At 42.0% G+C, this 72,089-nt stretch overlaps 1 protein-coding gene across 1 annotated transcript; it reads left to right on the top strand.

Annotated features, from left to right (window-relative positions):
- The first annotated feature begins 37,803 nt into the window (after positions 1-37,803).
- On the top strand, positions 37,804-56,084 carry LOC144824592 (gamma-crystallin-1-like). The gene is made up of 3 exons (XM_078683645.1): positions 37,804-37,816; positions 46,544-46,786; positions 55,748-56,084. The coding sequence occupies exons 1-3, from the start codon at positions 37,808-37,810 to the stop codon at positions 56,018-56,020; spliced, it is 525 nt and encodes a 174-aa protein (XP_078539771.1). The 5' UTR covers positions 37,804-37,807; the 3' UTR covers positions 56,021-56,084.
- Positions 56,085-72,089: the final 16,005 nt, after the last annotated feature.

Raw genomic sequence — 72,089 nt, 5'->3', positions numbered from 1 at the left:
TACTCTCTAACACTCAGTCACAGTTCTACAGAGTTCATCAGGAGCCAAAGGGGTTCCATCATTGCTAATTCACACAACACTCAAGGTGTAGAACATGGTCCATTAAAGGGTAAATGCGATAGGTGCACATCAGGTGCATGGGTGGCCATGAGCTCTAGACAAATTATATGGTAATCACAGACACATATTAATAGGGTAGAGATGTCCATGAAATCTCATCATTAAGCCTGTGTATGTGACTGTTCAATCTAAAAACCCACCATTGTTCTTTCATAAATAGGTATTGAATAGACACCAGTTGTGCCAGTTTGTTTAACACTGTCCAGCATAGGCTGTCTGATGTGTGTCCTTGGTTGATAAAGTGGTTGGTCAGTTTTGTGGTTTTTGTATCTTATGGTGCTCCAATACTCAGTGATATGGGTTCATACTTTGTGTGGGGTCATGCCAATGTATTGCAAGCCACAAGGGCAAGTGATGAGGTAGATAAGCTTAATGCTATTGCAGTTAGTGTGCTGTCTCAGTTCCCGGGGCCTGTAGGTTCCAATGTTAATGCAGGTACCTTGTTCAATTAGAGCAAAATCCCCACAGGAGCCACAGGGGAAATGTCCCTGCACCAGTGGTAGACCCCAGAGTGTGTCTTGTTAGATAGTTGTTGGGAAACAGTGTCTGGTATTAACTAGCTTAGCCCTCATGTTTTGACTGCATTTGAATGCAAAAAGGGAGAATGGAATGGTCTGGTTGCCCTTATTCAATATGTGCCAATCGCTGCATACTGATTTTTTGATGGAGTTACGGAGGCTGAAAAAGGTATTTACAAAGACTTGTCTCTCTAAAGGCGGTTTGGGAGGTTTGTTTCCAAAAGGGCATATTAATTACTATTGTTAGCTCTTTTGGCCACTGAATGTACTAGTCATGAAGGGTACTGACTGTCTCGTGATTGAGAAGAGAGAGCTCTGGCATCTACTCACTGTATTTAACCTTTGTTGGTCCATGTTCTACACCATTTCAACTTCTCTGCTAACAAAGGGCCAAATGAACATAGGTTTGGGTTTGCAATTACCGAATAGTGGATTTTGGTGATTCTCTATTTGGGAATCACAAACAGCTATGTACAAATGTGTGTTTCACACATTTTGGGGCTCATTATGATGTCGGGCGGAAAGCCTCCGGCCAACATTCAGAAGCCTTCCTACTGACTCAGTCGGTTACAGCCCGATGGCCCGATTGTGATGTTCGCAGTCGGAGCGTAAACTGTCTGGTCATTCTGACTCAGTTTCAACCGAAGTGCAGAGTATTCCTGTCAGTTGTAACCGCACCGTAACTCCCTACGGACGGTGTTTACGCCGTCAGGATTACAATGTCAGTTTCCAACAGCCTTTCCGCACCAGCCCTTCCAACATGGAAAGGCTGTCAGAAAGTGACTTTGAGGGCCCCTGGCAGGGCCCCCTACCCCGCTGCCTACTGTTGGTGGCCGAGGGGGTACCCATTGAACCCCCCAGTAAAACCTTGCTTTGTGTGGCAGGCACCATACGGTGCCTGCGACAGGGTGCAGGGTTTTACACATACACCCCATTTTCATATAGGAGTCTGTGTTACGGCAGGTTCTTGGGCGTAACACGAGCTCCCATAGGAAACTATGGGAGTCCGACAGAACAGTGTTCGGTCGCATCATAATCTGGCTGTCGGAACCGCCAATCGCAAGTCAGTTGGTTCCAAGTCCGAGACGGTGGTGGTTGGAGGCTTTCCGACTGACATTGTAATGAACCCCTTAGTGATTCCCGGTGGGTCAAAAATAGACTTAACTCATTATTATTCATGAGCTCGGTCTTGGCTTGGTGTCTATTGGAAATTGCAATAATCAAAGTGATGTGGCCTGCTGGGGTCAGCAGACCACCATCTCTGCGATTGCTTTCAAATAAAGCAATTTTTTTTTAATGCAGTCTATTTTCCTTAAAGGAAAACAAGATGCGTTTCAAAATGAAAAATGAAAAGTGGAACCATTGCCTGCTCTTAAGAAATGTTTCACCAACATTCACAATGGGGAAGTGGTCTCTTGGAAACCCCTTCCCATTTGCAAATGGGTTACCACCAACTCGGAGTTGGTTGTAACATGCACATTTTTAACAACCACATTTTGGTCGCGAACCATTCACACATACCACAGTGAGTCGTTATTAGGAAGGGATGCCCTAAACATGGCCATTGCATTGTTCTATCAAGCTCTTTGAACTCATAACCATGCAGTATTTTTTGTTTTGGCCTCACCTCCTGAGCCATCCTTTATCACTGTGGGGCCGATTCACAGAACAAATCTGAGATAAAATCCTAAAATTACCAATTTTGGTATTCACAAAAGGCATTTAGTAGTAGTAAAGTTAGTATTTTGTCTTAAGTTCATATTTTGTCTTAAGTTCGTATTTTGTCTTAAGTTCGTATTTTGTCTTAAAACCAAAACTTAAGACAAAATACTAACTTAAGAAAAAACTTTAACTTAAGACAAAATCCTTACTTAGGACAAAATACTAACTTAAGACAAAATCCTAACTTAAGACAACATCCTAATTTAAGACAAAATCCTAATTTAAGACAAAATACTAACTTAAGACAAAATACTAACTTTACTACTACTAAATGCCTTCTGTGAATACCAAAAGTAGTAAGTTTAGGATTTTGTCTCAGATTAGTTCTGTGAATCGGCCCCAATGTGTGTTTGTGCCCACAAGCGTATACTATTGAATCTGTTACGGGGTAGCCTCTGTGTAAAATCAAGCTCTGCGCAGATTGAAGGTATGAAAGTTAGTTTATTCATATGTAGTAAAGGATCCCATCCACAGGAACACTGTAGATGTGAAGGAGGCTCAGCTTCAACTGACAGCCTCTTACAATTCACATTCCAAAGCTCCTGGCAACTAGAGCAGAGACACAAAATGCCACACATTGTTAGGGTTTGTGCACAGCAAAGAGCATGTCCCCTCTCATTGCACTAGTGGTTTCTGTAATAGCTCTCTTTAAACATACTATTGAAAGCCTTTCTTGTTATCGCAGCCCCTACTTAAGACTTCTGTGTATGTTGCTCAATGTATTCACAAGTTTGGACATTGCTGTCTTGTTTGCACATTGGACCTTGCTTTTACCAAGGCTTATTTAGAGCACTCCTCCCTAGGCCCTGTGTTACTTCAACTCATTAGCATAATAACTGAAGCTCTGCACACCTGCTTGTGAAAACCACACCCATTTCTTCGAACCACACCCAGCTCTTCGAACCACACCCAGCCCTGTCTATAAACGGCAGCCCCTGAGCCTCACCCAGTGCTTGTGCTTGTCTACCTCCCACTTACCTGAGAACAGATCCTTCGGCGCTGGCACTCCTGCTCTCTCCAGACCTTCATTGGCTTCAACGGACGTGGCTGCTGGCTCTTCCTTCTTCCGGTTTCCGGCTCCTTCTTGCCTCAGCCCCTCTTCTGTCCACTGCAATCGACCTGCAAAAGAGAAAGAGGACAAGGTTAGACTGATCAGTATCCCTTTTCAGCAACAAGTAAGTGCAAAACTTTTTATTACCTGTAAGAACTTTGTCGGCAATTTCTGGACTCATGTAAAGACAATTTGGAACAAGATATCTCCCACGAACTTTGTGGTTCAAACCCCTTTGTTACAAGACTACTTTGTGGAACTTTGTGAAATAAACATTGTTTTACATGGAACTTTTTTAAGATTCGAACAGAAGAAACCATTGACAGCAAGGCAAACAGCAAATCAAGGACTTGCACAAATTGCCTACTGTATTTTGATGTAAAAGTACAGTATTTGTTTTATAAGAAGTCTGGAAATGTGTGAAAAGTGAGTTTGCTATTAAGAATCTAGGCTTTAGTTATATTAAGGTGAATGTTAGATGTTGGTAATTCTGATAATGATATTCGTTTGATTTTACAGAAGTTTTACAGTAATAGAAAGCACATCCCAGAACAGTAACACATTCCAAACCTGGAAGCTAAAGACCAGGATCCAAGAGGTACTTTTAGAAGAGAATTTCTAAATAGATTAAGGGTTAGACAGGAACACTTTTAGGGATAGGCTGCACTTATCTGTTCTTTGTTTGTGTTTCATTAGGCACCAGTTTCTACAGAAGTCAGAGAGGGCCGCAGATTTTTTATTACATTTTTATTTTGTATTTTATGGAGAAAAAAAACCCAGAGAAAATAAAACAAGCGACAGTCCCGCAGTGCTTCCCACACAGGGGGCATTGAAGAGGCATAAAGCATAGGCAAGGCGTTATAGAGAGTTACCACAGCACAGTTAGATAGAGCAGTCCCTGAGGGCAGCAAGATGGGTGGTCAAAGTCAATCCCCCTCCAGAATCCCAGAGGAGTAGAAGTTGCTGCGAAGAAGGGGAGTGGAATCAAGGTGAGTGAGTCGGTGCAGAAGATTCCCGAGGCCTCCAAGTGCCCTGTGGGCGTCGCAACAATAACGTAACTTACATTACCCCACCCAACCCCCCTCCCTACCCACCCCCCAGGTTGTGGTGACAACTACATACATTCATTCCTACATTCATATGACCGTGGTTATATCTGAAAAAGGTAGAGCGCGCGTACTGAGGATGGGCATACTGCAGATGGTAAGCCCCGTGAGAGAAAGCGAACCAAGGGACCCCATCTGAACATGAAATTTTTGAAGTTACCTAGAAAGATGTCCGCAACTCGTTCCACGCTCAATAATCTCCACAGTCTCGCGTGCCACAGGGATATTGCCGGGGCGTCCGGCTTCTTCCAGGCTGCTGCCAAGGTAAGTTTGGCCGCTCCAAGACAGAGCCACAAGATCCGTTTGTCAGCTCTGGTTTGATGTTCGAGAGCTGGGTCCCGGAAACCTAGCAGGACTTGGGCCATGGAATCAGTTAACGGGTATCCGAGAATGTCTTTGATATGGGACAGAATCTCTTTCCAGTATGGGCGGATGACCGGGCAATCCCACCAGACGTGGCGAAAGTCTCCTAACAGACCACAGCCCCTCCAACATTGGTCCGACGAGGCCGAGAATATGCGATGTAACTTGAACGGGTACAAGTATGAAATCCATAAGGGTCTTAAGATGGGCCTCCCGCAAATCTACTGAGTGATTGTGCGCCGTAATGTCTCGCCAGAGGCCCAACCACTCTTCATCTGTAATATGTCTCCCGAGAAGTTCCTCCCATTGCCCCATATAACGGGTAGTAGCAGACTATAAAGGAAGGAGATAGCACCTTTCATAGTGTTGGTTCGCAGGATGAAGGCCTCAAATGGGGACGGAGGTCTGGTGGCTGCGTCGCTAACTCCAGATGAGGTAGCCCAGTGAAGGAGCTGGATGTGGTGAAACCGCTCAAAGGCCGGGACCCCATAATCCCTCATGCAGTTGGCAAAAGTGAGCGGCGCGGATCCGTGGAGCAAGTGTGTAAGGGCCCTACAGCCCCCCTCCCTCCACAGTTGAAAGGGGCCTTCCCGCATTGCCGGCGGGAAGGCCGGGTTGAAAGGGCCGCAGATTTTAGCAGCACTTCTACAGTGGAAACGCAAGAACGGTGTTGTCTCTCTTTTTTATTTTATCCACTTCCCCCCTTTCCTTGAGCTTCTGGTTCTTAGTGCACTGTTTAAAACTAGTGTGCTGGAACAAGCAGTTTCAGGGTGGGGTCGGACTGTCTTCAACCTCCATCAGAACTGAACAGAAACGCAGGTGAGCTGGGCTTTGACAGAAGCACAAGCCTTTAAAATATTCAGTTCTGTTCGACGATGAATGCCGGGGAAGAAACAGAGGGCATTGACGCCACGGATATGGTGCAGGCCCTAAACAAGGACTTGGCCCATAATGAATCAGTGTCTGGCATCTTGCAACATATGCAAGAGGAAATAGAGAAATTAAAGTTGGAAAACACCTTTTTAAAACAGGATTTAAGCAGGTATAAACCTAGGGAATCCCAGTGGAACACAGCTTTTACGCCTTTGTTTAAAACCTCCTCAGAGACAGGGGCGCGAGCAAAACATACAACTTTCCCTCCCCCAGTTGAGGTTACTGTTAATGTTCCTAATGCTGTGCCTTTAGCAGCACCTGAACGTTTTCATGGAGAAAGTAACAAATTCCATGTTTTTATCAATCAATGTCAATTACACTTCGTTTGTAAACCACAACAGTTCCCTACTGATGCTACGAAAGTGGCATTCGTCTTGTCTTTTTTGGGCGGTACAGCAGCCAATTGGTCAATTCCTTTCGTGGATAGAGATGATCCCATCCTCCATAGTTGGAATCAATTTAAACGTACTATGACCAGCCTTTTTGCAAAACACACTTTTATGCAGGCAAGTGATAGTGAGCTTTTAAATCTTAAACAAGGTAACAAGGATTTATTGACCTATCTCACTAGTTTTAATCGTTTACTCACCAAGACACGTTGGCCAGAAGAAAAGAGTGTCTCCCTTTTTTATAAAGGTTTGAGAGACGAGTTAAAAGACGCGCTGGCTCATATCGTTGATTTGCCAGAAGACTATTCTGACTTTGTAGATTTAGTCGTGAAATTGGAACACAGGCTAGGAGAAAGCAAGGGAGATAAATCCAAACTGGAATCGCGGTTAACTTTTATTAGACATGAGAAGAAAGACACAGATAACTTGCGGGGAAGCTGCAGGAACGGGACCTCTATCGAGGGTTTCCCTCCCGTCCAGCAGCTGGTGTCTGATTCCTCCAGGCTCCCCGCGGTATGTCAGGATCGAGGGGATGGGCACGCACTTCCCCTGGCGGCACGGAGATCTTGCGAATCTTACGAGGATTATACTTGGTCCGTGCTGTTCTGAGACACTCACGGGAGCTCTACACGCTAGGGGACAGCTCCGCCGGGCAAAAGATTGCTAGCGTCTACATCAGCAGATGCAGACGAAGTGACCTGAAAATAAAGCCACGCATGGACGTCGAAAGGGGTTGAGAATTAGATATTGGCAGCGGCGCTGTTAATAAGTGCTCAACGACGATATTAAACGGCCGAAATCGGAATGACTGAGCACTACCTCTGATGAGCTCAAATTGGCAGCGCCCTGACGAGACGAGGATTATACTGGGTCCGTGCCTGAAGCAGACTAGAGATCGAAAATCGGACTGGGTTCCGTGAGTACCTGCACTCGGGACTGCACTATTGTGTGTTGAGTTGCGGCAGCCACGCCACTAAATGAGCAAGCCTTGCTGCATGAGAAGATTATGTGCCTGTAGCACAACCGTTGGTGCTGTTGCAGCATATATCCGGCAATAGTGAGCGGACGCTTTCCACAAACTATGCTGTAAGCGCGGCAAGACGTACCTCTGACCCTAATGCTTGACAAACCCACATCGCGCTGCCCGTGGCACTAATAAATGGCGGCACGACTTTCCACATAGTGGAGCTTAGTCCTGGAGAATAGCGCACCCGAAACGGCAAACATAAGGTGACGTCTCCATGGAGGAGAGTTTGCTCTGTGCACTGAAGATTGAATATATGCTGTGGATTAGCCGCCTCACGTCTCTTGAGCTGTGTGTACCTCGATTTAGCGCATTACAAACAGACACTCAAGAAGGACTTCAGCAGGAGCAGGACACCGATGATTCCTAGTCTGAGGGTGAATACCGGCGGCCGCTCCTCCAGCGACGCAACCTCCCATGTTTTTGCTTTTACTCTTCTGTGTTTGCTTGTCTCTGACCCCCCTCCCCCCCTAGGGGCACCCGCCTCTGATTGCTGAGGGAGTCTACGGATCACGCCCACACGATCCAACGACTGGCCTGCTGCACCGAAATTGCGTGATGCAACTAGCCTTACAAAATGGTGCCATTCAAATAACAGCGCCTCTTTTCCCTGGAATTTTAAACTGCTCCCTTCCTTAGCCTGGAGCTCCACCTTGTGGCCTGTTTTTAACAATGCTCCCACCTTGAAAATCTGTGCTGTTTGATGACCCGATGTTTTTGATCCTGAACCTAGCGATCCTCTCCTTCTATAGCTTTGCGGGGATTGATTGTTTGCTTTGCTAAGGTTATTTCAACATTGCTTTATTATAACTCCCTCCAAGCGTATCTGTGCTGTAATTGTTTGCTTCGCTGGACTGTGTCAATCACCCCCCCCTTTTCTTTTGCTACTATTGCCTAGTCTCCTTTGCCTTTACTATCCCAACTACCCTGTTTCCTACTAGCTTATATTATTGACCTTGTCCTTTTGTTGTTTACCATCTAGTACCTCTGTTTATTTCACCTTGAGATCCCTGGTCCATGCTTCATATATTGATTTGGAATTTTATTCTCTCTTTTTGCATAGGTCTATGTTTTTTACTTCGTTCACAAGCAATTATGTAAAGCAGTATTGCTGATTGTCTACGGCAGGCCCTACAAAATTGTTTGACAAATCTAACGCACGTCCGATAACTTTTGCCTTCTACCTCCCAACTACTGTCTCTCCCGCTACCTCCTAACTCCACTGACTACCACTTCCTTCATACCTATTTACATGACTCATATTCTCATGTCTCTGGCCTCTTTCTCTCATATCATCGTGTGACCACTTTCCCTCTCTTTTTTCTTCTCCTCTGCCGAATCCTCCCCTTACCCTTTCACAACACCGCGTCCTTCCTTCCTCCCTTTCCACGTCTCTCCCTCCACAGCTTCAACACACTGCCCTCCTTTGACTTCTCACATGACTATCTGATTTACCTCTCTTTCTTTGCCCAATACACCTCCTTTCAATTTCCCTTCCCCAACCCAGGACCTTTCTCTATCTAAACATGGTCCCAACAATACAGCCCCCAGGCAGGAGATACGTGCCTCTGTTCAAACCTTATGCACCTCATGCAACCTTCCCCCTCTCCGCTCCTACTCTTTCCAGCTTCTGTCCTCTGTCCTCAGCCCTGACATGCCCTTGCCCTTTGTTCCCTACCCTGTTTTTCTGTGAACCTTAGACAGACTTCCTTTTGTCTCTATGGTTGTCTCTTCCCTTATCCTCACTCCCTCTCGTTCCCTACCCCCCACTACTTTCTCTCGCCTTTCACTCCTCCCCTAATTGTATTGCTGATTGTTTTATTTAATGTTTACTTGTTGATTTTCTTCTAGTATATTGTTGTACCACATTGTTGCACTTCCTTTCGTCCCTCCTATTGTCTCCTACCGCATCCTCCCTCTATTTATGTCTCTCCCTCCCTCCTCTCTCAATGTTTTGAGACTGAACTATTTTGTCTGATGCCCGATGGAGCTACTTGGTTTAGCTATAGGGGAGATGGGCCTTGGATTCCCTCCTTGGTCATCACCTACCCAGTCGGTCTTTAGGCAGACTTCTTTTCGTCTCTCCTTATTGTCTCTTCCTTAGCTCCTATCCTCTCTCCCCTGAATCTCTCCCCTTGCCTGCTACTCTGCCTACCCCCTGTCCTTTGTGCCCTATGACTAAGCACTCCTTCTCCCCTTGTTGGGGAAAGATCCAATATTTATACTCTGGAGTCTCAGCGAACCCGCTGAGTGAGTCCACTGCGCCAAGGGAGCCACTCACACTTGAGGTATGGTATGGCACCCCTTGCCAAAGCACTCCCTCTCCCCTTTTTGGGGAAGGATCCAGTATGAAGGCCTTGGAGTCTCAGAGACCTCTCTGAGAGAGTCCACTGCGTAAAGGGAGCCTCTCGCAATAGAGATAGGAAAGGGATACCACTTCCCCTGGGATCACAGCTTACTGGACTTTGGACGTTGCCTTGACTCGTCTACCGGTTTGTGTCCCCGTCACCCTTCCCCTCTTCTCCCTATGCTGTGACTCTCAACCTCCCCTCCCCTCCTCTCTCCCACCTTCATTATCTGTCTATTTCCCCTACTCGATCCCCCCTGAATCTCTGACCTTGCCTTCTTTTCCCCTTACGTATTTGTGCTTATTGTTTATCTCGACCTTACAAGTAACTATGTTGCCATGCTCTAAGAACTGTGTAACCTTTGTAACAATGTAACCTGTAACTATGATCTGATGCTCATGTAAAGCGCTCTGATACCTCCGGGTGTAGCCAGCGCTATATAAAACTTTTAAAATAAATAAATAAATAATAAACTCCCTGAACCTGAACCTCTGCATATAGGAACACTCAGAGGTCCACTCACGTCAGAGGAAAAAGAAAGATGGAGAAAACTTCAATTATGTTTATATTGTGGCAAGGCAGGACATTTTGCCAGAGAATGTCCATTAAAACCTAAAACTTCACAAAAGGGTACTGTTTCCTCTATCTCCTCAACTGAGTCGGGAAACGATTAAGCTCAACAATGGGGGAGGTTACTTGTTCGAGAAAACATCCTGATCAAACCTCTAATTCTGCCGCCTTCATGGTACCGCACATACCTAGACATTTCATAATTCAGATCTTTTTAATTGTTACTACCCAAGTTAGACATTCTCTCCCTGTCCTACTGGATTCAGGAGCAACAGGAAATTTTGTGGATAATAAGTTAGCTAACACATTAGGTCTTCCTATTTGCCTAAAGTCTTGTCCAGAAGCAGTATGTGCAGTGGATGGGTCAGAATTGACCTCTGGATTAATCACAAAACAATCAAGTTCCCTTCTCATGGTCTGTCAAAACGGGCACACAGAGATGATTAGCTTTGATCTGATAGATACCCCTAATTTTGGCTTGATTCTCGGGGTACCCTGGTTAACAACTCATAACCCAAAAATTGATTGGGTGAACAGAACAGTTACTTTGGAATCCTCATTCTGTAGAACCAATTGCTATCAAGAAGCAGGTACAGAACAGAGCACAGTAATACACTGTGCTAGTCTTACACAAGACGAAACAAGTCTCCCTCCTGAATATTCTGACTTTAAAGACGTTTTTGATCCAGTGAAGGTTAGTGTGTTGCCCCCACATCGGTCATATGACTGCCGTATAGATCTTATCCCAGGGGCCCCTTTACCTAATAATAGAGTATATGCTTTGACTGACGAAGAGACCAAATATTTAAGAACCTACCTAGACGACCTACTACAGTCTGGGTTCATCCGACATTCCACATCTCCGGTGTCATCTCCACTTTTTTTATCCCGAAGCCGGATAAATCTCTGCGCGCGTGTATCGACTATAGAGGACTAAATAAGGCTACAATAAAAAATAAATATTCTCTTCCTCTAATACCTGTGTTGTTGGATCAATTAAGACATTCTACTGTATACACTAAGCTAGATCTGCGGGGAGCTTACCACCGGGTCCGAATAAAAGAGGGGGATGAGTGGAAGACAGCTTTCAAGACAAAGTTTGGTCTATTTGAGTACACAGTAATGCCCTTTGGGTTGTGCAATGCCCCTGCGGCCTTTCAATTCTTTATAAATGAGGTCCTACACGAATTCCTGGATGTTTGTGTCATAGTATACATAGATGACATCCTCATTTACTCTAAGAACCCGGAAGAACATACCCAAAATGTTTGTGCAGTATTATCAAAGTTAAAAGAAAATCATCTCTTTGCTAAACTAGAAAAATGTACTTTTAATGTCAGCAAAGTGGACTTTTTAGGATACTGCCTGTCACCTCAAGGAATAATTATGGATGAAAAGAAAATTAGTGCTATACTGATCGGCCAGAACCATCATCTGTGAAGGATGTTCAGAAATTTCTGGGTTTCGCCAATTTTTATAGGAGGTTTATTTCTTATTTTGCAGACATTGCAGCCCCAATAACCACCTTGTTGCGGAAAGGGCAAAGTTTTCTTTGGTCTGATGAGGCGGCACACGCCTTTCAACTTCGGAAACAAAAGTTCACTTCAGCCCCAATTCTGCAACATCCTGATCCTGACTTGCCATTTTTTGTTGGAGCAGATGCTTCACAAGTAGCTTTAGGGGGAGTTCTCTCTCAACGAGATGCAGTAGATGGCCAATTACATCCTATAGCCTTCTATTCCAAAAAGTTATTACTAGCTGAACAAAATTACATTGTGGCTGAAAGAGAACTATTAGATATCAAAGTAGCCTTTTCTGAATGGAGGCACCATTTAATGGGAGCCAAGTATCCTGTTACCATCTTTTCTGACCATACAAACCTACAGTTTTTTGGATCACTAAAAGCATTAACTCCACGTCAGATGCGCTGGTTAAATATTTTGAGTACATTTGACTTCGTTATAACCTATAGACCAGGCGCACAACACATTCAATCTGATGTGTTATCTAGATATGGACATACCTCAGACATGAAACAGGACAAAATAGGAGAACCCATCATTCCTCCCAAAAACATTTGGCACCAGTAAAACAGAAGGATTTTATCACAGATCTATATAATGCACACATGCAAATAGCACCTCAAGATTGGTTATAGAATTCCCATAACTCCATACAACGAGGTTTATTGTATCACGACAACATGCTGTTAGTGCCCACCACAGAATTACAAACACAGGTGAAAATTTGGCATCCCGCCTCACCGTTGGCAGGACATCCTGGCTGGGTAAAAACCCTGGAAAATGTGCGAAAACACTTTTGGTGGGATAATATGAGTAAGGACATTAAGCAATTTGTCACTACCTGTCCAGTTTGTGCAAGACATACATCTTCTCATAAGGCCCCTGACGGTCTGTTAATACCAATGCCATCACCCAAACAACCTTGGCACACTGTGAGTGTAGACTTTATTGTAGGTTTACCACCAGTAAAATCCTTCACAACAGTGTTAATGCATTTTTTGTCTAAAATGGCACATTTTGTACCATTACGAAAATTGCCAACTGCGGCAGAATTTGCCAATATTTTCATAAGAGAAATTGTGCGTTTACATGGTTTGCCAAGTAAAGTGGTGTCAGACCGAGGTAGCCAGTTCTAGATTTTGGAAAAAATTATGAAAAAAACTGAAAATAGATGTGGCATTATCTACTGCTTTCCATCCAGAAACAGATGGACAAACTGAACGACTGAACCAAACCTTACTTCAAACGATACGTTGTTTATTGGCTGATTATTCTAGTGAATGGTTGGAAGCTCTCCCTGTAGCGGAGTTTGTTTATAATAATACTGAGCATGCAGCTCTACTTTGCTCACCATTCTATTTCATGCAGGGGTATCATCCCAGAGCTATACCCATTTTATTAGAAGATTCTCTGTTGCCTACAGTAACAGATAGACTAACGAGATTAGGTGACATATAAGACAAGGCCAGGAAACATTTATTAAAGTACAAAGAAAGCATGAAAAGACAGGCAGACAAACACAGATCTGAGGCCCCAATTTATAAAATCGGTGACAGAGTATGGCTCTCCACAAAGAACCTAAACATAGAGGGATCCCGAAAGCTGCAACCACTTTTCATTGGACCCTTTAGTATAACTGCCATAGTAAACCCAGTAACAATAAAATTGGACTTACCAAAAGAATACCCAGTACATGCGACATTCCATGTGTCCTTGCTTAAGCCGTACAACCCAAATACCCGACCCGAACCACCACCTCCACCCATACCAATTAAGGGAAATCTAGAATATGAAGTGAAAAGCATAAAAGACGCAAAAAGAATTCACGGACGTCTGTTTTATTTAGTACAATGGAAAGGATATGACGAAACTGAGAATTCATGGGAACCAGCGTCCTATGTACATGCCCCACGGTTGATTAGACAGTTTTATCTAAAAAATCCAGGGAAACCCCGTCCAGTAGGAGGGCCATTGAGGGGGGCGACTGTTAGGGTTTGTGCACAGCAAAAAGCATGTCCCCTCTCATTGCACTAGTGGTTTCTGTAATAGCTCTCTTTAAACATACTATTGAAAGCCTTTCTTGTTATCACAGCCCCTCCTTAAGCCTTCTGTGTATGTTGCTCAATGTATTCACAAGTTTGGACATTGCTGTCTTGTTTGCACATTGGACCTTGCTTTTACCAAGGCTTATTTAGAGCACTCCTCCCTAGGCCATGTGTTACTTCAACTCATTAGCATAATAACTGAAGCTCTGCACACCTGCTTGTGAGAACCACACCCAGTTCTTCGAACCACACCCAGGTCTTCGAACCACACCCAGCCCTGTCTATAAAAGGCAGCCCCTGAGCCTCACCCAGTGCTTGTGCTCGTCTACCTCCCACTTACCTGAGAACAGATCCTTCGGCGCCAGCACTCCTGCTTTCTCCAGACCTTCATTGGCTTCAATGGGCGTGGCTGCTGGCTCTTCCTTCTTCCGCTTTCCGGCTCCTTCTTGCCTCAGCCCCTCTTCTGTCCACTGCAGTCGACCTGCAAAAGAGAAAGAGGACAAAGTTAGACTGATCAGTATCCCTTTTCAGCAACAAGTAAGTGCAAAACTTTTTATTACCTGAAAGAACTTTGTCAGCGATTTCTGGATTCATGTAAAAACAATTTGGAACAAGATTTCTCCCACGAACTTTGTGGTTCAAACCCCTTTGTTACAAGACTACGTTATGGAACTTTGTGAAATAAACATTGTTTTACATGGAACTTTTTAAAGAATCAAACAGAAGAAACCATTGACAGCAAGGCAAACAGCAAATCAAGGACTTGCACAAATTACCTGCTGTACTTTGATGTAAATGTACAGTATTTGTTTTATAAGAAGTCTGGAAATGTGTGAAAAGTGAGTTTGCTATTAAGAATCTAGGCTTTAGTTATATTAAGGTGAATGTTAGATGTTGGTAATTCTGATAATGATATTCGTTTGATTTTGCAGAAGTTTTACAGTAATAGAAAGCACATCCCAGAACAGTAACACATTCCAAACCTGGAAGCTAAAGACCAGGATCCAAGAGGTACTTTTAGAAGAGAATTTCTAAATAGATTAAGGGTTAGTCAGGAACACTTTTAGGGATAGGTTGCACTTATCTGTTCTTTGTTTGTGTTTCATTAGGCACCAGTTTCTACAGAAGTCAGAGAGGGCCGCAGATTTTAGCAGCACTTCTACAGTGGAAACGCAAGAACGGTGTTGTCTCTCTTTTTTTATTTTATCCACTTCCCCCCTTCCCTTGAGCTTCTGGTTCTTAGTGCACTGTTTAAAACTAGTGTGCTGGAACAAGCAGTTTCAGGGTGGGGTCGGACTGTCTTCAACCTCCATCAGAACTGAACAGAAACTCAGGTGAGCTGGGCTTTGACACACATCTCCCTTCTTTACAATACAGGTTAAAACCATAAACGTTATACAATGAGAAAACAGAACAGAAATGAACATAAGAGAAAATTCACAATAAACAAATGAGAGAAACTTAGAGTACATAGTCCTTTAAGTACATTGGAGTAGAAGATACTCTTGTAGACCGACGCCCAGCACCCGAAGTACTGAGTAATCCCTTTGAACTTCTAGTCAAATTATTCAACCCATAAGAGTCAATAGAGGCTCTTAAACCTGTAGGAGAAACAATTGAACCACTAGAACTTTTCGTGGAGTTAGGATTAACACTTCCATATGTTGGATGTCTAGGTACCAGATCATCTCTAATGACAACCACTCTATTAAGGTTCCAAATGCGGTGGTCAGCAGTCTTGACAGCATTCTTAAAGATCTTGATAACCTTCAACGGCTTCAGAAATGCTGTGGAAGAATTTCTTCTACAAGGATTCTTGATCATGACCCAACCTTCCACTTTCACAACAGTTTCTTTCACACTCTTTCTTTGGTCATAAAGCTCCTTACGGGCTAGAATTTTCCTAGTCTCATCCAGTTTCCAATCACGCTCATCAAGATCACCCCCGAGCATTTTGTAAGTCATTCACCCATGTAGGTGCCACTAAAGTGTTAGGATGTCTGCCCCTGAAGAGTTCAAAGGGAGTTTTCCCAGTAGTGGCATGTGGCAAGCGAAGCCTAATCGCACCGGACCACTCCTAGAGACTGCCTATAGGTCTCTGCCAACTCGCCTTAGGTACTCACTCACTGTCCTGATTCCCTTCATCTGCCCTCTCCATTCCGCCTGACCTTAACAGGGCGGCACAATCCAGGACTGCTTTTTAGATTTCCCTGCCATAGACCTCCATGAGAGCTCCCCAAAGGAGACACAGTCGAGCCACACCGCGCTAGAGACTGCCTCTTACCCCTGCCCTCCCTTCCAGCTGCCTGCTCCTGAATCCGGACCCACTAGCTTTTCTCGCCTCCTCGCCCCGGACTCAACTTGGGCTGCACATCCAACCTTGCACCTCTCTGTACTCCGCCTCCTCCTTAGGGGCACCCGGAAGCCGGCTCAGAAAAATCTGCACCACATCAGAAGCCTCTATTCCCTTTCCCCCCCTGTTTTCCCTCATGACCTCTCCTCATTTACTACTTCTCTTACTTCTGGACAGAGCTCCTGCCCCCTAATTTCTGACCTTTCCCGGGCCTCCGCTAACAGCTCTGCAGCGGATAACCGCATCGCTCCCCTTGTTACAAATTAGCCCTCCTCAATTAGACACTATCCTCACAAATCCCTCACCACTGGCCCAGTAAAGAATGCCTCCCACCTCGTCTCCCCCCTTAAACCCTCTCTCCTCACCCTACATAAAAAAGTACGGCCATAACTTCTTCTCGATCTCCCTCCCGCCCATCCTCTCTCCGAAATGAAAAAAAACCCTTAAACACAAACTAATCTGACAATTCCAATTCCCGGAATCCCTCTTTGCTGACCTATACCACTCCTCCGCCTTAGGCCAATTAAAAATGGACCTCATATTCCACACAACAAGAACCACCTATTAAATATCAGTCCTGAGAGACAGATGCCAAATCACCAAAACGACAAAGATGACCCACAGCTGCAAACTCTCCTTTTACTCCCCCTCCTCCTTGCCACTCTGTGACCATCTACTCTAATGGCACAGACCTGATCCAAGCCAACAATGCCAACCTGGACGCTTTTGACCTCCTCTTCCCCTCTCTACTAACAATCAGCACCTCACTACTCTCTCACCACACTCCGTCTCCTGTTACCCCATCCACCTTAGCGCATCCTCTAACCATCGGAAATCCCCCTCTCTCCAATGTCATGGCCCCCCTGCTTTACCTCTTCCCCCTGAGCAACCACCGGTGCGGAACCCCCAATATCCTGTGCTGGGCATCCACAACCCACTCCGCAAGCCTCCCCCCGTTTTCCTCACCCTAACAAGAAAAATAGCCCATCTCTCCCTGATCCCTCGTATCAGTTGTCACTCTCCATAACCCAATCCACCACATCCACTAACAATATAAGTCATCCAATCTCTGCCAGCGCTCCCCCTCGCCGAAGTGATCACCCCAAATGCAACCCCCCGTCAAGAAGAGACGGATTGCCGCCTCGCCCGTATTGAATAGCTACTCTCCACCTTACTACAGGGCATGAGTCTCATCCTAACCAACATCTCGTCACTCCCCCTCTCCTCCCACCCCCTCTCCCCGCCTTGGCCTCTGAATCCCCTGCCCCCTAAGCAGTCAGTCCACCCTCCCTATTCCCAGTCCCCAAGACCAAGCCATGTCCACGGAGGAAGCGATCGAGCTGGCCGCCTCCTATTCCTCCCCTCCAACCCATGACCTGCACTCCGCAATCCAGGTAAACACCGGGACCAGAACTGAGCTACCTGTCCAGAAACCCCTCAGACCCCCCTCCTCCCTCGTCACCATCCCCACGGAACCTATGAAAGAGACCCAGCGCACTAACTGCATGCTCATAAATTTCAGGTCTGCCACGAAACACGCTACAGAACTAGCCAAATCCATTCTCAGCCATGACATTGACATTGCCTTCATCAACGAGATCTGGCTCAATGACTCCTCCCCTCTGATCCTGGATATGCTCATCCCCCCGGGTTTCTTTATCATCAAGAAAGATAGAATAGACCAAAAAGGCAGAGGCGTGGCAATCATCCACAACAATAACCTATTGGTGTCCGAAACCGATACCATCATATACAACTCATTTGAATGCCTAACCGCCAACATCAAAACCACCAACAATAACCTAGTGCACTGCCACCTCCTATACCATCCCCCAGGCAACTCCGTCACGTTCACAGAACACCTATCAGACCTAATCGCACATTGCTCTCTCTGAGATACCAACAACGTCATTCTAGACGACCTTAACCTCCACTGGAATGATAAAAACAGTGCTCCTGTACAAAGCCTAAATGACCTTCTCCTCTCCAGCAACCTCACCCAGCACTGTTCTCAAGAAACCCACAACAAAGGAGCTATCCTGGATGCAATCATCGCCAACCATGACGCAATCACCATAGATCATATCCTACTGTTCGACTGGTCAGACCATCACCTTATCCTATTCCACCTCCCTCATCAGACCTTGCCTCTGCTTTCCATCTCAATCCCCCCCTCATGGTCGAGAAACTTATCACAGACCAACACAGATGAGTTAGAAGAAAAAATATCCTCCCGCCTGCCAATCTCCCCGGAAGGCCTCTCTACCGAAGAACTCACAAACCACTACAACGTTACCATGTCCTCCATCCTTGATGAACTAGCCCCCCTGAAACTGAAAAAACACAGGAACATTCCCTCAAGATCCTGTTTCAACATGGACATTAATGAGTAAAGAAGGCAACTCAGAAAGGACCCCTCCTCCAGCCATTACAAGGAACTCAGAGCAGCAAGAAGAAAGTACCAACAACATATCAATAACAAAAAATCCAACTTTTTCTGCTCCGCGCTGAACAAGGCCAAAAACAGACCAAGAGAACTCTTTGACATGATTAAAAAACAAACGTCCAAGCCAACAGCATCCCTCGTGCAGCCCTCAAAAACCTTATGCGCCAACTTCGCCAACTTCTTTAACGAAAAAATCAACTTGATCGAACTCTCTCTGGACTTTAACCTCCTTCCCCCTAACAAAGACTGCTCTCCAACAAGCAAAATCACCACGAAAAGGCGACCAGCAACAACCTGGTCTTCATTTGACCCCATTTCAGAAGCAGAGATCCTCAAATGTATCTCCTCCTCCAAGCCATCGTCTCACAACCTCAACCCCATTCCCTCTTAAATGGTCAAAGAGCTGAAACTCACCCTGGCTCCACTTTGGTGCGAAATCATAAACAGCTCTCTAAAAACTGGCAACATTCCTGACTGCCTTAAAGTCGGCCAAGTCACTCCTCTTCTGAAAAAACCAGGCTTAGACGCAACCGACCTGAATAATTTCAGACCTATCTCCAATCTTCCTTTCCTTGCCAAAGTCCTCGAAAAATGTGTCCTACGTCAACTGAACAAACATATTGACAACATAAATCTGCTTGACCACCACCAATCAGGCTTCAGAAAGGGCTACAGCACCGAAACTGCAATCCTCAACATCATTGACGACATCTTCAACTCCCTCGATGCAGGCCACTGCTGTCTCCTCATCCTCCTAGACTTGCAGCTGCTTTTGACACTGTAGACCACAGTCTTCTCATCAAAGCTCTCAAAGAGCAGGCAGGTGCAGACGGAGTGGTCCTCCAGTGTTTCTCCTCTTTCTTCCAAAACCGCTCCCAAAGAGTAAAAATCAAGTCCTTTGCCTCCGAACTCGTCCTCGTAAACAGAGACGTCCCTCAAGGCTCCATTCTCTCCCCTCAACTGTTCAACATATACATGGAACCTCTCACCTCCATTCTTTCATCTGTATGCAGATGATACACAGATCTACTTGGAAACCTCCTCCTTTAACGACATTCAAAGACTTAACAATACCCTGAAAGAAGTCCAAGAATGGCTATCAACGAACCACCTCAAACTCAATCAGGGAAACACAGAGAATCTCCTCATCTCCAATAAGGGAAAAAAAAGCAAATCATTGAATGGTTGAAAGCCATTGATGCCCTCAACGGAAATCTCACCCTGGCATCCTCGGTCAAATCACTGGGAATCACTCTTGACCACAAACAATCCATGTCTAATCACATCAAGAACTCCGCCAAGAGCGCCTTCCTCAATCTGAAGCTCCTCGACAAAATCAAACCCCACATCCCTCCCTCTGACCTCAAGCAAGTCACCCAATCCCTGGTGTTGTCCAGACTGGACTATGGGAACACAGTTCTCTCCGGTACAGCTCGCTCTCACCTAGCCCCGCTCAAAACTACCCTCAATGCTGCAGCCAGAATGGTCACTGAAATCAAGAAATTTGACCACATTTCTCCTGCACTCGGAGATCTAAAATGAATCCCAGTCGAAATGCGGGCCAGTTTCAGAACTGCCTGCCTCACACACAAAGCCCTGCACACGGGAAACCGGAATACTTAGCCTCCAAACTCAAGAAAGCTGGACAAGCAAGAAGCCTCAGGAGTTCCAAATCCCTCCTACTCATTCCCCTAAAAACGCGTAAACAAAAGACTGCTGCCCGCTCTTTTGCAGGAAACGCTCCGAATATCTGGAACCCCATCCCAGTCAACATCAGAACCACCCCCTCCTTTCCAAAATTCAAAAGCCTCCTAAAAACCCTCTACCTCAACCGCGCCTTCCCGAACGCAATTACGTGACGCTCTCACCTCCACCAGGCTGACACCTGTCAGCGCGCCCCCAATGGGCAGCGTTCAGTCATCGCATAACCACTACCTTCCTCCTACCCTCTCTCCGAACTCTCATCCCCTGGGTCGGCACTGTGAAGAGAACATTTCCAGCATTAGTCTTGCCTTTCCCTAGGATTTGAGACAACCTCTTGACCCCTCTTCCTCAACGCCACACCACAACCTCCTCGACCTCTCTACCTCAATGGCACACCTCTGGCACTCAGCGGATCTGTAAAGCTTCTTTTTGAACTTATTCTACCTCAACGACACCCCTCCGACACTCAGCAGAACTGTAAAGCTTCCCTTTGAACTTTTTCTGTATTTTTTCCTACCATGCATTTGTCCTGTATTTTGGCTGCTCTTCATCATGTTGTAAAGCGCTCCGATACCTTTTGGGTCTGGCTAGCGCTAAAGAAGACCTCCAAATAAATAAATAAATAAATAAATAAAATATAAATTTCAACTTTCTTGAATATTTCATTACACCAGTCCATTCCAGTGGATTTAGCCTTCTCAATTGTCTCTTTCAGAACGCGATTGAAGTGTTCCACCATCCGTTAGTTTCAGGATGGTATAAAGCACACTTCTTGTGCTTAATGCCATATTGAGTAAAAAAATGTTCCATTTCCCTTGAAACAAATTGAACACCATTGTCAGTTAAGATGGCATCAGGGATGCCTACCCTGGCTATGAGTTTTTGTAAAAATGTCTTAACATGTTTAGTTTTGATGCCGCGTGTAATAGCTATCTCTGGCCATCTGGAAAACAGGTCAACCAGACCTAGAGTATATCACTCAGAGCCCAAAGAATGAACCGGTCCAACGATATCCATCCTGACTTCTTTCCAAGGACAATCATGTACGACCATCGGTTGGACCTTTGGTTTGGCTAACCTCTCCCTCAAGGCACACTACACACAATCCCTTATCGCACTTCAAACCTGTAAATCCATCCTCGGCCACCAAAAGGACAATCTTAACCTCTCCTTAGTTTTTGACATGCCTTGATGTCCTACATGTGCCAAAGCAACCCGTTTGTCCCTAAGGATGGATGGGAAACTAACCCCACACCCCTAACAAGTAGATGACTGAACTCAGAGAGCTCATCCCTGACATTTTGGGTTTGATCTTCCAACCAGTCTTGGTGCGTTTCAATACTTCAAGCAATACTTTGTCAGAGCTCAAAGGCTCTAACCACCTTTGTTGGGTAATACTGTCCCCCTCAATGCAACAAACCATGTCATCATCCTCTTGTGCACAATCACCTGACAAGGATTGTTCCTCTGAATCTATACACGACAAAGCATCAGCTACTTTGTTGTCCACTCCAGGCAGGTACTTGATATAAAAATCATAATATTGTAGAGAAATAACCCACTTGGTGATCCTACTAGATACTGCATCAATGCCTTTTTTTTTTAAAGATTTCACACAAAGGCTTGTGGTCAGATCTAACTTCAAAAACATTGCTCCACAAAAGGTTTTTGAGTTTCTTTATTGACCACAAAACTGCAAGAGCTTCTCTTTCTATTACAGAATTTCTCAATTCAGCCCCGTAGACTTTGTGATAAAAACAAAAGTATGTCATCCTATCCCTGATTCTTTTGTAGGTGGAACGGCACCAAGACCTTTCATACTGGCATCAGTTATCAAATACGATTTCTTCTTAGGATCGAAACAACTTAATTTGGGAAAAGCGTTTAACCTCTCCTTAAGATTGCAAAACTCATCTTCACATGCTAGGTCTTACACAAATTCACATCATTTACGTAGCAAAGATCGCATCTTGACACACAGAGAGGCAAAACCCTGAACAAACTTACTATAGTACTGCCATCCATAAAAAACTCATCAATTCCTCTTTATTGGTAGGTGAATGTAGTTTGTGAATAGTCTCAACAAGATTAGCCTTGGAAATGACACCTCCTGCAGAAATAGAATGACCCAAGTAGTCAATGGAATCTTTCCTGAATTAGCATTTCTCAATCTTAACAGTCAGATTGTAATCATTGAGTCTACTTAACACTTCAAAAACACATTCATCATGTTCTTTATTGTCACATCCATATATTAATTTATCATCTTGATATACTTTCACACCAGAGAGATTTCTCAACACATTCTCTAACGCTTGCTGAAAAACCGAGGCTACTGTGAACAGACCAAAAGGAAGCATGGCAAAACGAAAGGTTCCAAATGGAGTCACTAAAGCTGTGGGATCCTTTGAATCATCATTCAATTTAATCTGATGGTAAGCAGATTTAAGGTTGATCGTACTAAAAACCTTAGCACCTTGAAGTAAGATCAACATATCAGCGATCTTAGGCAAGGGGTATCGATCTACCACAACATGCGCGTTCAATTCTCTTAAGTCTGTACACCGACTTAAAGAGCCATCTACCTTCTTAGCAGCTACCACTGGGGCAAACCAAGGGGTGGCTTTAACTTCCTCAATTATGTTGTCAGCCTTCAGATGTTCTAATTCACTCAGCATTTGCTCACCCACAGCAACAGGGAGATTGCGCACCTTACTACACACAGGCTTGGCATAGTCAACAAGCTGAATGTGATGCATATAATCTCTCAAGCAGACCAAAGTTTTGCAAAAAATCTTGAGGAAACTTTAGTTCTAGCATTTGCACAAAGTCCTCAGAAGAGTTACTTCCTACAGAAGAGACTACATGCGTGTTGAAGTTCTCTCTTAATCTAATGGGGGTGAATTTGGTTCTAAGATTACATCAAGATCTCTATGGGGTAACCAGCTTAATATGCTCCCCCCTTTTTGAGAAATGTAATCCTTAGCATTTATAATCCTGTTCTTATATTCTACAGGTCCACAAAATACTCTAAAAGTTTGATCGGTTCACCCCCCATAAACATGTGGCGTAATATCAGGAGGAAAGATTTTAATCTTGTGTCTGATCTTCTTAAAATAGAACGCCTTAGAAATTATGGTGATTTTAGCACCAGAGTCAAACAAAAGAGAAGTACTTTCACCTTGTACCAAGACCTCATCAATAAGACCATTTTTACTCTTGCAATTATCAGAGACTTGTAGTAGAATTTGACCACAATCAAGCTCAGGATCAGTATCAATAACATGTTCTTCTTGTTAATAAATTTCATTTACTTTACCTTATAGTATTTACCTTTGCATACTACAGCAAACTGCCCTTTACTTTTACAATTGGTACACGTGGCTTTCCAGCCTGGACATAGTCTGTCATTGGCCAAGTGACCAAATTTATCACAGCAAAAGCATTTGGGTTGAAAAGTATTGAACTTCTTATTCCTACTTGGATCAGGTTTCTTTTGATCAAGTTCTTTCATTCTTTTTCGATCTTGTTTGACAACTTGGACCAAATCTTTATCTTTCTTATCACCATTCTTTTTAATGACTTCTGCGCACTTAAGGGAATGTTCAATCCTTTTAGCAATAACCAGCACATCCTCAAGTGAAGGTTCGTCTTTTTGCCACAGTTCTTCTCTGACACTTTCAATATTATATCTCAACATGAATTGATCTCTGATTCTCTTATCTACTGTGGAACCAAACTTACAAGATGAAGCTAGTTTTCTCAAAGCATTTAGATAATTTTCTATGGACTTACCTTCCAGTTGACTCCTGCGACCAAAGTGGTATCTCTCTAAAATGGTACTGATTTTAGGCAAGTAATGTTTGTCCAGCTTTGCAGTACAAATTTCATATTCATTAAGGTCACGCTCATGTATATCAGGAAGATGGTCAAACACCTCTTGTCCCTCTGAGCCTAAGCAATGTAGCAATAAAGCTGTTTTTCTTTCTGCGCTCAAAGAGGAACCGCAAACTCTGGCGTACCTCTCAAAAACTTTGCCCCATTTCTTCCACCGTATGGGAGGGTTACCAGGGCTGGAGGGAAAGAAAGGTGGCGGTAGAACATTTTGCATCTTCCGTGCAGTTGGTTATAAATTCGCTAAATATGAACAGGATTTAAGCCGAGTGAGACGTAGTAAAAGATGATAATGGAAGAAAAGATCATAGAAGTAATATACCCTTTATAAATAAAAGTGTGAGTTTTCTGGAGCCAACAACATAAACAGTCAAAAAGAAGAATTCAAATGAATGGACATAAAATGTGTTTGTTGTAATAGCTTGAACTGCTGCCTGTAACACAAAGAGAATATTTAACAGCAGCAGGAAATACCAATATGACACACAATAAGTGTGTGTGTGTGTGTCACAGACGACGGATGAACTGTAATTAAATCAATGTATACATCACTGTAACAATGACAAATGCTCTAAAACAGAGACTGACACGCAAACGAGCCAAGAATGAAATGTGAGCATGTCACAGAAAGGTATACGATATTTAAATTAGTGTGTACATCACTGATATGATGAGCACTATGCTTCCTCCTTGCATTTAACTTAGTGTGCGCATCGCTGAAATTAAGCGCAATATGCTTGTTATGTTATGTTATGAAAATTTATTCAGCGCACAGCTGCTCCAGCGAAGGAGCGTCCTGGCGCTTGACAAGGTAACCAACACAACACAACTAAGAAGAGAACAAACTAGGGAAAAACAGGCTCAAGGAAATAAAAAAGTCTTAATGGCCCTACGAAATAAAGAGAGATAATCAGACTCTATTGTTGCCTCAGGAATGTATTAGGAAACAAAGCTAGAGCGTTAAAACCTTGTGTGCTTATCACAGAGGAGATGCACAGATACATCCATAGACTGTGGTCGCAAAGGGAACTTAAGATGGCCGCCACGCTACGTGAAAGGTAGCGTGAGTGCGTCGGCTTCTCAAGGTGAGGATGTGCGTCGGCTCCCGAGATGAGGATGACGAGAGCCGAGACAGAGCTCCAACAAAGAAACAAGGAAGGCTCTCCCACGTGAGAGCAGAATCTCAAGCTTGTGAGAAATTCAAAAGACAACCAAGTTCGCCACAGCACCGGTAAGGTGATATGTTATGTTATGTTATTAAGGAGATTTATAGTGCGCACTGCTACTCAGGAGTATCCTGGCGCGGAGTGAGGTCAGTGACACAAGGGACAAAAATTTAGACAGATTGCTTAAACAGATGTGTTTTAAGAAGTTTTTTGAAGGTAGCTAATTCTTTAGTGTGTCGGAGAAGATCAGGCATGGCATTCCACATGGTGGTTGCCTTGACCACAAAAGATTGTCCCCCAAGTCGGGAGTGACGAAACCTGGGAATTACCAGCCGTCTTTGGGAGGCGGAGCGGAGAGAGCGGCTGGGAAAGTAAAATGCAAACCTAGAGCTCAGATAGGATGGACATGGACCATGGAGAGCCTTATGAGTCAGGGTCAGAGTTTTAAAGCGCACTCGCTGGGCCACCGGAAGCCAGTGCAGGTTGCTGAGCTGCTTGCGAACACTCGTTCTCCTGGAGATATTACACAGGAGCCTGACAGCTGCATCCTGGATAACCTGCAACTTCCCCAGGAGGTACCCAGGGATGCCGATGTACAGGGCATTAGCATAGTCCAGGTGTGCCAGGATAAGAGCCCTGACCACGGTCTCCCTGGCAGAGCGGAGGAGCAGAGGAAAGAACCTCCTTAGGGTTTTAAGCGTGCCAAAGCACGTCCCTGAAAGGCGCTTAATCTGCTTGTGGAAGCTGAGATCTGCTCCAAACCAAATTCCCAAGTTCTTGGCGCAACAGCAATCGTCATATATCGTGAACTCCATAGGATGTTGCCCATGTAAAAGTGAAAAGAAGAGCACCGTTGAGCACACACACTAAATATTCCGTAAGAGTTGAGCACAGGCAATAAATATTCTTTAAGTGGCAAGCGTATGTGGATAGCAGAACTGAGGCTGAGTACACTGGTAGAAGCCTATTGGCCCATAGTAATGAATGGGAAGGTATTCCTTAATTGTGAATCGCAATTTGCGATTCACAATTAAGGAATATTAAGGAATCACAAAAAATATTTCGATTCCTACCTACATGCCATTTTGCGATTCCTTAAAAGTGATTCCCTAAAAATCGCTATTAAGGAATCGCAAACATGCATTTACCTACATTTGGCCCAAAGTTATGTAAATGCTTAATTTTATTACACATGAACCTAGAGCTTCCCCTAGCTTTTGTATCAAGATAGTCAGCGCATTGAGCGAAGGGTGTCATGGACCTCTGATTGCCAATAGCTTTTTTGTCTAATCAGTGAGCTCTTCAGACAAAGCTCGCCATGGACCTCTGATGGTCCTTTTGATTGTGTTTTGCCAGACTTGTTCTTTCAGCCGTTTTTGCACATGCTTATACACTGTAATTTTGAGTTTATGTAACTGCATGAGATCGGAGAGACACAAAACTATCTTCCTTATAGGTCATTTCACTTTTGGCCTCTTCTACCAACAGGCTCACAATGAGATGGACATTCCACATTGCTAGTTTGGACACACATATTTCCTCCATCCTGAACATTCAGTTTGGACATTCGTTTGAGCCCCAGGCTCCTTATGAGCTCCCTATCTTTGTTGTCCACAAATGCTTTTCATAAACAGCACTAACTGAGTGTACCAGTACCTAATGGCCAAACTGTTTTATATGACTCTCGCCTATATTTCTACTATAGGATAGAGCGCACCCTGAGCCCAAGTCAGGGTCCCTTGAGCTAAGGCACATCATCCGACAATCGCGGGTAAGCTTGAGAATAATGTGTTAATGCCACGTTTGATTGATTGTGCATACACTGCATCGTGGTGTTTTATATTCACCACATTCTGGGTGAATTCCGGTTTTACTCCAAATTTGCTGCATTGTGGTGTTCAAAATGTATAATTATTTTGGGTATATGGTTTCACAATTCGATAGGTCTTACTGGTCTTATAAATGTATCCTAGCTGTCTTTGTAACCCTCTACAGGTTGGACCACAGTGGATCCATCCTTGAGTTTCACTATAGACTACTGTTTGTATGTTTTCATTTATGAGCACACATGTTTAAGCAGGAGCTATGCTTAAAGTTTCTGACAAATGCCAACACACCTCCTGTGAGGGTCTACCTGCAGGAACATGTTAACCTATACTTATCAACACATCAAATCAGGGTGAATTGACCACTGTGGTGTCCTTTCTCTTCCTTTTTTTAACCCTGACATAGGCACATATGAATAAAGTTGGACGCCTGTCATGGAGTCAGTTTTAATCACTTTATCCCCACTCTGCGTACCTCACTACCCCTTAGCTCACACCAGGGTTTCTACTAACTCTTCTAAAACATCCAAAGAGCTCCTCCTTCTCAGAGTGAGAGTTGTTGCTTCTATTTCAATACTTCTTCCAAGACACTGGTGTTTCTTTTTGTGTATAACAAAGACATCACCTGTCCCATGCTGCAATGGTGTTTGATATTGCTCGCCTGTGCTCGCTTGCTATTGCACTTTGCCTGCCCTATTGCACCACCGACCAAGACGTGATAGATACTGTCTGATGTACTGTATGGGTGTGGCATTGATTTTGGCCAAAGGCTGATGTACCCTGTCTGTAGCCCTTACAATGGATGGCTGTGTCTTCTGTCTGCGTAATCATAGGGGGCTCAATATGGTGAGTTGCTTGTACCCAAATGGGACCTTTATTGCTTTGTAAGACATCCAGAATACAGCACTACATGTTACTGGACACACTGCTCTATTGGCTCCTGCTGAGTACATGTAAACGCTGCATGGCGACTACCCACTAGAGCCTCTGAGCCATGCAGCGCTGGATTGTGTGCTGGCTTCCTCTTCTCCTAAGCAGTTGAACATGCAACTGTACTTAGTTGTGCAAGAGCAAAAAACGGTCATCACTACCAGAATGATGATGATCTGGTAACCAGCTCTAAACATATTCGCTGGGCAATGGAGCTTCTGCTGCACCCAGACGAGCTCTATTCCCTAATTACAGATTACGATTGATGCATATCAAATAGGTACACAATATCTTTTGCAACACGGTTAAACTACACAAGATAGGGCTGGTTGATGATGACTCTTGCATGTGATGCAGTGGGGTGTGTAGGAGAGTTGGGAGACTCCTGTCAGCAGTGACTTAAAGCAAGAGCACAATGGCAAGGGAGGCCCCCAAGTTAACTATTGGTTAAAATGTGAGAGATGGTCTCTCTCAATAAACAATGGAAGGTGCAGAGAGGACTGCCTAGCTTCAAAAGGATCCTCTGCCTTCTTTTCTTTTTTTTTCTGTTTAAGATTTTTTTTATTAAGTTTTCAAAAGCAAAGGAAAAGCCATAATAATATACATTGTACATAAGAAAATAAAGAAGCAGGCATATAACATTGGATAAATATATTATAGAAAGAGGTGAAAGGGAAAGGACAATAAGAAAAGAAAGAAAAAGAAGGGGGAAAAGGAAAGAAGAAGAAAGGAGAAAGAGAGTGACGATGATAGAGAATAGTATTATAAAGAGAAAGGAAAAAAGAAAGAGTTAACGTATAGGAGGGTTAGAAGAAAGATAAGTAGTAAAGGGAAGCCAAATGAGATCAGATTTGATTTTTTGAGAAACAGAAGAAGAGAAAACAGTAGCAATCCTATGTTCATCACAAATAAAATTCTACCAAGCAAGTAGCGATAATTTGGAAGTATCTTTCCAGGATGATAAAATTAGCTTAAAAGCTAAAGCAATAAAAAGGTCAAACAGTTTTGAAACCGAGGATACAGCATCTAGCTCAGGTGATAAAGGGCCAGATGTAGGAGCCCAAATACCGGTCGGTAACGGCCGATTTTGGCCGTTACCGACCGGTATTTAGGAATTGGCATGTAGGGGCCATTATTTTACAGAATCGGTAAATTTACCGATTCGGTAAATTTACCGATTCTGTAAAATACCGAATCGGTAATTTTACCGATTCGGTAAATCCAAATGTAGGTGACACTCCTGAGAGTGTCACAGGCTCTTAAGAGTCGGTATTTTACCACACAATCCTATTGTATGGTAAAATACCGAATCCAGGTGTGCATGCACAGCTGTGCATGCATACTGTGCAATGTGACACACAGACATGCCCTAAGGGCATGTATGTGTGCCACATGTCACACATGTCACACATGCCTTTACTTCGGGTGCTAGAGGGTGTCAAAGTGACACCCCCTGCACCCTTGCAACATTCGGTATTTACCGATTCGGTAAATACCGAATCGGTATTTCCCATTGATTCTTATGGGCTTCACAGCCCATAGGAAACTTTAAACAACTTGGACCACAATTTTTCCCATGTTGCAACAGGGAAAGAAACTGACAAATCATTTTCCCATGCAAGTTTAACAGTTGACTTAGAACGGTCAGTAACATTAGATAATAATAACTTATATATAAAAGTGGCTTTCGGTCTGTGAGTTAAAAATAAAGGATATAGAGGAATAGAAGGGGTTAAAGATGGTAAATCAGGTGGGAGTAAGAGGGTAGTTAGGTGAGATTGTATGGCTGTAACAATGATATTGTATTCATTTAAAAATGAATCAGGCAATTGGTATCTTAATTGTAGTTCATGAAACGGGATAATAGAATAATTATGAAGAAACTGATAAACAAAAGGGATATCCTTTTCCTTCCAGTATTTGTAATAAAAAGATTTGCCTTAGTATTTAAGGAATTTATTATACCATACAATAGATTATAAAAAACAGTGGAGAGGAGTCAGATCTTTGAAAAATATAGAGTAAAGTCTGAGAGTATTTCAGAACGGGATTCTTGGACAAAAAGGTACAATTTGACATAAAGATAATATTTTGAAAGGAAAAGTCTTTTAACAATGACCGTTCAAAAACGATCCATCTAGGGATAGGGGGATCCAAGAAATTATAAGCTAATGAAAAGGATTGTTTGATTAAAAAGGCTGAGTGATATGCTTTAAAGTTAGGAAAGCGGACTCCACCTTCATTTTTAGGACGGATGAGTTTATTTAGAGCAATATGTGGATGTTTGTTATTCCACAAAAAATTTGTACAAATAAAATTTATACGGGAGAAATATACAGTAGGGAGTTTAATAGGAAGCATAGACACTGTGTATAATACATGAGGAACAATCATCATTTTAATGGTGTCAAGTTTACCCCACCATGAAAGAAAGAGGGGGGGCCATAAAAGGAGGAGTGATTGGAGTTTCTTCACTAGTACATCAAAAGTACACTTAATATTATCCTTTAGGGTGGGTGCGAACCAAATGCCAAGGTATTTAATTTTGTAGGGACACCAAGTAAAATTAGTATCATTGAACATAAATTGATAGTAAGTAGAATTTAAGGGTAAAACCTCTGTTTTGGATAAATTAAGTTTATAACCTGAGATGGAAGAGTAAAGCTGGACTTCATTCATAAAATGTGGAAGTGAATCAACAGGGTTAGACATATAGACCAAAATATCGTCTGCATAGGCAGATATTTTAGTTTCAACAGAGGCAAATTTGAAGTCAGTAATCAGAGAATTAGCTCGGATATGCTCCAAAAATGGCTCAAGACACAAGATAAATAATAAAGGGGCAAGAGGGCAACCCTGCCTAGTACCTCTAGATAAAGAAAAAAATCTGGAAAAATGGTTATTGACAAAAATACTGGCACGAGGACACGAATACAAAAGTTTAATATAGGAAATAAAAGAGGGTCCAAAACCAAACCAATGGAGAGTGTGAAACATGAATTGCTAATTAATACGGTCAAATGTTTTTTCCGCATCTAAAGATAGGGCAGCAAGGGGATCCTTACATTTTTTGCCAAGGGAAATAATATTAGTGAACATTCTAGCATTATCAGAGGCTAAACGACCCTTCACAAACCCAACTTGATCAGTTTTGATCAAGAGAGGGATGATATTGTCAAGACGGGAGGCAAGAATCTTAGCAAAAATCTTACAATCATAATTAATTAATGATATAGGGCGATAGATTTTACATAAAGAATGGTCTTTATCAGGCTTGGGGATTATAACAATCAATGCATCCATAAATGACCCAGAGGCTTTGGCATCAGCAATAAAGGAGTTAAAGAGTTGTAAAAGTTTAGGGGAATAAATAGAATGAAAAGTAGAATAAAACTCCACAGGTAACCCATCAGGACCTGGTGCTTTTGATTTTTTCAAAGAGTGGATAGCATTAATCACTTCCTGAAGAGTAATATCCTTCTCTAGTGTGTTAAATTCCTCAGGAAGAAGTGGAGGGGGGAAGACCAGAGAAAACTGAATTTAAGTTGGGATCAGAGGGAAAAGTGTCATTGGAATAAAGAGACCTGTAATACTCATGGAAAACCTCAGCAATCTCTTCATCCGACGAAACAAGTTGTTTAGTAGCTTCGTTAAAAATAGGGCCAAAAGTTTTACATTCAGATTTAACTTTTAAGTAGTTTGCCAACATCCTACTCGCCTTATTCTGACCTCTATGATATTTGGAATTAATTTTAAGCAGAATGTTACAAGCTTCAGTTGTTGCTAATTTATTGAGTTCGGTCTTTGCTGTTATTAAAACATGAAGGGCATCAGAAGACATAGAGGTAAAATATTTGTGTTCTAATGCTCTAATTTTTTGTAATTTATCCTCATATTTGGTTCTCAAGGCCTTCTTCGAAACATAAGAAATAGTGAAGGCACGGAAAGCTGATTTGAAAGCATCCCAGTTATTAGGAATAGAAGAATCTTATGGGTCATTCAAAACAAACAATTCATCAAAAAAAGTAGTGATTTCTTTAAGAAAGACTGGATCAGATAGTAAAAAAGTGTTAAACTTCCAGCGACTAAATTTGGAAGGGGTAAGTGTAAGGTCCAAAACTGCATAAACAGATGCATGATCCGAAATAAAAATGGATCCAATATCAGATTTATGAATAGAGGGAAGAAGGGACTTACTAACCAAAATGTAATCAATTCTAGAACAAGTGTGATGCACATTTGAAAAAAAAGTGTATTCAAATAAATCAGGATTACAAGTTTTCCAAACATCATATAATGGACGAGAGGCAATGGACGATTGGAACGATTTGTGAGTTTTGTCAGGTTGAAATTTGCATTTGGACAATCTTTCAGAAAAAGGGTCTAACCATTGGTTAAAGTCAACAGCCACAATAATATTGGGACAATCAATTGAGGAGAGAAGGATTTTAATATCATTCCAAAATTTAGGATCTGGTTTTTTCAGGGCCATAGATATTCAACAAGACAAATGTCTTGTTTTGTATCACAATCTTAGCCATTACCCAACGTCCATCATCATCCTTTTGAGTAGATAGAATTTGAACCGACAAAGCTTTATGGAACAATATTGCAAAACCCCCTTTTTTTTGGATGCATGAGAAAAAACAACTTGTCCCACCCATTGTCTTTTCAACTTTAGTGATTCCACATCAGAACAATGAGTCTCTTGAAGAAAAGCAATTTGGGAATTGAGTTTAGATAAATGGGATAGTACCTTTTGTCTTTTGACTGGATTACCAAGACCCCAGACGTTCCACGTAACAAAATTACACATGATGGAGGGTTGGGAGGGAGGAAGACACGTGGAGTAGATACACTGCAGGGATGTGGCTACAAGAAAAATAACACCATACAACAAAATTACATGAAGAACATCCAACAAAAAAACTCACAAAACTAGAATACATTAACTCTAAGATAATAAGAAAAAAGAATAGTGAGTGAATAGGAAAGAAAAGCAAAAAAAAAGAAGAGGAAAAGACGAAGGGACAAAGGAAAGTAAGAAGTAAAATGAGAGGCAATGCATGAAAAAGAAGGGAAAACAAAGAAAGAGAAAAAAGAAAAGAAAGGAAAAAGGAGGAAATGAACAAACATATCAGGGTAAAACAGCCCGACCTGTAAGAAGAAGAAAGAGCAATAAAGGTACAGCATGTTAACGCAGAGCGGAGCGGATCTCATTAGGAAAAATAGAGAGAAATAAGAGCTTTAAAAAGTAGAAAAATGAAAGAGAAGGAGGTGAGGAGAAAAACAGAAGAGGATAAGAAAGGGAGAATGAAAAGAATCAATAATAATGAAGCAGAAGAGCGCTAGTAAATATTGAACACGTATACGTCAGAACGAATAAAGGTGAGACGCTAATAGATAGAGAAAGAAGGAAAGGAGCAGAACAAAGAAGATCAGGGATTAATATCCATTCCAGCAGAAGAGAGGGAGCGAAGGAAAAATTTCAGCTTTTCAGGATCATCAAAGGATTGTGAGCACCCATTATGAGTAATTTTGCAGAGACAAGGATGAAGAATTCCATATTGAATATTATGATATCTCATCTGAGGGCGCAATGTTAGAAATTCTTTCCGACGTGCATTGGTTGCATTAGAGATGTCCTGTGAAATAAAAATGTTATGACCAGATCAATTAAGATGACGCTTAAGTCTAACAGCCTTCAGGACAGACATCAATTCAGTAAATTCCAGAAAGAGCATAATGACTCCACGAGGCTTCGCTGGGTTGGAAGTAGGTTGGCCAAGGCCATGTGCTCTTTGGGTATTAAGGGGTGCATTTGTAGATGGAAGACTCAAGAGTTCAGAAAGAGGTTTTTGAAGAAAAAGTACCATATCTGGACCTTCAACATTTTCCGGCAAACCATACAGGCGTAGGTTGTTGCGACAATTACAATTTTACCAAATCCTCGGTATGTAATTTCAATTTATGAATTTCCTGCTCCAACATTGGAATTTTCGTAGAGATATCATGTAGGCCATTGACCCGCTTTTCCAAGTCCAGTAACTTACTTTCCATGAGAATCCACCTCTCCTCAATTTGTTGCAATTTTTCGTTAGTTGTAGTCATGAAAGGCTGAAGGCCTCGAACTTCATCTAGGATAGAGTCTAGAACAGGGTTTTGAGAGGAGTGTATAGGAGACGGTGGGTCATTTTTATGACACTTAGGTTTCGTGCCCGTGATGGAGGAGCTAGCAGCATGTGAATCATTAGCCATGGTAGCGACAGTAGTAGGAGATCTCTATGAATAACACAAGTGGCAGAGCCAGCAGTATTAGAGTTGATAGGATAACAAGCACAAAAATTGGCTCAAAAAAAGCACAGCAAATATTCCTCAAGGAAAAGCCAAAGAAAAGCAGAGTTATCCCTTTTGTTATGTTTTTGTGTGGTAGCGAGAAAAATATGAAGAACGTGAGCTCAGCGGCTATAAAATAGCGGCCGATCACATCTACAAATGGTACCACAAAAAGCAGGGTTATCGTCTGTTGAAAAATGAAAGACCATGCATACCTAACTCGATGCAAGGGACCATTAAAATAACATAGTAAATCCACAGATGATAATAATTCCTCTCAATTTGGAAGAGTAGCAAGGCTAGTCAAGCAAAACAAGTATCACAAATTGCTGTTCGAATGGAAAGTAGTTTACGGAATGTTGTTAAAGAAAGTCATAGCAGAAAAGCAGTACCATAGCTAAGTAAGGCAAAAACAGCAAGTAAAAATTATCTTCCACACATGGCTGCTTTATGGAAAAATAAAGCGTCAAAAACTACACATGTCCTTCAAAAACGATGCATTACGAGCAGAAAAGAAGAGTAGCATGCTAAAATTATGCCAGGAGAGACAGAACAGTTACTAGCGTGGAGATATCAAAGTCTCCTTTCTTAATTTCAGCAACACCTCACTGTTTGATCCACTAACAGAGATCAATGGGATGTTTTGGGGAAGCTTGCAATAAACATGGGCTGCATGTGCTCTCCTTACAAGCCTCCATCTTAGGTACCATCCACAGAGAGGTATTGCTACAAAATTGAAGGCCCTGTAACTCTAGCCACATTAACCGTTTTGCTCTTCACGTGCATTCTTCCAGTGCATGAAACTGCTACACTCCTCTAGGTCACGCACATCCAGCATCCACTCCTCATTGATGGGTGAAGTACCAGATTACAGAGGACTGGTAGACTAATTTAATGCAGGGTTTGACTGGTGGGCTGCAATCCCCTGAACTATAATTATGTTGCTGCCACCATGGAAAGTCTTGTACAGGCCCTTGAGAGGACAATAGTTACTCTCCTAGGAAGAGGAGGTGCGCTTGGTGTGCTCTCCCAACGAAACAAACCCTGCACTGGGGCTCATTCAACATCACAGAAAGGACTCAGAACAAACGCATGTTGAGGATGCTGAGATGGGGGTCAAAAACAACACAGCTTGCACCTTACTCTATCTCAACAAATGGACGTAGTACATCTTAGAAAAATAGTGCAGACAATTAAATGTTATTATGTAAATGATAGGCGATTAGCGGTTAGTGACCTCTGGGCTCCGTCAATCAAGCGATCAATCCATACTTGTACAGCACAGCTTATCACCCATGAGGGTATCCAGGCGCGGTGTTGCTGGGACTCGTTGAAAAGCTAGGTCTTGTTCTCTCTATTAGGTGTATATTGTATGCCCACCACCCTTCGCAATTTTAAGTTTACAAACACAAGTGTTTACTCTTCAATAACGCTTGTAGAAACACAGTATGTACAAAATGTCATCACTCAAACACATCTTATGCAAAGAATTACAAACGAACAGAAAAAACACACTGAAATTCCGTTGCACAGTGCTGTGAAATGTTACTCTCAAAATCGACCCTGGGCCACTGTCACTTCTTTGGGTCCGCTCTTACCTGGTTCTAATTTCTAATCATAGTCTGGAATAGATATGCTCCTCTTCTGGCCAGAGGAACTGGATGTTACACTGAGTCCTGCCAAATCAGTAAAAAGTATGATGTGATTTGGGTCAGTCGAGCAGTAACCAAAGAGATCAATTTTCATCACACTCTGAATTAAAATGAGGTGCATGCTGGAGCACTGAAAAAAGATTTAGAATCTGTATAGGAAACAAAACCAATCCGCCAGACCTTGTCTGTATGTCGGGAAATCATCTCACGTCTCACCGGCCCTCATTAAGCTGCCTTGGCTTCTATTCACACACAGAATAAAGTTCAAAATGATGTTCAAAATTCGCTCCACCTTTTTTAAAGTCCGGAGTGGCACTGCCTAAATGTCTTCAGTTGCTACTTCCGAACTATAGACTGAAGCACAACCTAAGATCCACTGAGGAGGATGTACTGTGAAAGGCCATTTGAAACAGAGGGTCTGATGGTGTAAAACTAATCTGTGTTACAGGAGCTCCGCTCTGTAGTGTTCGGTGCCCGTATCATAGGAATCAACCTAACTTGGCAAGATTCAAAAATCACCTAAAAAACACTTGTCTCCTTCAGCAGTACCCCTCCCCACTCTGAGCGCTGTTTGATCCCATCAAGAATTTAATCTGATTCATTAACACTCAAGAATTCATAAAAAAACACAATCTCCGATCGATGTCGAAGAGTGGATGGGGTCAAGTATTCACTAAGAACAGCTGCCTAAGCTATTATCAGTGTTAGAACTTCAGATAACAACTAAGTAAATACATACAATTGATTAAAGTATAGTTTGCCTCCTATTTTACTGATTATAGTATGCTCTTAATTCCTGGTTCAATTTAGTATTAATTAAATCCAACTAGACTTACAATACTTTCCAGAAATGACATAAACTATAGTAATGAAAATAAACATAATTCTAAACTAAAACAGGAAGCCCTCAATATTATTTCAGTGGTACCGTAATGATATAGCATGTTCTGAGTCACCATGTTCTATTGCTTTGAAGCTGGACAAAAGCATTCACAGATTGGCTGTCTGGCTAATTTGCTCTGTTAATGAAAGTGGAGGGGTAATGAAATGCTACTGATAATTTTTTATTTCTCTTTTGCAAACTGGAATTGCAACCTCATCCTTCCAAAAACAGCCTACGATACGGTTCCACCTTTGTCCCATGATTTGAAGCTGGATAAATATATCATTGATAGATAGCCCTCAGGGGCAAGTAGACCTGCTAATGAAATTGGATGGTGCAACTTCAGCTCGTTTTTAATTGAAAACGAGAAATTATGACTAAAGGAAGAGGAATAATGAAATTCTACTGGTAATATTTCATTTTGCAAAGAGTTAATCCAATCGTATCCTTCCAAACTCGGCTAGGACACGTTTCTACTTTGTCCTAATACTAAGCAAGTCAAAACCTGCACGTGCAGAAGAAGAAACGACTGTTGCATAGATTTATTAATAGTTTGCTTTCACAAAAACACCACTGTGTTACCTGCTACCCATGTATTATTGGCTAAGTCCAAAGCTGACACAAATGTTGTCAGCAAATATTGCACAATAGCACTCCTGTCCGCCCTCTGTTCTGGAGTACACGTTTCGTCTGACATTGTCATTGAACCATCACCCCTACCTCCATTATAAACACAAACAAAACCAACACATTCAAAGTACGTACATCCCTTGTCACAATACAGGATGAATAGGGGCTGCATTCTCCGTAGTGGGCAGAAATGCAAACCCTGTTGAGCTTGCATTCCTGGTGTGTATATAAATGCTTCGTCTATGGGTAGAGAGGTACCACATCCAACAGACAACATGGGAAAGGTAAGACTACAATTTTCGTCCTAACGGGTCCAATTCTGAACCGTGTGTGTGTGCAACGAAATACCCCGCTCGTAATTGGGGTGCATTTCAGTAGCCCATCAAAGATACGATCCCTGTAGAAAAACAAATGTAAATTGAGCATATAAAAATATACATCTGAATCAGATTAGCGTACACACAATTTCCACTTGCACAAAACTCTGGGTTCTCTGGAAATCTACTAAGGTTGGCACAGATTTCCTGAGTTTCTCCGTGATTGTTTTGTGTGAATTTTATGTATTAGATTCACATGTAGGTTTAGTTCTACTGAACCACATTTGCCACTTTCAAAGCAGGCCCTAGGCGAATGGAGCCGATGTGTACTGTATCATATTTGTCTTAACAATGCCTGCCTATTTACACATCATTTATATGGACAGCCTGGGGTTTATTGGGTGACGGTTTTCTTGAATAGAAACGTGACTACCTCCTCTTCTTCACTTCCTCCCATTCCAAACTGAGGGAGTGAGAGTGCCCAGTCACTCCCTAGTACTCACTACTGTACAGCTGTTTTCTCTTTCTATGAGAGGGTCGAAGGAAAAGTCCATAAAACACCTCTCCTTCTTCTCACTCTTCCTGTTTTTAGGCCTAACATTCGAGACCTCTTGTATACTTTAGTATACTTATTTAGGGACTTACAGCCATCCCCTGCTGTTCATTTGTTTGCTTTGGTGTCCTTTAAAAAACCTTTCTTGCCAGTGGTCAACCTGCCTCTGTGTCCCTACTATTTGTCTTTGCTTCCTCCCAGGGAGTATAGGCCGAGTACTGTATCATTACGCTTTGTGTGATTATCTGATGGTTTGTGGGACTATTTCTTTGCTTCCTGCTGGGGTTACTGTTTGCAGTCTAGTTCACTTAATTTCGGAGTGCGGTCGACAGAATGAGGAATGCAGCATTTGGATCACTGCCCCAGGCTAGCCCCATAAAAAGGCTTGTAAAGATTACAATCTTCTCATATTTGCCGGAGGGAATGTGCTATCAATCCAGTATTGTTCCAGACAAGGCTCTTTATTTACTTTACACATGCTTCCCTGTAACCTCACCCTGCAGCAGAAGAGGGTGGGGGGGGGGGGGTGAACCAGGGGTGCTGCAAGAGAGGTTAACATTGTGCCTGCTTTAACACTTTCTGGCTCGTGGGCAGTAGCCACCGGACAGAGTTTTGCAGTTTTTGGAAATGACCTTGTATATTTTTTATGCTGAATTGAATTTAGGAAGTGCCACCCGTAGCTGCTTGTTTGTAAATTGACAGTTACGCAATTCACTATGTCTTCAAAAGTTCCAGAAAGAATCCAAACTAAAGACTGGTGTCACCTGAAGAACATACTTCAGTTTTGCAGCCGCACGCAGTCGTTAGTTTGCGGCTTCTCTCAGGATTTGGTTCATCAAAAGATACAGCTGTATGTGCTGCGGGCGCCTACTCTGGCCCCAACAGAGCGGCATGGCTATCGATTGTCTGTGTGCCACCTTGTGCAGAGCTTCACATCTGGTGGCTGTACATACGTTAATGCAATACCAGCCAAGGGGCAGTCAGTGTGAGTAAGTTGTGGCTGGCGTGCTACCTCCTGGTACCTCCCGTAGACCTGACGAGGGAAAATCGGATGCCAGTGGCACAAGGAGAAGCAAAAACGTATCTCACGACATTGGAAGACCAGGTCTACAGAGCTCTGCCACACCATTGTGCATTTCTGTTAAATTATGATATCTCAGTGTACACTGAGGCTGTCGTCAATGAGCACGTTACTTAAACATGTTTATAACAGTGATTCGTAGTAAAAGGTATACTGCGAATTGTTTCTTTTTACCATCCCATTCCTTGCCTTGTACTGAACCTTCTGCCCAGTTAATTGCTTATTTTGCCTGGGCCTTGTCAGCTGCTCAATGAATGGAAGTAATCATTTCCAGTCTATGAGGAGTGACGTCATCCCAATTACAGAGACGCACGGGGCCATGTGTTTTACCATGTTTATAGCCAGTGGGTATCTTTTTTCTATCTTACTGCCCATCCTTTGACTAAACGTCTGGGGGGCATTCTGTTTCGGAAATAGTGTTAATTGAATGGTTGCTGTGACTCGGCCTGTGTGGCTTCCAGCAGCACATCTCACCACAAAGGAGGAAGATACATATTTATAGAAGAACAACATATTTCCAAGGGGCTTTAGAAGTATGTTTGTGCTTGATGAATGTAACAAGCACCTTCAAGTTCACTTTTTAAATCATTCTCCTGCTGAATCTACGAGAAGAAATAATTGCTTATGTGTTACACTATCAACAGTTGTAACACAGAGATGCATATCAGCTGTGTTTTCTGATCGGGAAAACAGAACCCTTTCAAGGTGACCTTTGCTAGATTTGTAATTGATTTCTCCTTTTAGCAACCAGCAGCCTTCCTTTGCTCAAATTGGAATGGCAGAGCCACGGAAGCCACGCTGTTGTGCTTAAGCTTTACTTTTGTATCAGCAGCACAGCCGATATGGCAATAAGGGGTCAACACACTGGACAATCAGTATGTTGCATTTAAATGCAGATTTATTGTGAGTCTATTGCTTCCATTTTATATAGCATTTTTTTGGTTAAAAAAAAATAAAAAAAATATGCATCCTTACCTATTTTGGATAGCGTGTGCAGCTGTATAAATATATACATTATGCGTTACTGGATTTTGCCAGTCACAATAAATTCTTGCTTTATCATAAACCTGTCTTCTCGTGGGACATTTTATTATTCAACTAGTTGTGTGTTTTTTCTAACCCCCCCCCCTATTTCTTGTCTTTATGTCTCAGCAGAATGCGCTGTGAACACGGAATTTAGTTGGTCAGAGACTGTCAATTGTGAGTGTGATCTATCCATTCACTGGAGCTAGTACTTCATTTGTGCTGGTGGTTGTCGGAGTCAGTATATCATTTGTGCTGGTGGTTGCTGGTGCCAGTACTTCCTTTGTGCTGGTAGTTGGTGGTGCCAAGAATTAATTTGTTCTGGTAGTTGCCGGTGCCAGTACTCCATGTCTGCTGGTGGTTGCCGGTGCCAGCACTTCATTTATTCTGGTGGTTCCTGGTGCAAGTACTTCATTTTAGCTGGTGGTTGCCAGTGGGCCTCCCCACCCCTTACGTTGAGGGACCAGGGCTCTTTTCACTTCTTACCAGACTGCTGCCCAGACCTTAGCCAAAGTGCCTTGGGTGCTTCAGCTTCCTGTTCCTTATGCCTATCACCAACTCAAACTCAAACATCTCTGGTCAGCTCAGCTGAACTCACACTGTACACTGTTAGCTGTGCACTTAAAGATACGTTGGATCTTGCCTACTTTTTTGTGCTGCCAGTGCTGCTAGCTGCCTCAGTCTACAGCCTGAACGTGAGCCCGGACCCAAGCCCCAATGACCTTCTAGCAGGTGATCCTTTGGGCAATGAAGCCCTGCACCTGCTACCCCACAAACTCACCAGTAGCTAGTAAGCAATGTTGTGACATTGGCCACCAGCACCGAGTAAAAAAAAAAACAATACGCACCAACTAGAGGATCTGGCCATCTACCTGCACCCTTTCCACCATCTATTCATTCATGCATCAATTTTCCATATGCACATTTATCCATCTATATAACAGTTTCCATCATCCAGGGCATTCGTCTGGTCATGCATGCATCCTTCTATCATTCTAGACAAATTCTGCCATTCACTCATTCACCCATCCATGTACACATTCACAAGAACACCATTCATTTATCCACATGCAATCTTCCATCCTTCCTTCTATCCATCTACGCACCCACTCATCCATCCATGTGTCCATCATGCAAATCATCCACCCTTACAGAAACAAATTCATGGACACTGTTCCAACACAGCACACGTTCAGCATCACCTCAGCACCACCTGAGCATCACCAAAACATCACTAACCATCATCTTAGTATCACCTCAGTATCACTCAGCACCATCTGAATGCCACCTCTGCACAAGCATACCACCACCTCCATATCACTCAGCACCAGCACAACATCAGCTCAGTACAACATAAGCATCAGCGCAGCACCACCAGAGCACCACCACAGCACCATCCCTGCATCAGCACAGCACCATCTCAGGATTAGCACAACACTACCCCCTGCATCAGTGCACCACCACCAGTGTAACACCTACTGAGCATCAGCGCAGCACCACCTGTGCAGCAGCACAACCCCACCTCAGCAGCAATTCAATACCAAAGCAGAATCACTTAAACATCAGCACATCACCACCTCAGCTTCAGTGCAGCACCGCCTCAGCATCAGCACAGCATCCCCCCAGCACAGCACCAACTCAACATCACTCAGCATCCCTGAGCACCAGCTCAGCATCACCTGGGCACCAGTGCAACATCAACACGTCAGCATGACTTAGCACCACATCAGCATCGCTTAGCACCACCTCAGTATCACTCAGCACCACCTGAGCACCAACACAGAATCAGCACAGCGCCATCACAGCATCGCACAGCACCACCTCCTCATCAGTGCACCACTACCAGTGAAGTACCACCTCAGCACCAGCACAGCACCACCTCAGCACCAGTGCAGTACCACCGCAACATCAGCACATCACCATCTCATCATCAGCACAGCATCACCTAAACATCTGTGCACCACCCCAGCACAGCCCCACCACAGCAGCAATGCAGCACCAAAGCAGCACCACTTCAGCATAGGCGCAGCACCACCTAAGGATCAGCGCTGCATCACCTCAGCACAGTACCAACTCAGCATCACTCAGCCCCACTTGAGCACCAGCACCAGCCTGAGCCTCATTGCAGCACCATCAGCTCAGCATGATTCAACACCACAGCATCATTCAGCCCCACCTCAGTATCACTCAGCATCACCTGGCCATCACCTCCACACCAGCACGTCGCCACCTCAGCATCACTCAGCACCACCTGAGTATCATACAACATCACCTGAGCATCACCTTTGCACCAGCACCCCACCACCTCAGCACCACTAGTCTTCCCTCAGAATTTGCCATCTGTTGATTCTCCCCTAGTGTCCTTCCACTGCTCATGTTGTAATTCAGGTACTATTTCCCAGCCTCTACCCTCGCATTGTTTATGCCATTAGAACAGGCAAGAAGAAGTTGCCAGCATTGCAAGGATAAAAAAAACTAGAAGACATTTTTTTTATGTTAATGAGGGAGGTTTGAAGCAGACTTGACAACTAACTAGGAAGGGCCCTCCCTCTGTCCTTTGGGGGTTGTCTGTTGCAGTCACCAGAGGTGTGGAAAACGTGGTTCTCCAACAGCTGTGTCTTTCAAATTGTTCCTACATACTGCTCCGATTTGGAATTAGGAAGGGATGCCTTAAAACATGCTACTTCCCAATACTGTATCGGTATGTATTCGCAATTCGCAAGTTGTGATTCAGAAATTGGAATTCATACATACCAAAATGCTTTTTACTGGTCGCAACCTGTAAAATGCATGTGAAATGTGGCCCATGTGGCCCATGTTCTTACCCATGATCAATTCTTCATTTCACAGTGACCAATAGATTGTTTTAATCGTCTTACAACACGGAACCTCTGACCCTAATCCATCTTTCGCCATATTGGTTGTTGGCCGGGCTCTAAAGATTTACGTCTTGAGAGCTTTGGATGTTATGCATTCTGGTAGCCCTTTTATCAATTTTGTTCCTGTGAAAAAGGGTGAAACGCCATCTTCCTCTACCCTGCCCAGCAGGTGAAAACGATAATATTCTCTGCTTATCTGACACAAGGTAAGGAAATACCTGAAGGAATCAAGCCTCACTCTACCAGAGGTATGGTGGCTTTTTGGGTTCAGTGGTCTTTTCCACTTTAGTTTGAGTATTGCACATGGGTCAGAACTATATTTTAGTTCAAAGATCATGAAGACTTCGATGGCTGCTTCACCGAAACTTTTTCTTGTTTGGTAGAACCTTGTTCCTCTTGTCAAGAGTTGTCTTAGTTCCCTCAACTGTTGGGTGGTGGGAACTTCAATTAGAGTTTTTCTTTTGCTATTCTTAGACTATAAAGGAATGATTGAAAGAGACTTTGTGTTGGCATACCCCCATCGGTAATGAATGGGGCGAGGAAAGGAATAAGAGGAGGTAATGCTCGAATTACTTTCCGGCAATCTTCATTACTTACTCTTGCTGTTCCTTTTGTCCCTTCCTTCTCTCCCTGTTCTTTCATTAGTCCCGTGTTTTGACTTTATATTAAACAGAAAGAGTAAGAGGAAGGGAGGGGGGGTTACGGATCTATTTTTTTATGCTTTTTATAGAAAGGGAAAACAGCTTTACATTAGTAGGTACTAGGTAGTAAATGGGCACACTCACTCCATCAGTAAGGAATGGGACTAGTAAGGAAGGATCAGAGTAATGAAGATTACTAATAAGGTATCTGACCATTATAAAACATATGGCCCAAGTTCTATTTAGCTTGATGTACATTGTGGCTAATACAAAGTAAAACATAAAAAGGGAGTTTATGTGTAAAACTAAATTGAAGCACTCCTGGAGTAACATTGAAACTACAGTAGCTCAATTTAATTTATCAAAAATTACTAAAACACCATTAGGTTTGAGGTCATTGGCGGCAATTCAAATATGTCTTAAACTTAATAATTTTTTTAAATTGATATATTTTTTTATGAGATACATTTTTATTGCACAATTAGAAATGTGCACAGTTGTAGAGTTCTGAATGTTCCCTAAAGACTGCCATGAAAAGCAGCATGTTTATTTTGAAAAATGGTGTAAAGGTTTTTGGGACATATTTTTCTGTTTGTACACACACCTGTAAATAGAGTCTTTTATAATGTTCAGATATTGGGAAAATGGACAAACATAGTTAGAAAGAAAAAATAATTATGGTCCAATAAGCTAAATAATGTATAGCTAGTTTAGATCCACCAGATTCACATATTGAATATTTCATATTTATATTAGCAAAGGGATAAAAATGACATTAGATTTTAATGTTTAGAATGTTCACAACGAAAATACACCTTACCTAAAAACAACAATGATTTTCAAGAGTTTTAGCTGTTTGCATTGTAAATGACCATACCTTTTATTTATCTTTTGTTATGATAATTAACACATAAATAAAAGGCATTGTCATTTACAATGCCAATAGCTCAAACTCTTTTAAATGCAAGACGTAGGACGCCATTGTCCCGGTCTGCTTGGAAAGTGAAAGATCCCATGCCGTGCTGAATGTTGCTGGAAAGCATGTAGTGCCTGCAGTTGGAGAAATTCATTAAAGACAATAGTGCTTACAGACTAAATAAGACATACTATGTTACAAATGAAGACAAGACAGTACTAAGGAGGAACTAACAAGCCTATTAACGAATCAGAAGCCAGCCTTTACAAAGGACAATGACAAAAGCCAATTAAAAATATGGGCAGAGAGTGGGCGGAGCTTCAAGTCCATACTCGAATACAGCATGCCTCACAGAGCAGTGCAGGCGCTGCCCAGGCTCGACCTAAAAACATTGTGAATCAATAAATACAAAAGTGAAAGTAAATGAGTGAATGAACACAAAAAAAAAAATATATAACGAATGGATGAAAGTACAAACGTGCAAATGTATACATGAGGTCACAAGGTAGCCTCTCAAGGTGCTTCCTGGCTTGAAATAGTGGAGAAATCCTGATATTCATTAAAAAGGCTTTTCGGCAGCTTCTTTCCAAAAGGGAGGTAGTCACTTTTAGTGCATCTGTTCACAAAAGCAGGTGTAAAACTGGGGTGTTTAGCTACTTGGAAGCGCATGTTTCTGAGCATAACGTAAACTCTCACAGGGAAATAACATTCAAACTTGCTACTGGGGAAGTTTGAGGTTTCACCGTGGACTCATGCTTGTGTAATGCAAAGTGGTCAGATGGTGACTCAGGCTAGGATTTGGAGCAGTGCAGTCGCTTTGCAGCCAGTGTGACTGCTTGAGAATCGTTATAGTTTATTGAATTCCAGGCCACATTGGGAAACAGAAGTGGTGTTCTTATTGGTTAGGTGATGTATATAGATGGGTCTAGTGCTTTCTTTTACTCCTTGTCCATGTTAGCTTCTCTAATGGTAAAACAAATGCACAAAAGGGTTATATGGTTTAAGGAAATTTACAGCAGAATCATAGCAGTTACTTGTTCTTACTGCAGAGGGCATTTACAGACTAGCAGTGCTGCTCAGGAAAACATGCTCTGTCCATGAATACAAACAGGCTCTATAGGGATAAAAGAGTCACCACACCCCATATATCCTATACCCCTAGATGACGTATTTACTGGGTGCAATCCTCCAAATCCAAATTTTTCAGTTACAAAATCGGTATTTAAAGCACCAAACAACTCCTGTTTTGCCTTTTCTCTCAGCCTTTTCACCCAGTATATTTCGTCAGCTTGGACCTCCTGAAATGTGTCAGAGGAAAACAGGAGTATTGCGATAATTATCACACCACTCAGAACTCTGATCCTTGTGAAAGCATTCTACAGACACTCTTGAGGATTGTGGTGGTGCTTGGTCACTTTGAAGTAATTGCAATGTATAAGCGGGTCTATCGCCCTTTAATGTATGGAACTCTAAGTAATATATTCATAGAACCAGCAAATAACATTTCTATTTTCTGACTGTGAATATCTCTCTTACCTGATGAAGAGAGCAATCTGTGATGCAACTAATGCTCCAAATCCTACAATCAATTTCTCCTGCAGATCATCTTCTACGAGGACCGTAACTTTGGTGGACGCTGCTATGAGTGCAGCTCTGACTCTGCTGACCTGCACTCCTATTTCAGCCGCTGTAACTCCATCAGAGTACAAAACGGGTGCTGGATGCTCTATGAGCACCCCAACTACAAGGGGCATCAATACCACTTAAGAAAGGGCGAGTACCCCGATTACCAGCGGTGGAATGGCTACAATGACACCATCAGGTCTACAAGGATGATCCCACAAGTAAGTTTAGATTTTATGACATTTAAGGCCAGATGTAGGTGTCAAAATACCGGTCGGAATCGGCCGAAAATACAGATTTTCGGCCGTTTCCGACCGGTATTTTGACATTGGAATGTAGGGGCACTGAAAACATACAGATTCGGTAATTTTACCGAATCGTAATTTCACCAAATTGGTAAAATTACCGATCGGTAAAATTACCGAATCTGTATTTTCCTATTTAGGTAGCACTTCTAACAGTGCTACAGGGCCTTTAGAATTCGTTATTTACCATGTAATACAATTGCATGGTAAGTAACTAATTCTTGTGTACATGCACATCTGTGCATGTACACCTGTGCCATGTGGCACACAGACATGCCCTAAGGGCATGTATGTGTGCCACATGGCGCACAAGCCAGTTACAGGGGTGCAACAGGGTGTCAAAGTGACACCCTGTCCCCCTTGTAAATTCGGTATTTTTACCGATCCGGTAATTACCGAATCGGTAACTGCAATTAAATCCTATGGGCTTCAAGACCCATAGGAATCAATGGCAAATACAGATTCTGTAATTACAGAATCGGTAAATACCAAATCATACCGATTCGGTATTTGTTACCGAATTTCTACCTACATTTGAATTACCGATTCATGAATACCGAATCGGTAAAATTCGGTATTTATGAATCGGTAATTCACAATTACCTACATCTAGGCCTATATGATTTACTATTTCATGATTGTATTTCCCATCAATATCAAGTAATGATTTTTCTATGCATTAATAATTGCACAAATGCCATTGGGAGATTCTATTTTGAGCAGAAATACTAAGCTGTTATCGTCTGCATTTTTTCTTGAAAGATAGAAGCCTACTTTATTAGGTAACCCATCACAAAATTCAGGGCGAAGCAATTTTCGCACTGGTTCCTGTATTTGGATTAATGTGGTCTCATAGATCTTCCATGTCCAAAAGTCTCCAGTGGGTGTTAAAAACCACACATAACCTGTGTATGCAATAAAATGAGAATTTCAGCAAACAGTAATCGGGTTACAAACATCCAGCGCATATTGAGAGAATGTGTGTCAAAGCTTCTTACAAAGGTGCAATTCACGTAATAAAATTGTGCACCCGAACAATGCATTTGGGGTTGAACTTGCCGCACACCAGTGATTCAAGCACAGTTATCGTAAGTGTTCTTTAGTAAAGAGGGCATGCAAGTGTAATAATGTGCAAAAATTAATATATACCATTATATGTGTGTGCATATATATGTATATATGTTTTATATACATATAGACATATGTATATGTATATATGATATATAAATATATATATATATATATATATATATATATATATATATATATATATATATATATATTCACTAGAAAAACAAATGTTACAGGGAAGTTATAGTTAATCTCACATTTCACTCATACAAGACCATTGAAATTCAATGCTTATATTTATCTGAGCTTACTATAACTTAAACCCATTGGAGAACTGGGCCTTATGGGCCTAGCAGCGCAGGGCACGCCTGATATCTCCGGGTTCACCTGCCTTATCAGTCAGAGACACTCGACACTCTGTTAGGCGTAGAAAATCAGGTTTATTAGCTGCAGCTAAGCACAGTGGTCCTACAAGTACACCAATGGTAAGTTCTCAGGATACTGCCACTTCATTCAGTGGTGATCAGTCTTTTATACCATACATATTTACAATACCCACTCCCAAAACATACAGAACTGACAAATGGGAAAAGTTCGAAAACAAGCTATTGGGTATCTTGTATACGCCCTTCTTTCAGACCCCGTGTTCTCCCCTCCCCTCAAGTTAATCAATGGTAGTGCGTGTAATTCAATTTGCAGGTGGCAGGACTTATTTGCGAGCCTCAAAGGACAGTTGTGTAACAAGAGAGTACACGGAGAGAATAGTGAAGGCCAGTTAAACAAGATAAAATAAAGGAAGAATGGTGAGACCCAAACAGTCAACTAAGACAAGGATCAATCAGTCTAGACATGGATTAACTAACTCGGCCAGTCCCTGACATCGGTTTCTTAAACAAGGACAAAGGGTTACCCCTTAACAGGAGAGGCGAGCAGCTGAAAAGGCAAAAACATTATGTTTGCCGTGTCGCCTGAGTGAGGGCAACACAAAATGGTGACTGTCACAAAATGGCGGCTGACTACGAAGCGAAGTCGAAAATCGCGGAACCTCACCCTGCAATGCACTTCCTATGACCTCACATGTTGCCTCACATTTCTCCACATTAATTCCCATTGGGATTGTGAACAAGAAAGCAGCCCGAGCTGCTAATCGGAATTACACCAAATTTTGCAGAAAGCTAGCTCTTGGGCCAGGTAACATGCTTTACATTAATAAATATATATATATATATATATATATATATATATATATATATATATGTTTCACTCTCACTCTTCCACAAGAAAGAATTGAGCCGCACACTTCGTGGTGAAGTTTTGGAAATTTATTTAAACCGCTCCTTTTTCTTATCCTTTCCTAATGCATATACATATATATATCTAATCGTAATTTAGAGGTATGCCACAGTACATGGTGATAACAAAACACAATATTCTTGGATGATAACAGTCCTTAAAAAGTTAAAAGTCAGCCGTATTGTTTGTGTGTGTTCTGAGTTTTGTACTCAAATATACATTATTACGATTTTGGCATATCTAGAAAGACATAGCGACTTTAGCAAACTGCCTACAGGTAAGGGAAATTCAATCAATCAATTGATCAGTCAAGTTGTTTTTGAAAACAAAACTGCTTTAAAACATACATGTAGAAATTGAATAAAAACATTGTAAATAAATCATACAATAGATCAAATTAGTTGAAAAGCAATAATTATATATATGATAGTAGGATATACTTATACTCAACTTTTAACTGCTCAGGTGTATAAGTGTTTTGAACACATCCCTTATATAAACAACACATACTTTAATAGGCCCTGCATCTCCTATTGCTAAATTTAGAAGAAGTAGTTAAAAAAACATTATACCGGTAGGCCTGAACATTTCTGGATAATCCACAGACAGTGTAAGTATTCGCTTAGGGCAAACACAATTGGACGAGAGGTATCAAATTGTATGATCCGCGGCGACTGATGTGTACCAAAATGAAGACAAATAGGGTGTAGTGACTTACTCCTAGTTATACAGTATGCCAGGCAGAAGTAAAATACAAGTTCTATAAGTTCAACTACCAAACAGTTACAACGAGGGTTGTGGATATTGGAAAATTATAGAGTGGACCAACTTGAACTAAAACTTTTAATACACGAAGTGCCATACCCAAACCCCATGAACCATGTTTTTCCTAGGGGCAGATAGATCTCTTCTACAAATATCTCTAAGAAAGGTGAGGTTTATTCTCCAAATGCTTGGCAGTGGGACTACCTTCTCATGACCAATGCTTTTGCTACGGGTGGATAGATCTTATCTACAAATATCTCTAAGAAAGGTGAGAGTTTATGCTCCAAATGCTTGGCAGTTGGGCTCCCTTCAGCAGTGTTTCAGTGCATCTGGTCTATGATGTATGACCACTGCAATTTCTTTAACAATAGCCTCAGCTGAAAGGAGTTAGGCATGCGGGATCAGTCCACCAACTTCTTAATCCTTAATAAGCCTTGATGGTAAACTCCACTCTGTTCGCTGAGTTTGTAGAGTTGTTTGCACTCTGCTGACTTCTGAAAAACTCCATTCCACATAGTGGAGTTTATTCCACGCATACGCTTGCCAAAGGCAAGTTCAACGCTAGACCACTTCTCAGCTAGATTCCTCAACGCAGGATGGTCGCTACAGATCGCTTTGAGAAACCTTCCATTTGTGGTGAGGAAGCTGTTACTCGAGTAGAACTTCCACTCAAGCAGCAGAATTAAGCAGCGCCCTCTTGCGATGGGCGTGATGCAGTTCGTACTGATTTTTCACCACAGGACAAACACCTGACGCTAACAATCAGTGCCAACAGCATGAGGTAATGCACTCTGCCTCTCGGGGTACTCTGCGTAACTTAGCAGGGTGTTTTTGTTGCTACTCGAAACTCCGCAAACCCTGCCCAGGCCTAATCCTAATGTGGCTAACCAAGATTTTACACCGCAGAACCAAGGTATAGTACTAAACATGCAAGAAACATGTGCCTTGTAGGGGGATAACTTGGCCATGGTCCAAACATGTACCCAATATAAAAGGGGTCTTAAATCAGCCAAGTGCTCAGTTCTTAGTAGCCTTATGTAAAAAAAAACAATGGTAATATTTGGGGACCCCCTCTATGAGACCATGAGTCAGGGAAAAAGAGGAGAAAGAACATACAATAGTATCAAAGATTTCCCTCATCGACCATATTATTTACATATAAAGATTTAGGACCTAAAGTCTTTGGAGGCGTTTTGGGGTGACTGACAACGACGGTTACATGAGAGAGAAGGTTTTGTACAAGAGATTTTATTGGACTACTAAGAGTCATTGTGAAAATATCCACAGATCAGATTTGACAAATGGGAATCTGAAAAGACGCAATTTCTAAGGATGACACTACCACTGGTTATTAGAAATTTGGAATAGGACTGTGGCCTTTGGATAACATGCGGACCTTAATCTGTGTGTAAAAGAACTACTTACAAGATCCCCCGAACCTCAAAACGGATAACTTTGAAAAAGCATCGACATCATTGGGATATTGGAAAATTAATATCTCATATGCTAGGTTTATGTAACAACACAAACTGGTCCCCTGGAATCCACATGTGTTATATCTCACGAGGTCCTGAAGAAGGTGGTTTTCGGACATCATTTAATCCACCGAAACGCGCGTAGACCATTCTAGTGCTGGGTCTCATACTTTGTTATTGAGACTTCTTGAGTACCAAGTCTTGATATAGTTTGCGTTGATGCTATGAGAGTGAAAGGAGTGGTATGAGAGTTGATATTAATGTGTATGAATGAAGTGATCCAGGGGGATATGGTTATATTAGGATGTTTTATGTGGTTGTTTTAGGAACAGTATGAACTATAAGAGAAATATGTATCAATGAACATATGTATTGTAGGACTGAAGTCTACATTTTGTCAATTGCCAAATGGACTTATTTCAAAAAAGAAAAGAAAAGTAAAAACATAAAAAAATAATGAATAACTTTTTGATATAAATAAAAATGTATTTTTGAGATAAACCTTAGTGTTTATAGGTGTACTTTTTGAATTGAATTGACAAATTATGTGAAGTAATCTTTATATGTAAATAATATGGTCGATGAGGGAAATCTTTGATACTACTAAAAAAAACAATGGTCACATAAGAGTAGCTTAAGGATGATTAGGGAGAGATCTAATGAACACATTTCCTGGTATTATCGGCCTTGATGTATTTAGGAATATCAGCCTGTTAAGGTGTGCTATCTTATTCTTGGCTTTATAAATCTCCTATGCTGTGCAACTGCTCTATTGATCGATGCATGTTGGAACCTTATGAGTGCACCACCCCAATGCTTAAGCATAGATCTACTTTTCTCCATTTGGGACACCCAAGATAATTTACTGTCAATCTTTGTTCCCAGATATTCAAAGTTCTACAACTATTTAAGTTGTATAGTACCTATGCAGATGTTATTCTTAAAAGACCTTTGAGTATTCAATGCCATTTATTTAGTTTTTGAATTGTTGATTTCCAGGCCCTTGTAATCACAATAGTCTTTAAACTTAGCTAGAAGGTTTTGTAAGCCCCTGAGCGATTTAGAAATGAGTAGAATATAATCTGCAAATCATAATACAGGTATGGGGGAATCTTTAATTTGGGTGGGTCGTGAATACAGCCCATCAAGTCTCTAAAAACGTTGTTAGTAAAGAGGTAGAAAAGAGTGGGGCAAGAAACTTGTCTCACCCCTCTATATGCAGAAATGCGCTCAGCAAGTTCATCTTGTTTGCCCCAATGCACTTGAGCATAGTTAGATATCATGCAACCTAATAATGACTGATAGTAGAGGAGAATGCAGACCCATTGACCTAAGAGTTTTTCCAATCTTATTGCGAACTATTGGATCATTATTCAGTCTCCCTTCTCCACCGAGAGGCAGGCCTTTGGCCCTATTAATTAAAATGTATACTTGCCAGTGTGAATTTGGAGGATTAGTTAATTGCATGGCTATTCAAACCGAGCAAAAACATTTTGTAGAAAGATATTGTATTTCCCTCCCCCAACCCCACATTTTATTTGTCATAATGAGCTGGTCATAGTATGTATTATTGATAGACTCAGTTACTGCCCTACCCTGCTTTGGTTGTCCATATGGAAAACAAAGGAAACTGACCTCACAAGGGACATATTCAGTTACTGTTTAGCATGTCACAAGGGCTTGGCCAGTGTAAAGAATATATTTGATTGACTCAGCCTTAGCCATGCTTTCTTCAACACTGCACCTCACAGTTTATCCAAGAAAAAATAAGTTCAAGCCCTGCTATTAGCACAGGAACAAGGCCGCAGACTTGAGTCAGAATCCCACAAGCCTACAGTCAAGAGTTATATACAATTGTTCCAAAAGAAGCCCCTCACTAGCTACATCTGGGAGATTGGTAGAATTATTTCATTTTAGAGACGACACGGTGAAACACTTGCTGTCCTTCCCTTTAGGTTTTCAGCATAAGTTCAAGTTTTAACCGTGCCAATGTAATGATCACTCTGGTCAATCTATGCTGCATTTACTTTTTTTGTGGTTATTACATCAGATTTACTAAGCATTATCTGGTTTTTCTATTAAAAGCCAGAAATCATAGACAGTGCAGGTTAGCCTATCAAAAGTTTATTAGAGCTACCAGACGTTGAAACCTGTTTTTGTGTTAGTTGATTCTTGCATGTTGCGGTTCGCTCGAGGAGCACAATGTATTCTGACTAATTAGGCTCTTTTATAATGGTTTATAGCATTTTTATGTTGGAGATATATCTTTTATTTTGATGCTGTTATTTGCAATCTAATTTTATGATAAAACTAATATGTAGTGATCATTTTTTAATAAGATATTTTATGTGTGTTTGTACTTTTATGGCCATTCTGGTGGCCAAATAAAGTTTGTGAAATGAAATGAAATGAGTTGTCCAATGTATATGTCTTGGGTCCAGATCGTAGGTTGACAAATGCAAAATAAACATGATCCTTAAGACCGGTAACAATTTTCCAGTATATGAATTCAAAACAAAACAGTTGGTCTACTGTGCTTACTTTAGCTCCAAAGCCTGTCCGAATAGGGGATAAGGTGTTTTTATCTGATATTCACTGTTCAAGTTTATTCAAAAACTGTCTGGCAAAGATCTGCTGAAGATTAACTACTAGACTTATCAGTTTATAGTTCCCTGGCAGTGCCTTGTCTCCTTTTTTGTATATAGGCAAAATGGAGCCATGTGCCAAATTTGGGGATCTCTGTTCCATTAATTATATCATTTGATAATAAATGTATGTAGGGGGACCATAATTGTGGATCATGGTGAAAGAGATCCCCTGAAATGTTATTAGGCCCCAGTGCTTTACTGGTTTTAATGTGTCTACAGCAACCATAGTATCAGCCATGAAAATAAATTGATTATTTTAGGAATAGAGGCACAAGGTACATAGGAGGCATTGGAATCTGTTGCAAGGGAGGCATCCAATGCAGGTACAGAGGAACAGAGACTATTAAAATGAGAAACCCATACTGAAGGTTGTATCGAATAATCAAGGGGACGGCTACCCTGTGAAATTATATGCCAGAAGGATATCACACGTTAAGCCCTCTAAGCATTCAAGTGGTCCATCCAGACAGCGTCATCCCATTCCCTTTAACTTTTGTTAAGTGTAGATCTATATTCGGATCTAGCTTTCTTGATACCAGGTGGAATGCAGGATTTAATCGCATGGATGAGGAAAGATTTAGCTTTGCGGCATTCCATGAATACTATGGATTGCTCCTCCTGCTAGCAAGCTAAATAAATAGTTGACCTTGAATGAGCCGCTTCAAAAGATTTCTTAATTGAACAAATAGATGTTGATGAATAGTAATGTGGTATCTGAGTAAAGACCTCCACCAGGATACATTAAGATAGTTTTATAATTTGAAATGTATTCCACGGAGAAGATCCAGTTCATCACATAAAGAAGTTGAGGGTAACTGACTACAACTGTCAAAGACTTAACATTCTTCTCTCAGCCCACCTATGACATCCCTCTTGACATACTCAGTATTCCACTTGAAAGATAGCCAAGCTCAGGTGTCACAAGTAGTTATAGGAATACCCTAATTCGGGAGATTTGCATATGGAGCAAGTGTCAGAGAAGAAAGATTATAACTCTTTCTTTGAATTCCATGGTTAGCTAATACCTTTGGCCATTTAAATGATCTATAATTATTACTGAAAGTATTGAGGTACTATTTAAAACTGTAAAAGAATGGTATATGAAAGGATTCATACCAAAATAAACATTATATGATTAAAAAACAATTTTTAAAAAAAGCAATTCAATAAAAAGCAAAGGTTGATGAGAAGTTATAGTTAGGAAAACGTAACTATTTATTTTTATTTAAACAATTAAAACTAAATAAAATTTAGAAGTTTGAAAGTTATAGTTATAACCTAAATTTATAATTTGCGCATCAACCAAAATGTAATATGACGCAGACTCCTCCTCCTTTTAAGTTTTGAACTTGCTGCACAGACTAAATGAACTAGGACTCGCCCTTCTACCATGCACAGCTCATATCCTTTCATATTATATCACTCATGCAACGTTCAATTATAGCATTAATAGCAACATTCATGACATTGCAAATTACAATTTCTGACAACAATGTGTATGCTAGAAGTCTGCGTTATATTTCATTAAGTCTGCATAGCGAGTTGACAACACTGTTGTCAATTATATCTTCCAAAGTCCAGCGCTGTATGTAAAAAGTATTTTCTTGTTTTATTTCTTTCCACAGTATCAGGGTTCATTCAAGATCAAGCTTTATGAGAGAGACAACTTTGGGGGTCAGATGATGGACTTCACAGATGACTGCCCAAATGTTTATGACCGGTTCAACTTCAATGACATCCACTCCTGCAATGTGCAAGATGGGCATTGGATTTTCTATGATGAGCCCAATTACAAAGGACGTCAATACTACCTGAGACCTGGGGAGTACAGGAGATACAGCGATTGGGGAGCCATGAGCCCCAGGGTTGGTTCCTTCAGAAAAGTAGATTATATCTAAACTGCTAAAAACCTCTGTTGTAATTTCATTAAGACAGATTAAATAAAATATTTTTTTTAAAGTGGTCTCTTTTATGTGTTTTAATAGGTATAGGTATTTATGATATTTGAAAATATATATTTAGATGTAATCTTCTATCAGACAATGGTAAGAGAATTTGAATTTGAACCCAGGGGGGCATCATTTATCCCTACTTAAGCAGTTTGAACGTGGGGTAGGGGAACGGGGGTGACAGAGTCTCTAGGTAATTCAGTATAACATTATACATTTAAGTTCTTATTTATGGCAATTTAAAATTTTAAATTGCATTACCTGATTAAGCTGAATATTATTGTTTACTCAGACGCTCCTTCCATTTGAGTAAACTTGTGTTTTAGTGGCTTTGACGGTGAGCCACTGGAAGTAGAATGCCAGTGGAACTGATCTTAATTATGTATTGTTGGTACTTTTTTGTAATATCCCTCAGTGCACACAAGTGTAGTACCCTCATGGTGTCATTAGTGGAAACATTCTTATTCATGGCTTTTTTAACTTGCTCTCCAAGAATCTGTAAAACCAACCTCTTTCAGTCAAAGGAGGAAGGAATGGAGGGTGGAGAGATGGGCAGTAGGTTGGAGAGAGGATGTATGTATGCTGAGGTGGGTGGATGGAGAGATGAATAGAGGTATGGATGCTCAGAACTTGGTACATGGTTCCAAAAGGGGGGTTTCATTTTTCCATGTTTGAGAGAGAGAGAGAGAGAGAGAGTGTGTATGTGTGTTTGTGTGAGTGTGCGCGCTCGCAAGCCCACTCACCGAGGACAAAATAAACATAGACATAAACTATGGAAGAGTGTAAACTTAAAATATCTGAACACTCTCCAATACAAATCTTACATCCAGTAGTGTTGCCTCATAAATTTGCACGAGTTTGAAGTCACAACATATTTTCTCCCCTGAGGTTTAAAAGTAGCAAGCATGCTTGCACTGTACAACAATTCTTTACTATCAATGCAATGGCCTTTGGCCTGCAACGTCTCAATCCCCTGATCAAAATTAAAATCAGTAGCTTCCAAAAATTGCCAATCACAATAAAGAATGAAACAGGTAATACATTTTGTTAGGTCGACAGAAAAACAGAACATCTGGAGCTTGCACTTCTAGTGTCAATGTAACCAAGTACTCGTTATCTGGACTGTGTATGTGGACATTTAGGTACAAAGAATCCAACATGGGGAAGACAAAACCACAACTTGAGCACCAGAACTTTTAACTATTGTTTCGGATCCATCGTTCTCTCGGTTCATCTAAAGATGAAGTTTACACTTAAAAGGGATCGGACATTAATGTGATTAAAAATATACAATAATTATTTTTATGTTGCACTATTTTAGCTATGTTAACTTAATTTAGAAGGGAAAATGAAATGTTCTCCACTGTACTACAGTGACAGACGGAACCAGATTGGAAGCAAAGTCAGGTTGCTCTTTTCCTTAATTACGAAGCGGCAAAATGTATTTGCTCCATGTTTTCATAGTAGATTAGAATGCTCATTCTGACTGGGCAGTTTGTGCTGAGGCTACTAAAATATTCAGACATTCTGAAAGCCTTACTAGAATACAGTGTATTTAATTCCATGTTGACATTGGAAAGGGTGTCTTTTTGTTAGACATTTCTCTTACTAATCTTTTTGAAAATCTTGTTCGAATGGCATTATATGCTAAAGCAAGCACTACAAAAAGTAAAACGAAAGATGGGATAAAATGCATTTTATTTTGAGAGTAAGTTTAACAGAATCCTTGGCTGCATTTAGAGTTCGGTGAAAGCGGGACATCCTCCAAAAAGTGGCGGAAGTCCTGTGTACCCTTTTAAGAAGGTGTTGATGTCTGTGCATTTAAGATAGGGTTAGTGAGACATCACCTGCATTATGGCAGAATTCCCTAATCAGACAAACTCTAAATCACCCTCCTCTCCCTATGTCTTTTTTTGAAACACTTGAAGGCCGATTCCGATTTCGGTGGGAAGTGCTCCAAACGATAGTCGGAGCCGTTCCGACCGAACCGGAATGTGTGGGACGGATTCCTTTCCGACCGAGCCATTCTGATGGGCTCGGTTGGAAAGGAATCTGATTTAGATTTCCGGATTGCAGACGACATGCTTAGAGTGCCTATCCGCAGTCCAAAAATCCCTCAGTACTCCCCCGATCACATCTTTATGACCGAGGGAGTACGATGGCAGCTTTTCACTGCCTTTTCGTGCCGGTGTGTCCGGCACGAAAAGGCAGTCGGAAGCTGTCTCTGGGGGCACCCAGCAGGGCCCCCACGGGTGTGAGGCTGCCCAATGGCGGCCTAGGGGCACCTATGGTGCCCCTCCGTTGATCCCTGCACCCGGTGGCAGGCACCTTGGTGTGCCGGCCACAGGGTGCAGGGATGAACTGTACCCCTGCTTTCAACAATGCAGGCATGCATTCCGCTCGGAATGCATGCCTGTATTGTTAAGTATACAAATTCGACCGAACCCTGTTCGGTCGCATCGTACTAGCAGGGCTGTAACCGATGACAGCAGGTCAGTCGGTTACAGCTCCTGGCTGATGTCGGATAGACTCAGGTCCATCCGACATCGGAATTGACCCCTCAGTTGTTACAAACTAAGGGGCCAATTCCGATGTCGGACGGTCTCAGGTCCATCCGACATCGGTCAGGAGCAGTAACTCACCTACTTGCTTTTGTGGGTCACGTCCCTGCTAATACGATGCGACTGAACAGGGTTCAGTCGCATTCATATACTTCACAATGCAGGCATGCATTCCGAGCGGAATGCATGCCTGCATTGAGAAAAGCAGGGGTGCAGTTCATCCTTGCACCCTGTGGTCGGCACCCCAAGGTGCCTGCCACAGGGTGCAGGGATCCACAGAGGGGCACCATAGGCATTCGGCAGCCTTGCACCCATGGGGGCCCTGCTGGGGGCCCCCAAAGACAGTTTCCGGCGGCCTTTTTGTGCCAGACAGACCGGCATGAAAAGGCAGTGAAAAGCTGCCATCGTAATCCCTCGGTCGTAAAGAGGCGACCGGGGGAGAACTGAAGGATTTCCGGATGGCAGACAGGCTCTCCGATGATACAAGTGGGCTGTAGAAGTAATTTTGTAACCCATTAAAGTAGCTCTGTCAAACATGTTCTAGGCATGTCACTGCAGACTGTAGATTAGTTTTAAAACTGCCAGTCTGACCTAGCAAAATAAACCTTTTGTCTGTGACAAACGTTTGTTTTTTCAGTTCAAATATCTTTATAGTTATTTAAAAGAAGTAATACATTTATTAATATACAATGCAATACAACATAGCATTATGAAATATACGATAAATTACGATCAAAGAGTTATACAAAAAAAAGACAGAAAATCCTATCACGAATTAATGAGCTGTGCTAAAAAGGAGTATAAACATATTGTTAGTTAAGCAAAGGAAATCCAATATATAAATAAAAGATGACCTATATATAAGTTTTAAATTGATTTAAATGATATTACATATCCAGGTAAGGAGAATAAATAAAGATACAGCATAGCCATGTCAAGATCATACAGTAGTCGTATTGCTTGATAAGTAAAAACGCATAATAAAAGAAAGCAGAGAGAAAAAAGAAAAGACAGAAAATAGCAGAGAAGAAGAAAAAGAGGAAAGGAAGAGGCGAGAGGAAAGAGGAGGGGATAACTGCTTCAATATAGTAAACAACCTAAGAAGTAGAGTCAAAATGATACTGAGCAACTAATCCCTGGGAAGATAGGCTCATATAATTAACCAGTGACCTCCAGACGTTACTAGAAATGGACGGAGTAAAATGCTTCTCTTCAACAAAAGTATGAGCCCCACGAAGGTATGATACCCAAGCCCACCAAGTATGATACGATAAAAGATTAAAAGATTTCCACTCAGATAGTATAACTTTAACGGCAATGGGTATAAGTAGATCCAATAATTGCAAATCCGTATTATCAAGGGGTAAAGGAATAGATGTAGCCCACGGGCCCAATAGAATCATAGGTAAAATGCGTAGCTATTGCGGAGTGAACACAGAGTCCTGTAAAATGTACTTAGTAGAAGCACTAACTGTTAATGACAGAGACCAAAAGCATGTTGGTCTATGGGACGTGTGAGAAGACAACAAGCATCAGATTTTGGCAGTAAAGCACTTATGGGTAGGTGTCATAGCAAAAAAAAGGGACCAGCCCGCATTAGTTAGAACACGCAAAATTCAATGGTAACTGCACAACCAGCAAAAACAAATACAATCACCAAAGCATAAAGTTAAGCCCACGATATGCTGTTTATGCAATAATATATTCCTGGAGTACAGACAAATGAGTAGAAAACCACTACATAAGTGTTACCATTTGTAAAGAGTCCTGCCAACAACTGACAAAGTTTAAAAACGAATGTTCAGGTCCTGAGAAGTAGAGGTGTAAAATTGAACATGACAATACCTCATGTAGACCCAGGGTAGTTAACGAGTGGACCAAACAGGAAAATAATTGGTTTTATCTCCTCAGATTCAAAGAACCGATTGCGCCGGCCGCCATTTTGAATCACTGCAGAGAGGAGAATATCATCAAGCAACGTTGCAGACAGAGAAAGTGTTTACGATCACAACAAGCAGGTCCAAGTGCTCCCGCGATGTTACGCTGCCCAATGCTGAAGGATGGTGATTAAAAACCACTAGAACATCAGAGTAAAGCCAGCGTCCGCATCAGGGATCTGACGGAGCTCAAAACAGCGTGGCCATCTTGGTTGCGCGCTAATCCACCCCCCCCACAAACTTTTGTTTTTAATAGTTAAAAGTCAATCCTGGTGTAGGCCCAAACAACACACAGGGCATGGTGTATGGTATGTAAACGGTAGGACATCTGTATTTAATTTTACATGTTCTGGAAATGAAAAACTCTAAAAGTCGTTTTTGACTATGGTAAGGCTAGCTCTCCAATAGACGCACACTGATTTGCCTTATTACACTTACTATGTGATAACTCCAGTGTGGGAACAGCTAGTAATAGAATGGTGATATACTAACTCACTACTAGTTAAACAATGTTTGCATGCGATAATTGAGTGCTTTACATTATATGCTATTTCTTTTTAGAAATAACATGATTTTCTTATTTTTGTCCTAAATTAGTGCAGTTAATTGATTCTCAATGATGATGAGCAGTGTTGCAATCTTGTCTGTGCAGGATCTATCTTTGTGGAGGCCAGCTTGTTGGTCTCACAACTTACTGTCAACTTGTGCCTTCATTCTGTTCAGTATGGCTGTTTAACGCTTTGCCTGTGGATGATAGAAGAGTTATTTTTCTGGAGTCTGTGCAGCTACTCGGTTCACCTTTCATGCAGATCCCTCCTTCCAGTTTAAGGGCACCTTTTCCTCTTCCACAAGTATTGCCAGGTCCTGCTGCCTTCCCATTTCTCAGATGTTTGATGGCTTGCCATATTTCTTCCTCGGTTGGTCTGCTGCAGTCAATTGGCAAGTCCTTGTCAGCTTGCTGAATGTCTGGTTGAGACTGCAGCACTGGCTCATTCTGCAGTTCTTATAAATGCTCCACCCACCTTTGTTGTTGGCCTTTATATCCATGATTGTCTTTCCAGCTTTGTCTTGTAGGCCTTTCTGGCTTACTGTATCTGTCAGAGTGTTTCCTTGTTATATCGTAGAGTTCTTTCAAGTTTCCATGGCTTGCTACTTCTTGGGATTCTGTAGCAAGACCGTCGATGAATCTTAACTTGTCTGTTCTTAAGCTTCTTTTTGCCTCCTTGTTGGTTTTGATGTATTCACCTTGAGCTTTCACTTGTTCTGCTCTTATTTGGTCTATTGCAAAATCTTGGCGCCCCATTTTGTTTTTGATGATTGGTACTGGTGGTACCTGACTTTGACTGTATCTGGGCTCTGCCTACCCAGGGCCAGGGCCAATGCTAAGGTGAAAACACTGTCAAAACATACAGACACACTTTAGGGTATACTATGTGGTAGGGTACCTCTGCGATTGGCATGACCTGCCCTATAGGTCCCTTGTACATAATAGGGCAGAAGGATTAAAACTACCTTTACTTCCCTAGTATACAAGTTTAGAGGCCAGTAGCCCTTTCTGCACTTGCATGTGTGCACTGCTTAGAACCCGAGGCCATTTTGAAAGCAGCCCTGTTTTGCAGTACTGCTTTTAAATTAAAATTGCGCCAAACTCGACTGCAATAGGGGCATTTAAAAAGTGATAAACTACAATATTATGGCATATTTAGTACTCCCCGGGTCTTCCCTAGGTGTCCCAGGAGTGAGGAGAAATGTAATTATACGGAGGACGCTTATAAAAGTGGTTTGATCTGCCCAAGATATAGAGAAATTGCACATTTCGCTTCCCAAAATGGACTTTGTGCTAGAAACACTGTGGGGTGAGGATCTACATTAGTTTTTCATATTCAGGACCCCTAAAGTCTCCCCTATGTGTCCCAGGTGTGGAGGGCCATGTAGCTATAAGCAGGGTCCTCACAACAGGTGTTTTATAGGCCTTGGTGTTGGAGAAACTGGACATCTTATTTTTCTTAAGTAGATCCCCATCCACGTAGGTTAACATTGCAATAGTTTAAGAACTCATAACTATCGCTAGGGATTACCAAAACATATTAGTCAAGGACTTGGGAGAATAGTATTGATACATCCAACAATATTATATTGTTGAATTTATCCCAAAATATGCAGAAAAGAAGTTATAAGACTTGTAAGCCAAAATTCAGCATTCCTGCCCTCTTCCCTGATTGGTCAGAATTAACAGGATCAGCGAGGCTGCTTTGATGAAGTGATAAGTGGCACCCAGGGAGAGAAGCTATCTGATAGAGGAGGACTCCGCTACACAGGAATTCCAGAGCAGGGGGGAGGGGTTGTAAAGCTGGAGCTTCAAAGGAAGAATGAGAGGCAGAGCAGAGCCCGATCTCCTCTGAACCCAGCCAGATGGCAGGCTTAAAGAAGGAATTTGCAAATGTAAAGAGGAGGACAGCTGTAGAAATGAGCCATACTGAAGGTTGGTCTAACTAGTTATTGCTCCTTTGTTGAGACGTCAGCCATATTGAAGTTTGAAGAAATAGTGCTCTCTGGGAGACCAGTATGCCACACCTTGGAGGAAGTGGTCATGTTCTGGGGTGTTGCCCTGCATTTAATTGGATAGGTGTCCCCTCCTGCTTGACCCCAGAGTACACTGAATAAGTATCTGAGAGGGGCAGAGACTCTCATACCTGCTGCTTGAAACTAAGAGAAGAAGAAGGGTCCATGCTGGAAGTATGATTTGCATGAAACAGGTCCTGGACTTTGACTCTGATGGCTGCAAAATCTGGAACTGCAGCAATGTGGAACCCAGCATGCTTCAAGGAGAAGAAAGAGTAGACTCCCTACAAGCTACTGGTTAACAGAACTCACCTGGATCATCACCACCAAGAATCCCCAGCCTGGAGTGAGTCCAGTTGATTTGTAAGGGTTTTGTCCAAGTGGATTGTAGGAACTGAAATCTCAAACTTTCAAGGATCAACATAGGGACTCCAGAGCCTTGGATGATGTTTTAGACACTTTGAAGCCCCCAGAGGAACTTCAGGAAAAAGTTGCAGAAGTTTGGAGAACTTTGGAGCAACATTGGACAAAAGCTCTTGAGGAGGGACCGACTCAACCGCAAGAGCCAACCCGGCGACCTTCAACCACGAGCCGACCTGCCCTGCTGGTTTGCCCCAGTGAAAATCTCTGGAGGTCCAACTTCCAGAGTTTTTCTTGGTCCCCTGGACTACACCTACTGCATCCGGGAATAGATATGAACATGCCACCAGGTACCTTGAGGAAATACCTCTTAGGACAATAGCTGCTCCTGCAGTTTTCAGGGCACTGCTTGGTATGTTCACCAGAGTGGGTTTTAGAAAAAATAGTTTTTTTCAGGTAGGGCCACATACTTCCCAGGACACTCAATTACAAGTGGAGTGTGTTCTATCCAATCATTGAAAAGAAGGGTGAGTTACCTACCTGGTCGAATTTGGAACCCCCAGGAACCCTCAGAGTGTTCTGCATGTGAATTGATTGAAACCCCACCATGGCACTTCAGACATGACCATGTTACAGGTCACATATGAGGGAGTTAGAGGAATAGTCCGAACGGGCTGACTCGTCTCAGACAGTATATGAATAAATAGAGGCACTAGGCAAAGTTGCCCATTGTTCCCGCTTCTCTTTTCTTTAGCTATGGAGCCACTATCAATGCATCACCACAAGGAGGGGGAGGCCTGGGGTATTCATTTAGGAGACAGACTACACACTGTCTCATTGTATGCCGGCAATTTACTACTACACTTACCGGACCTGCATGATATCTCTAACACAATAGCGGCTATACTTTGTTATTTTGAATAGGTATCGGGTCTCCGGGGGAACTGGACAAAATCAGGGTTATACCCATTTTGTGACGAGACCACTGAAATAAATGTGCGTATGAATAACTCTACTTTTAGTTGGTATCCAGTAATGTTCCGGTATCTGGGCATTTCCATATATCGAAATCCCACTGACATGTTGGAGGGAAATCTAATACGGGCCATATATGCGGTCAGAGCCCAGATTCAGTTCTGGAAGTCACTTCCATTGAGCGTGATGGGCAGAATTACGTTGACAAAGATGATAATATTGCCAAAATTGCAGTACTATTTCTCAAATCTCCCAGTATATATTCCAGGCAAAATCTTTCGCAACCTTGAACAGTTGTTCCGGGACCTCATTTGGAACAAGGACGGTCTAGTATTGCATTATAGAAACTTCAAGTTCCTACCAGCAAAGGAGGTTTGGCGGTCCCCAGTATTGAGTTATACTACTTGGCAGTGCAGTTGTAGTTGGTAACGAGATGGCTAGCAGGCATGGAATTGGAGGATACAGCCACTGTACAGCCTCCTTGGTCTCAATCTCATATATATCATTTATTTCACCCCATTGCTCGACTACCGTACCAATAACAACATTGTCTAGCCCTGACACACCGATGTTACAGGAGGAGTTTATGCTTAACCAAAGCTACAACCCCCCTATGCCCCATCGATGCCACTGCTGGGGACACCTAGAGGCAGAACAGGCACCACTAACAGGGTGCTTGCACGCAGGCAGGAAGTAGAGTTAGAAACACTGGGTTATCTATATGCAGATGGTACCCTGATACCATTCGAGACATTCAGGGAGGACTATGGCCTGCCCGCAGGGCAATTTATATTGCACACTTCGGTCACAAGATAATTGACAGCAACATGGGGAGACATAAACACTGAACCAGAAATACATTTTTGATGCAACACCTACATGTCATGGGCTAAGGCTCACACATTGTACACTGGTTAGTTGAGACATTACTTACTCACACAATGAAACCCATGACAGCCATTCAGACAGGGTGGGAAATAGATAGAGGTCAGCAATGGATGAACTAAGAATGGAATACACTATTAGCTAGCTCCACATATATACCAAGAAGCTCAAAGTTGAAGCTTACACAGACCTATATAACTCAGAGGGTGTACCTCTCCCTGGATAAAAAAACAAATATTTCCATACTACTACTTTGGCATGTCCATACTGTCTACAGGTAGATGCAGATCTCCTTCATATGCTGTGGTCTTCCCTTCCCCATAAAACATACTGGCAAGAGGTCACTACGACACTTGCAACATGTACTGATCAGTCGATAACACACACATGGGAAGTATGCATATTGGGCCTTTATCCCAGATCTAAGAAGAACAAAGTCACTTCCAGAAGGGGTGGAAACTCATTGACCCCCCCTGTGGTTGTTAGTTGGAAAAAGTCACTTTTAGTGTGGGCACAAGCGGAAAGTACATCGCTACATAGTGAATAAATGCTGGGGTACGCAAATAATGAATTGCCCAATACTGGGACACTATACTTACATATAGACAGGGAAGACAAGAGCAATTCATGGCAGGAGAGTGATATGGGAGGTGAGGACGCGGATACACCGACACACACTACTCTGAACTTGGGTTTAGACCACGGGCCAACAATGGGACATAGAGTGCACTAAATAAGACAGGAAACATTGGTCTTCCTCTCAAGAACAGCACAGAAGGCACAGTGAATCTGTAAGGAATGAATAGGGAATGAGTCAAGCATGATGCATGCATCTTGGCTCAGGCATGAAAAGTAGGTGATGGCATTGTTTATATGTGTATTTAAACACTATATCTTGTTTTGCATTCTCCTTTTGCTCTAAAGACAAGTTCAGTGATAAATATTTGCAAGTAGTCTTGATAGGACGCAATGATAGAGAATAATACCAGAGTAGACGAGATAACCGTTGTGTTTGATGACAGGACATGCAGATGCAATTTCCAGACATTGATATGGGAAAAACAAATGCACAGCACATGGAATAGCTGCCTTTACTGATATTTGAAACCAACATTGGACTAAAGATGGCATGTATAGGTGGTGGAAAACTTGCAAACTGTTAATCTATAATGGGAATTTTATTGTCCTCTAAGGTATATATGTATGTAATCACGTGTAATTTTTGGATAAAAATTGAAAAATGCAATAAAGATATTTTTTTTAAATGAGGGAGTGGAGGAATTCAATTTAATTCTTTTATTAAGATTTGGTTCTCAAATGAGGTCCACAGAAAAATATACACATTTTAGTCACAAATGTCAATGTTAAAATACATTCCAATTACATATTTAAATCCTTTTCCGCAATTAGATAAGCCAAAATAAATATACACGTAATTTATTATTGTTAGCACTTAAAAAAAGAATACACATTTCATGCAACAATTCATACCCAAAGGAGCAAAGTTATGTGCAATTTGTTCCAAGGAAGTAAGATCAATTACAATAAGATTAGCGTCTCTAAAGAGGCTCATAACAAAATAAGGCAGGATATGTTAAGTTTAGTCATGAGTAAATCGAGATAATAATATTTCACTTGCATATTTAAGTCCTTCACCGTCAACAAATAGATCAAAATAAATACACGCGTAACATATTATTATTAAAATCTTCAAGACTGGGCAATTAATGAAGCAGACAATTTGTGTGAATATTTCAAAGCCAATAGCAATCATAAGAGGGTCTTCATATAGCCCTAAATGTACATTATTGCTAAAACTGTTTTCCAGCCAGATGGTAAATAGACATACATACAAAATATCATTTTAAATGGCACTTATTCTAAAAGGACAACATTTTGTATAAAAAATCCATTCTCCCCTAGCAGCAAAAGTTATGCGCAGAATTAATCCAGAGAAGATAAAACCACTGGCGGCCATGGTAAAAGTCTACATATAAACCCAACATTTAAATTCTTGAAAGTATAAGTTACCTTAGGCCGGAAACGAGAACAGAATTTCAGTAAAAATATCCCATAGCTCCTACGAGTACCTCCTTTCTAAACTATGATCAATGTAAGTGATTTAAGCCTCGTCAGAGCAGACCTATAGGTTTGTTCCTCTCACATAAGAATTTACAAAGAGGATAAAATATGTTCAGGAACTCCTTAAAAATGAAAATATTTTGTGCATATTATTTCATTCTTTGAATTAAAGTAAAACTCATGTGCTGCTGCTATGGTTTTAATATTATTCTGAAAAACTGTGGCCCTAGCAGCCGAAGATGATGAGATAACAAGACTGGGCAAACAAACAAAACGTGATTAAGGTTCTGAAAGCCCAGATTGCACATATTACAATATTTCCCTGTTCTGGTGGTGTTAGACCAATTTGCCGTTAGGTAGTATTGAGTCTTTATTGCGTGATTTGAAAAAACCATTGCAAATACAAAACATTTACAAATATTTCCAAATTACATTTAACATATCATGTTCATAAAAACAAATATGGGTAGCAGTAACAGATGGAGCTTTCATTTAAAATAACGTGCTCATAAAAAGCCAGTAGGGGTGGCAATAACAAGTGAAGCTTGACAAACTTTATTCCGATGGGGAGTCGCAAACTGTGGACACCTCTCTAAGTTTTTTTGCAGTGCGCTCCATAAATCTTACTAGGGCACAATTTAATTTAGTGTTCCTAGGATCAAAACAAGCCAGAACCGCTGATCTACAGCTTCTAATCATATTTTGATTCCAGTGGTGCTTGAGTAGGCCCCGTCTCTCTGCCAGTAGTTTTGGGCATAGACAGTTGATGTGTATGATGTCTTCTTTGTGGGTCCCACAAAGTCGGCATAGGTCACTTCCGTGTTCTCTTTTCCATTTTGGCCAATGAGTCTACAAGTTAATAACTCCAAGTCTCAATTTTAGAAAGCTTAGTTTCGTTCGAGCGCTGAAAGATGTAGTAAGGTACGGCTGTGGAATTAACAAGGCATAGGATTGAAGGGTCATCCACCCATGACTTCTTTTTGCAACAGTGGCTTTATCCTCCACTATTGATAGTTGTTTGGTGCTGATTTTTGCTAGCCTTTTGAATTCCTTCTTACTAGAATGCAAGTTGCAGAGGTCATTTAGGCATAGGGTTGATAGTCCTTTTGACCAGTAGTCATGCCCTGCTCGCCATGAGTTGTTGTCAATACTAGCCCACAAATGGTGCCCTAGACTTCCCTCCTTTGATAGCCTCAGTTTGTGGCAGCACACAAGAAAAAACATGGCTCTGGACAATGGTTGTTTGCAGATGCCTAGTTCCAACCTCATTTGTGCCGGTGATGTATGATTTGGTAATTTGAACACTGACCTGTAAATCTTGGTGATGATTGTGTCCAGATGGTCACTGTCCAATCATTTTAGAGCTTCACTACCATAGGTTAAGGTAGGAATGATTTTTGCCTGAGCAACCTGTAGTGTGGGAGCGAGAGTTGGGCCTTGTAGCTTCTTTTGAAGTAGTCCAATTGCAAAAGCAAGTGCCGTACCCTTCCTTTTTAGTTCTTCAAGGTGAGATTTGTATTTTTTATTATTGTTAAGAATGACTCCAAGGTACCTTTGGCAATTTGATTCGACAATGCTTTCATTATTCAAAGCCCAAGAAAGTTTCTTAGCTTTCCATGAATGCACTGCTAGGATTTTCGTCTTCCTGTTGTTAATGCTAAAGCTCGTTGTTATTTGAATAGTCAGAAGTAGCGTTCAGGAGTCTTTGCATTCCGATCTTTGTTTTACTTAACAGAACCACGTCATCCGCATATAATAGGTTTGTCAGCGACAGACCAGATAGTTTAGGAGCGTGGGAATTGACCTTGTTGAGGACTTCAGGAAGGTCGGGTAGAAATAGATTAAAGAGTGTCGGGGCCAAGACACAACCTTGTTTGAGGCCTTTTTTCATCGGAATTGGGCGGGACAATCTTGAGCCGTCCCCGATCTTAATCCTAACCCATGTGTCCTGGTGTAGAAGTTGTATGGCTCTTCGGAGGACCGCTGGAATACTGAGTTCAGACAACTTCTGCCAGAGTTTGCTTCTGTTAACATTGTCAATGCCGCTTGGAAGTCAATGAACCTCATATAAAGCGGGCAAGAACATAACTTCGCTTGGCCGATCAGGCAGGAAAGGGTCATAAGATTAACTGAGGTACCGGTGTTTGTTGTAAAGCCTGTTTGATTCAGAGGAATTATGGAGTTGTCGTCAGCCCATGCCCTAAGTGAAATGAGCAGCACTCCCGTAAAATACTTTGCTTCATTATCAATGAGTGCGATGAGGCGGTAATTTCCTGGGGATTCTTTATCCCCTCCTTTAAAGATTGGTGCAAGAATGGATCCACGCCAGGAGGGCGGTATGGTGTTGTTTTGCAGGCTTGAATTAAAAAGGGTGCTTAGTTTCGCAGCCCAAAACGTTGCATCTTCCTTAAACAGAGCTTGAGGAATTCCACCTGGACCAGGAGCACCATCCTTTCGTCACTTTTTTTATTATTTTTTCCATTTCAACCTTCTGGACTGTTATAAGGTTGACACTGCTTTGAGTCAAGAGACGCTCTTTTGTTGATGTCATTTTGTGACCTAGCTTCGTTAGGGAATTTGAAGTGTTCAGAACAGATTCCCTGACAATCTCTTTTTGTGTCACTTTGTCCGCGGAGGGGAGATTTAAGTGGGTTATGTACACTTCCTGATCATTAAAGTGAGAGTACAGAAAATCGACCCACTCTGTCTCCAGTATGCTCGAGGAGGCAACTTTATATGCTCGCCCAGATGCGCTATTGATTGTACGCCAAAACCTGGCAGAGTTGTTTGTTTTAATATCATGCTGCAGTTTGACCCAAAACAAGTTCCATTGCGTTATGCGCAGCTCACGTTTCGCTTTCTTAAGGTGACTGCTGGCCTCTCTCAGTTTTATTATTTTAATGGGATCCATTGGATCAGTTTTTAAAGCCCGCCATGCCCGATTCATCGATCTTGTTGCTGATAGTATCTCAGAATTTGCACGCGGCGTGTGCTTTTGATCAGTTTGGCTTATGTGTTTTATTGGTTTCGCGAATCTGTCAATAAGTTAGGTTGAAAATGTTGACCAATTGGCAATTATGTTATGCGGGCTTTGTTTGGCCTCTGTTGATACCTGTTGAAGATTCTTAAGTGAGCATTTAATTCGTTTGAGGTTGATTGTAAAACTCTCAGATGGCAAAGCCCTTTCCTCTTCGTATTGCATAAGACAAGTCCTCAGCATAATTTCTTGGGGACAATGGTCACTTTCTATTCTGTTTCCCAGACAATAACCTGCTATTTGATGGAGCAATGAAATGCTGACAAAGGTGTAGTCAATTAGTGTAGTGCCTTTTTTCTTTAGGTAGGAAAATCGAGGTGGCTTGTCAGCGGAATAACGCCCGTTTAAGGCTCTAAGGCCCAGATTTTCAAGGTTGCCTTGTAGAGAACTTCCATGTGGGTCATCCTTGTGCCATCCCGGCCGATCTTGCGATGGTATCACCCAGATGCTATCGTGTGATTTGGTGACCTCATTTTTTTGGAGGTCTGACATTAACCACATGTTAAAGTCACCAGTAAGTAAGATTTCTGAGTTTAGAAAACTTGTTTGCACTCTTACTACTGACGCTTTGGCTTCTTCTACAAAGGATTTCCTTGATGCTGTATTTGGACGGACGTAAGCGTTCATTAAGATTAGCCTCCAGCTTTGGCCATTACTCAAAGTGAGAGAAATTCCCACACACTGGAAATGATTTGATGAGCCCGACAGGTCCCAGGAGGTGACTGCATTTCTTGTTGATATATAAACTGCAAGGCCGCCGCTCCCTCTTCCTGGATGATTCAGTTTGTAAGCTGGGGTGTGATGGATTTTAAAGCCTTCTAGATGCTGCGGTGCCATGAGCCATGTCTCTTGCAATAACAGTATGTCAAAACCCCGAAGGTAGGAAATAGTGGCGTTATCCTCAAGTTTGCTTGTTAGGCCATTGATGTTCCATGAGCAGATTTTTAGAGGGATCTTTTCGTAGCGGTCCTCCCTACTGGGCTGTCAACGTATGAGGCGGGTTGTATTCAGGGCACCGGCCAGCCATGACCATGAACCCGCCTCGTCATGATTCCTGATTGATGTAATTCTGTCTTCTCTTGCTTCCCTCATTGAGTGGAAGGAAGTGGGAGTTTTGTTGCGTGCGCCCCTGAGGACGGAGTATACCATACCCCTCCCTGCATGACTATGTTCCACACCACGGCTTCCCTGTAGAACATGTGGATAGCCCGCTTCCCTGCACGGTTGTATCAGTATTCGCCATTGCTTAAAGGTATCAATTAACCCTAGAATGTTAGTCATTGCCTCTGCGGTGCTCCAGGTGACCTTTGTGGATTTATTTGATTGGCCTTGACATGGTGCAATGAATTCTACCGATATTATGTCTTGGGTGTTTATTGCATTTGACAGACCTGATGCTTGTATCAGCTTTAAGATGTTACCCCGATTTAGGACATCGTGGCTACCTCTGGACTTGTATTCTGGGTAGAAGAGGGTATAGAGGTTGTCCCCACTCCGAGCTGTGCTAATCAGCCTAGGCATTGTCTCTGTATTGGATATTTGAGCAACTTTTAACAAGGGACCCGTAGAAAGGACCTCGTTATGCACAGTATCAAGCCTTTCATTATTGACATGGCCAA

Source organism: Lissotriton helveticus, chromosome 3_1 (assembly GCF_964261635.1).
Source record: "Lissotriton helveticus chromosome 3_1, aLisHel1.1, whole genome shotgun sequence".
In the NCBI taxonomy this organism is placed as follows: domain Eukaryota; kingdom Metazoa; phylum Chordata; class Amphibia; order Caudata; family Salamandridae; genus Lissotriton; species Lissotriton helveticus.
The sequence above is the reverse complement of the archived record's forward strand: the minus strand, read 5'-3'. Positions and strand labels throughout refer to the sequence as shown.

What these genes read in the sequence shown, in the direction of transcription:
- LOC144824592 (XM_078683645.1), top strand. An exon ending in CTACAAGGATGATCCCACAA is followed by an intron (nt 46,787 to 55,747) that starts GTAAGTTTAGAT and finishes TTCTTTCCACAG; the next exon opens with TATCAGGGTTCATTCAAGAT.